This window comes from Erythranthe guttata, chromosome 7 (genome assembly GCF_056151865.1).
Source record: "Erythranthe guttata isolate IM_541 chromosome 7, IM_541, whole genome shotgun sequence".
NCBI classification, from domain to species: domain Eukaryota; kingdom Viridiplantae; phylum Streptophyta; class Magnoliopsida; order Lamiales; family Phrymaceae; genus Erythranthe; species Erythranthe guttata.
The window spans coordinates 11,420,055-11,481,002 of record NC_142539.1 but is presented as its reverse complement, the minus strand read 5'-3'; the positions used below and the strand labels follow the sequence as shown (position 1 = coordinate 11,481,002).

General features: G+C 33.6%; 3 protein-coding genes and 1 non-coding gene across 5 annotated transcripts; 3 read left to right on the top strand and 1 right to left on the bottom strand.

Moving 5' to 3' along the window:
- The first annotated feature begins 4,517 nt into the window (after positions 1 to 4,517).
- LOC148769693 (U1 spliceosomal RNA) lies at positions 4,518 to 4,679 on the top strand. Its single transcript, XR_016032469.1, has one exon. It is a non-coding gene; the product is annotated as a U1 spliceosomal RNA (small nuclear RNA).
- Positions 4,680 to 21,306: 16,627 nt separating this feature from the next.
- LOC105965868 (uncharacterized) lies at positions 21,307 to 24,961 on the bottom strand. Of its 2 annotated transcripts, none has more exons than XM_088820946.1 (3): positions 23,465 to 24,961; positions 21,788 to 23,349; positions 21,307 to 21,696 (listed from the first exon to the last, which is right to left on the bottom strand). In XM_088820946.1, exons 1-2 carry the CDS (start codon positions 24,852 to 24,854, stop codon positions 21,809 to 21,811), a joined length of 2,931 nt encoding a protein of 976 aa, XP_088677072.1. In that variant the 5' UTR covers positions 24,855 to 24,961; the 3' UTR covers positions 21,307 to 21,696; positions 21,788 to 21,808. The 2 variants fall into 2 exon arrangements, with proteins under 2 accessions (XP_088677072.1, XP_088677073.1); XM_088820947.1 differs by having other exon boundaries at positions 21,307 to 21,693; positions 23,465 to 24,951.
- A 13,884-nt stretch (positions 24,962 to 38,845) lies between these two features.
- LOC105969892 (diacylglycerol kinase 5) lies at positions 38,846 to 45,520 on the top strand. The gene is made up of 13 exons (XM_088820948.1): positions 38,846 to 39,137; positions 40,137 to 40,336; positions 40,715 to 40,837; positions 41,061 to 41,189; positions 41,980 to 42,065; positions 42,309 to 42,435; positions 42,816 to 42,864; positions 43,004 to 43,086; positions 43,165 to 43,232; positions 43,725 to 43,790; positions 43,885 to 43,963; positions 44,086 to 44,199; positions 44,966 to 45,520. The coding sequence occupies exons 1-13, from the start codon at positions 38,975 to 38,977 to the stop codon at positions 45,263 to 45,265; spliced, it is 1,587 nt and encodes a 528-aa protein (XP_088677074.1). The 5' UTR covers positions 38,846 to 38,974; the 3' UTR covers positions 45,266 to 45,520.
- A 1,051-nt stretch (positions 45,521 to 46,571) lies between these two features.
- LOC148769692 (uncharacterized) lies at positions 46,572 to 47,245 on the top strand. The gene is made up of 2 exons (XM_088820297.1): positions 46,572 to 47,129; positions 47,180 to 47,245. Exons 1-2 carry the CDS (start codon positions 46,572 to 46,574, stop codon positions 47,243 to 47,245), a joined length of 624 nt encoding a protein of 207 aa, XP_088676423.1.
- Positions 47,246 to 60,948: the final 13,703 nt, after the last annotated feature.

Sequence of the window (60,948 nt, the reverse complement as noted above, 5' to 3'; positions counted from 1 at the left end):
TCTAATCAGTAGTTAGAGAATTCCGATTTTGATCTCCACCGGTAAAAAAAATAGATTGGTGTGTTTTGAACACTATTCAGCCCGATCCGATGGTTAGATCTTCCAGAATATCCTCTACAAAAAAATTGCCACATCTCAAAAAAACTAATTATTCTCATCATTGATTTCGTCTGCTCTGCCCGAAGAGGAGCAGAAGTCAGCGGCGGCGCTGCTGCCTGTGGCTGAGCGATCGCCGTCGGCGACTGGTGGTTTGATGGCGGTGGAGAGAAGTTTAAAAATAAGGAATAAAGAATGGTGGTGGAGAAGAAATAAAAATGGTAAAGTTGAAATGAAAAATGAGAAATGGAAGAATTGGGTCGGGCCTAGGGTATTTTTGACCAAGTCGCGATTTGCTGACGAAAACTCTAAAAGCAACACTAACCTTTGTTGTTCTTCAGATTTCTTGATTTTTTGTCGCCAAATATCTTCAGACGTCTTGAGACATCAAAGCTTTCAGATGATTCAAACCATGGAAGAATTTCAGCGTAGTAATCAAATTTTTGAAAACTATCAATCTTATATTCTTAGAGTGAAGGAGAATATGTTTTTTTGTCTAAGTAAGAGGAAATGAGAAGTCTGTCTACAATACAAACCACGTTACAGTCACAGGGGTAAGTAATTATACTCTTAAATTAACAGTGTTAATTTTTTAACGTTTAACCAGAAAAATGAGAGGCCACTTTGTTACATTTTGTAGTGAATGAGGTGTCAATGACATACCCCATAGTTCAGGGGTAAAAACTGTAGTTTGCCCTAATAATAATTACCATCGAGTAATAGACACATATACCCTTGAATATTTTATCATCTTTCAACTAATGTGATCATTTATGCATCAAATTTTTTTTTTATCACCTAAAGTTTTGTTATAAAACTCTAAAAGTTTTGCACTAGTATTTGACGTGTTTTAAATATTTTTTTTTATCTTGGCCTAAAAGATTTTTATTACATTCAAATGATAGAGTACATATCACCTCGTTAAAAACTTTGTGGGTCTCTATAATGAAAAGAATACCCCTAGAATTTATGAATAAAAATCAAGGTAAGGGAAAATGCCTACCTATCCTACCATTTATGGATGGCAATGGGCGGGTTTTGCAATCCCTGTCCCCGCCCCGTCAAATCCTCATGGGTTCCCGTCATGTCATATCCCTGAATTATTTTTGAATAAAAATGAAATCTATTTATAATTGAAGGACTTGGTTCAATAAACATACCAACAAAGTGCAAATTTAACTTCAAATCACAAAATTCAATAAATTATTTAAGGTTAGAAATATTTATATATTTTATTATATATATATATATTTTATTGACCAGAAACACAACATTATATTACTACTTCAAAATAACAGTTTTGGTACATGGAATAGTACATCTAGAGAATAGTTACTATAAATATTGCATTCCAAATATTGATTAAATAACTAGAGGGATTATCACAAAACCTAGCTTTTTTCTTGCTTCAAAAGAGATCCCATTTTTGCTAGAGCATCAACCACTTTATTAATTTTCCAGTAGTCAAACTAGACTTGGTCAACATCAAAATTAAGCAACATCCTCCATTCTTCCTCGAGGAAGGTGAGGAGTTCACGGCGCATCGTTTATTTCTTGGAAAGATATCAAAGCAACACGAGAGAGTCAGTTGCAATAATCAAACATTTTAGATCAAGTTCATACGCAAGTTTGAGCCCATCATAAAATGCCCACATTTCCGCTTTATTATTAGCCGCAATGCCAATGTTTCTAGTAAAGGTCGCGACAAATTGGCCCTTATGATCGCGGATAATTCACCTATGCCTGCTTGCCCAGGATTAGGATACCCCATCTATATTTAATTTGTACCAGGATTCCGGGGAGGGTCCCGGCTGATCCAGATTGTTTTGCCCCCAGACTTAAATAGGGATAAGCCTAATGCGGTTGAAGCCCAAGTCACAAGAAGGAAGGCCCACAGGCCTGAAGCACGAGTAAGGTCCCAATTACAATTATTTACAGGGAAAATAGGATAATCCCCTCATTAGGTAAAATAATATAGTCAGGGCCCAATTTATAATTGATCCTCTGTAAACAAACTCATTTAATATTTTCTAAATTGTGTGACCCCCCTCAGCTTATGTTAATGCCCATTATGCCATTTTTTGTCCATATTTTTTCTCCTACTTTCTCTCTCTTCGCTTTATTTATCTCTTATCCGTCATTTTATATTCTCTATTTATTTCTCTCTCTTCCTTTTTTCCTCACTTTTGACTTGTTGTTCTTTTATTCTTCTTTTTCTCTCTCCTCTCTCATCTCTTCTCTCTCTTCCCCAACTTCCTCTCTCCTCGTATCTCTTCCTCTCTCTCCTCTCTATTCTCTCATATGTCCTCTGTCCTCTCTCTTCCCCAACTTCCTCTCTTCTCGTATCTTGTTCTCCCTCTTTCCTCTCTCCTTTCTCTCTCTCCCCTCTCTCTTCTTTCTCTTCCCTCATTTCCTCTCTTCTCGTCTATTTATGTTTCATTTTTTCTTTATTTTTCTCTATTTCTTCTCACTACTTTACATTTTCTTCCACATCTCATTTTTTGGTCATTGAAATCAATCTATTTTCTACTCTATGAAATTCATGTTTTCACCGAAGATGAGATTTTTATCATGAGTATTCAATATTATAACACCATAATATCTTAAATTGAAAAATAATATAATGAATTCATGGAAAAGTTATAGTTACCATTTTCTTATAGTTGACATCGGAACAATTATAGTTGACTATCTAATTTTTGTAGTTGACTCTGGCAATAATATAATTAACTACCATTTTTTTATAGTTGACATCGTAAAAATTATAGTTGACTATCTAATTTTTATAGTTGACTTTGGGAACACTATAATGAACTATCCGATTTTATAGTTGACTACGAGTGTAGATGACTACAATATTTTATGTTTTTCGACAACAATGATCTCTTCTTTGTTGTGGACTCTGATTAAAACAAATTTCATAGGAAACAGGATTTTATGAGTCAACAAATAGTGCGACCATAGATCTGTAGATCTAAAAAACAAGCGTGGCCAAAAAAATACCCAGTTACCTATAATATATATATATATATGGCCTTTTCTAGGTTAGAGGGAGGTTGCCATTTTTCTCTTATAAAACACAATGTACATTTTACTTCCTTACTCTTCAAGAAAGAAAAATATTATCTATCAAGTGGTGCTTCATGATATACCATATATTTTTGTATCTCATATTAACGCATATATACAAATTCAAAGGCCAATTCTCGTAGACAAGGTATGGTAATTCTCCCCCATTAAAGTTCTCGAAATAACCCATACACTCCATATGCCTATATAAAAGCCCAAAGTAATCTTGTATGGCCAATTTGGCCACATCACCGTCGAAGAGCGATGATCTTCTGGTCTAGTTAATGTAATTGTTTCGAATTCCCTTGCCTTTCTTTAGCTAAGTTCCATATATGGTTAAGCCATATTGGTTTATTTTAGAACAACGCCTCACTTCTAGCTTTCTATATAAGCCAGTAAAGAGTTGCTATTTGATAATTGTCATGAGCTTATTCAGGTTAAACAAAAAAATGCAGAAGTTAATATCAATATTACCGTCAAGAAAAGGTATTCTACGGAAGAGGGGTAGGAAGGAAAGACATTGAGTGAAAAGACGAGTACAAGTTTCTGGCTCAGATTATAAAAAAAAATTGGCAGATATTGGAACGTAAACATTGTCTTTTGTATAAGAAATCTTTGGTAGGAAGACTGTTATTTATAAGCTTCCGAAGTAAAAAAATTAATCTGAGGACTTACCTTAAGGTGCCAAATAATCATCCATGGGAGGTTGGGATTGATACACCCAAGATGTAACACATTTAGCCATCGATATGTACTTTTAACCGAAAAGATACCTTTCTTGTGTAATGCGATACATGCATGGGGATACTGGGTTAAGAATGTCCTGGATTTTAGCGTTGCATTTTGCTGGAATGAAAGGTTTAAGAATATCCAAATTCCAACTTCGATCCCTTTTATTTATAAGTTTATCGACTGTAAGATTTATGAGATGATCAGGGATAAAGGAAACATAATATCCTGAACTGGCACAATTTCCACCAATAGATCACTCCAAACATTAACATAATTTCCACTGCCAATGATCCAAAAACAACTTCGTTTAATTAAGGGGCTAATTTATCAGAGACACTTCCAAAAACCACTTGATAAAGATTTAATTTTTTAGTCTCCAGGAAAATTCTCATTGGGAAAATATTTTCCTTTGAGAACCTTTACCATTCCCCACAAACATACAGTTTTCCAATTAATCAAACTTTCACAATGCCTTCCTGGTTTAGCATTCCCCACAAATTTTTTTGCTATCGAATTAATCATTTATGCAGAAAAAGTGAAAATGCATCCCACATCGGTAGAAGAGGGATGTCAATAAGGGTGATTTACCTATTTAATGGGCCGAAGGTACAATGCCGTTGTCACTTACCTGGACGGGGTCTATGGCTGAACAAGAAGAGCCATGGCCTAGGCACGTGACCTCCATTGCACAATAGGAGGGTCGTGTGACTAAGGTCGATCCAAGTGGTTGTTCCTCTGTCATTATTTGTTCCTGTGTGGGCTTGCGTTCGCGCGGCCTCTACCCATTTCTAGTCTTAACTTTGGTCGATCTAAATTCTAAACTTAATTAAGCTTTCTGTTTAACTAATATAATGCGGGGCGGGTACCTACAAACCTGACCCCATCCTCGTACCCGGTCAATTTTTTTTCAATCCTCATCCTGGGCTCATATTTTTTCTGGGCGGGGCAGGGATCCATCGGGGCGAGTCAAATTGTCATCCCTACTACTATTACAACAAAGCTTAGAGTATAATAATAGTTTGCACGCGACAGAAGATTATTTCTATTGTTGTAGTGGACCAAACTTCCATTTAGAAAAACAATGAGAGTCATGCAAAGCTTCCACTAATTCATGCAAAATCCGATGCCAAGAAACCATGGTTTAGTCTTACAGCTCATTTAAAAAGAAAGGTCCATAATCCTAGTTTATCACTTTTGATGACATTCTTAATATAATTTGCCAGATGTTCGTTACAAAAAAATCAATTTGTTGATGATAATTAACCCTTTTAGGTAACGTTATTCTAATAGGTACGATATTGTAAAAGGAATATGTAATACTTAAATCTGAAATGATGTTGAGGACTCACAGTCCAGGTATTTTGGACTAAATTTTACGATGGTTTGGCCAAAAAAGTTTTCACTAGACCAAGAAACTAAGTGAAAAGATAAAACCAAAAATGACTAGTTGGGGATATGAATTATCTAGAAATGTGTAAGAAGTTGTCATAAAGTTTTTTAAGTTTGTATGAATTGCTAAGAATCTCTTTGTTGTACTTACCTTCTAAAAGGTACCTAGAACGGTTAATGTAGTGTTCTACTGATCCACTCCCAACAATAGATTCAATCATTTTCCAACGTTCATTAATGGAGGGTAGAGAAGTATAAATATGATTTATGATTTTATGTGTAAGCTAATGCAATACTTGAACCAATTAGAGTAATAGTAAAACCTATACATACGAAATTTACAAAATCAAGTCATTCACAAAGGAATTTCTAAGTTATGCTTAGGATCCCCAAAATCTCAAAACCGGCCATATGTAGATGTACGTACGTGTGTGTAAACTGTGAGTTGTGATAAGCGTTCGTTTTGCACGAACATCAAAATTTTGAGTTTTGGTCTACATTCGTCCGAGTTTTCGGTTTTATTTGTATATATTATGCGTTTCTTGTTATATTTCTTTTTAACCTAAAGGAAAGCTATTTGCTGATTCGAAACGATTTTCGAAGAGAAACATACAATCAAGCTAAACAAGTGCAAAGTTGCATTATAGAGACATTGGCAGTGTTCGATATTTCAAGGATAACTCTCTCATATGACATCTGTTTTAGCTGATTCAAAAGCGGTTAGAAAGAAAAATGCGAGAGCTACAAGTTGTGAGAAATGAACATTTCTCAAATCCGGGCTGCAAAAAGGTCAAAATTGTGTTTCAAGTTGACGCAAATGCCAGATCGCGATCTAGTCAGTGTGTATCGTGATCTGGGGTCACTTACAAAAGATGTTTTATCAAGACCTAGACCGCGATCCACGATTCCCTGATGGCGATCTAACATAGTGCACAATCTTGGAGGCAAGATATTTTTATTTTGCAAACCAACTATAAATGTAGGAGGCATTTTTCTTCATTTTTTTCCTCAATCCTTCTTCAACTTTTCTTCGGTTTTTGCATGTTGTTTGTGGGAAGATTCGACGAGGGTTTCGACTCGGGTTTTTCATAAGATTTTTCTTTACGTTTAGTTTATAATAACTCATGTTCTTCTGTTTGATGCTATGTTTGTAATGAACAGGGCATTTTCTTTTAGGGAAATGAAACCTTATATATATTGATTTTGATTTCGAGATCTGTGATCTATTCATCGTTCTTTGATTCTGTTTATGTTTTCCTGTATTTAATGCGTTCGACTGTTTAGCCAACAATTGAATTGATTGTACATGGGACTGGATTTTAGGAAAACATAGCTCGGGTTGTGGAAACGGAAACATGATGCACATTGGGTAGCGCTTAAGGACTTGACCTAAATGCTTTCTTAATATCAGGTTCTGAACGGAGACGTCGGACCTGTGGGTAGACTGTAACTACACTGGAGATGGGGGTTAGAGTATTTTAGTGTCTGGGTTAGCGAATATACGCGGATATAGAATTGACATTAGATCCTGATTTGTATATTTTTATCGATAGTACATTGGTGAATTTTACCCTATAAGCCATCACACGTCGAAATTCCTTGTTTGTCCTGGCAGATCTTTGTTTTTATGATTGATTGTCTAGATAAAGTTTAGAATAGTATAATTATGGTACTTGGTAAATTTAAGAACTTAATTCCGTGTGGATCGATATTCGGGATTCACTATTCTACAAAATGCGATAATTTACACTTGCGGTTATTCATAGTAGGTTTTACGTGTATCAAGTTTTTGGCGCCGTTGCCCGTGAATGAGTTAATCTTGAATTTACTAATATTGTTATCAACTATCCTTGGTTTGCTTTAGACATTTTTCTTTTATTTTTTTTCGTTTTGATTTTTCGTTTAATTGTTTTAGTAGATTTGTATACATCGATGACCTCGATTTATGACCTTTCTCTTTGCGAGCTTCAATTCAGAGCTGATTAGATTCAACAAGAGGTGGAGGATATTGAAAGACATTGAAGATTGAACCCAGAAAATGGAATTGCACAAAAAAATGAGCATTTGTGCTATCTACAAGAAAAATTCAACTATCTGGCAAATCTTTTCGATTTTTTTTTGAGAAGTCACAGTCCCAAACCACATCCAACCATCCGATATAAAGACAGCGAGATATTTACATATTTTCGTATGAACGATTAGGCTGAGCACCTTGAGGGAATTATTCTTTCCATTTTCGTAAAGACTTTTGCGTGTGATGAGAGTGGGATGAAGATGATGGTAGAGGAACTTTACCAAGAAAACCCTATCCATATTGAAACTCCTAATTTGATTGTGAGTCGAGTAGATGAGTATCAAATTTGAGTGAAGCTTACTCCAAAGCTCGAATATCTTGTGTACGAGTTTGAGAGATAGATAGGCAAGCAACCCATCCTAGTCTCTTATCGACTGGTTTCCAATGCAACCGAGAAGTTCCATGGGTTGGGATGGGCACAACGTGATTGCAATCTTTTCCATGATATGATTGTAAAGTATGTATCAAGAGTGATGGATTGATGCGCAATCTACAAGGTTTTGGATTGGACCTAACCCGTAGAACTTGTGTCGAGCTGTTGACAGTAAAACAGGCGTTGAATGGTAGGCAACCCATTATTTATTTCTCGTCATTTTGTTATTCTTTGTTTTTGTAATTTTTGCATTTCTTGATTCAAAGCTAAATTTCAGCCATTTTTTTGTACTTTTGCCAAAGAGTAAGAAGTGTCTAAAAAACTCCGATAATTCGCCCTCGGTGCCAAAATCCACCGCACCCCGTGCAACCAAAGATCACTTTCGCCACCGCATAATACTGATCAATCTGCGACACGACTGTTCAGGGCGTATTTCTTTGTCATCAATTTTATTTTTCGCATTGAGGGCAATACATGATTTAAGTTTGGGGGTGAGTTTAGCTTATTTTCATTTTGGTCTTTTGAATGCATATCATATAATTTAGTTTTATTTATGTATTTCGATTTCCATATTGGTGTTATTGTAGACGGCAAAAAAATAATTATTTGGTTAATTAAATTAACAATTTAAATTATGCCTAAATTAATTATGAATTATCTTCCAAGACAAGTCATGGAGATAAATATTAAATAATTATTGGCCAATAGGATTGTTTCTTCTCTTTCAAGTTAAAAGAGATAAATATCAATTTAATAAAGATCAATCAAATCGTGCCACGTCATCAAAGAAGGTTATCAAGGACTCTTACTATACCACTATAAATAGGGACCCTTCTACACAACTCAAGACACAACTCAATAAGGAGAAAAATCATAGGCGAAAATTCTCTCTACAACATCTCAGCGTTCTTCATTAAATCGAGGGCGTTCTTCAACAAATCAAGATCGAAGGAAGATTGAAGGGCCAAATACACCAAGAACTCCAAGATCTTCAAGTCAAAGCACGTCAAAGTTCAGCGTTCGATCTGAGATTCAAGTCCCAAGACCCTCGAAAACATTATTCAAGTTCAAAATCAAATTCGAAGAAGATCAAGTCAACGACCCGACTCCAAAATTCAATGTCAAATATATATCGTTCTTGAGAGAAGAATCACATGATTAAATTAGAGTTTGTAACCCGCACTATTTATTTTTAATTCAATAAATTATGTTTGGGCAAGTTTTTCTCGTTTGTCTAAATTGCAGATAAGAATTTATTTCTACAATTATGTTTGTCACATGCAATTCATATAGGATCGAGTGTAAGTAGCATTTCCGGATTCTATTGAAGCATAGTAGGTAATGAATTTTTAGACTTGTTAGTTGATTTTAAAATTGAAGTTGTGCATGATCGGTAATTAATAGATGAACCTTCCGACTGCGTTTCTGCAACTTGTTTTGATAGCTTTTTGAATCTTTTCCAATTAAGCATGAGCACGTGATTCTGAAAGGTATAACAGTCTGAGGTTTGGGGGTTGAGTTAGAATTGAACTATGACGATTCAAATTCTTAGCTAAAATTCGATAGTGTTCTATATGCTTTTACTTTTTGTTGTTATTTTGTGCTTTGTTGGTCGTGCTCTGGTATCTCATCTATGTGGCTCGAATATTAACCCCTTGGTTGTTCGATCACAGGGTCTCTCAGGCTAACTAGCTTGGGATTTCTTTGACCAAATTTCGTTACATGGGGTCATGTAGTTAACTCAGTGGTGCCAATCATATGGAAAAAGAATATAGTGATATCATATAAATAAAGGTTGTTATACATCTAGTGTAAAAAAATGTGAAAAAGAGAAAAATGTAATGAAAATCACAAAAAAAAAAAAAAAAAACAAGAAGAATATGTTATTTTGTTGTTGAATAAATTGACCTACTTGTGCCCAGTTAGAGTTTATGAATTTTATAATCGAAAATCTTTTTATGTTCTAATTTCTACTAAAGACCCTCAACGATTTTGCTTCGTGTTTGATTAAGATTTTAGAGGCTATCTAAGATTTTGGTGTAGAAATAACTAATTGCGTCGGTTGGGAATTCAAATATGTTAAGTTGCATGCTATTCTTAGATTTATGATTATCTAACTTGTTTTATCTTTGGAATTAAATACAATACTTTGACCAATCTGGCAACTTTGTGGGTGTGTTGTCTGAAAACCCTCATAAGACACAACTTGTCCTTTAGGGGTACCTAGGGGTTTAAAGGCTTGTTGCATACTCTAAATGCAATCGTGATTCCCTACGTTAGTGGCCTGGGTTAAATTTTATGGTTTATGCCGTTTTTGTTTCTTTTTGGGTTGTAGTTTTGTTTTATTTACTCGGGGACGAGTAAAGACCTAAGTTTGAGAGTGTGATAAGTGTTCGTTTTGCTATCTTAATGACTAAGTAGGGAGAGGGGTCTTTTTGAAATTAGGAGAAACTTGAAATAATCTAGAGGGACTTCTTAGCAATTTCATTTAAGTTATCTTAAAAAAATGCTAAATGAAAAGCCAAGTGGAAATGCACATGGAATAAGTGTATGCATGCAACACATATGATCATAGCCAATTTAAAGAGAGGAAATTACTATCAATTAAGCATATAAACTTTTTAGCGTGAGAAAATAAATTCTTATGTTACAAAAAACTAAATTCACGTAGATCACATAATTTCACGTGTTCAATTATATTAAAATAAAAATATTCACGTAGACATATAATGCACGTTAGTTCACATAATTTCACATAAATAGCAAATAAAGAAAATTGAAAAGCAACTAATTAAATTCGCACGTACAACACATGTTCATGCAAAAGAGACGAGAGGGAAAATACGGAAACCGTGTACCGAAAACGCGGGGTGTTACAATTTCCCCCCCTTAAAAGAATTTTGTCCTCAAAATTGTTACATGCCCCGAATAAATTCGGGAATCGACTCGCGATTTCCTTTGGGGTTCCCAATCTAAGGTTTGGCCTTTTGATCGAGTATTTGGATGGGTTGTTTGGTAGAAGAAAGACTAGGGATATGCCAATGGGTTTGGTTTCAAGGATGTGGTTGGGGTTGGGAACGTACTACGGTTGCATCTAAACGTAGAAGACATCATGACATTGAGGTGAGCGGGTGAGTTGGCACTTAATTGGCTGGAGCATAATTACGATTACTGTAGGTGAGTAGAGTACCTGCTACCATGGAAGGTTCTAGGAGTTCTTCTTGGTCATTGTGAACACTCTACCAGGCACTCGGTTGGGAGGTTCAGTGCAATCCTTGGCCATATGCCTTGGTTTTCCACACCGGAAACAGTTATAAGTTCCTTGGACGCAAACTCCAAAGTGATGTTTCTCGCATTTCTGGCATATTGGTTTGGTCGGTTGAGCCGGGAGATTCTTCAAAATCGGTTGCTTCTCTTTGTCGTTAGATTGGTTGGGTCCATCGTTGGGTCCGATGTTCGACTTTTTCCACGGGCGGTGAACGGAGGATTCTGTCTGTCGGAATTGTCGTATCTCTTGTTCGTCTAGAGCTGCTACGAGGGCTATGTCTACCATTTCGCGGTAAGTAGAAGCAGAGGCCATACGAACATTTCTTCTAATCACGGGATTGAGGCCTTGCAAAAAGTGGTTCTTCTTTTCTTCGGCATCTTTGGCTATGAAGGAGGCATAGATGCAACCTTGCTCGAATTTACGGACATAATCGGCCACAGACTGATTTCCTTGTTTCAAGTCTAGAAACTCTCTTATTTTCTGGGTCGCGAACATCTTTGGTGAAATACTTCTCGAAGAATCGGATTTTGAATGTCCCCCAATTGATATTTCCTAATTCGATTCCTTCTTTGGCACCTTCCCACCAATGACGAGCTTTATTCTTAAGCAAAAACAAGGCACAATGGACTTGGTCACGATCCGTCATTTCCATGTAATCAAAAATCACTTCGAGTGACTTGATCCATTCCTCGGCGATTGTTGGGTCTGAACCACCGTGAAATTCTGCCGGATTCACTCGCAAGAACCGTTCATACATAGCTAGCGGTGCCGTATTTTGAGGAGGAGATGGGGGAGGGTTAGGTTGTCGACCACGTGTTTGGAAGTTGACAAGACGGCTAATTTGGTCATTTTGCTCTCGAATAAGAGCAGTAAGGTCTCGAATGGTAGGTATTTGGTCACGAGGGTTTTCGGTAGGGTAGTGATTGCGGTTGGTGTTTCGAGTCCGTCTTCCCGACATAGTGATACTAAAAAAAATAATAATATTCTACATTATCACATAAAGCATATAACACACATAATTAAACATTTACATACCGCTCCAATTTGCATCATCGATCCTTGTTCTGCAGATTCCGAGATCGATCGATTCGTATGGATTTTCCCAAAACTGGTGCTCTGATACCACCTCATGTAGCACCCCGTTTACTTTACACTCTATACCGGAAAATGGTATAAAGGTTTTTCTATTAAGTTCCAGCGGCACACCTTTTAAAAATACGGTTTTGTTTTTCGCAACAAACTTCTAGAGAAAGGTGTTAAAGTTTTCTCTAGTTTTGAAAATACTTGAAGTGTTTGCTTCAATTTTAGTTCGATAAAAATCTTTCTTGAAAAAACCCTTGAAGTCGAACACTTCATAGATTTAGTCAAAAACATTCTCTCTTTATTCGGTGCCACATTTTCCTTTAAAAGTTTCTTGTTCCGAATAATGAATTCAGGTTGTGGTGAAGCTCTTAAGAAATCATTATTAGAAATTAACAAGAATAGTTGGAAAACTTTATATTATACATAAGGGTTAAAATCATTTCTCGATAACATATTCAAGTACTACGGATTACAATCCACTAAAAAGATTTAAGTACCAAAACGGAAGTTTATTAAAATCCATATAAATTCCATTCGGCTCAATCCCTCGGCTTTCCCCGAACTTGGTTCAACTTTGCTCCTCGGATTCGAATCATGAGTTACCTACACCATGATAACATCTATATGAGCCTTTAAAAAGACTCGGTAAGAATCGGGAAGTAATACCAAGGTTTTGAAAAAGTCTTTACACATAATTTATACACACACACACACACACACACACACACACACACACACACACACACACACACACACACATATATATATATATATATATAGGCATACACGGACACATAATAAACTTACGATCATACAAACTTACAAAACTTACACTTACTATACCTTACCTTTACCTTTCCTTTAAACCTTTCAAGGATACTTAACATCCTTTCATATTCTTTCAAAAGTCGGGTACTTAACACCCTTCTTTTCTTTACTGTAATATGCAAAATTCGGGTACTTAACACCCTTCTTTTCTTTACTTTAATATGCAATATTCATGAAAATGGAACTTTAGACTTTTAAAACTTTTCATGAGAAAATATTGGGCCCGTTTGGAAAAAAAATCGTGGAGTTCGGCAATAAGCCGTGTATTTTGGAGCTTGTGATCTATAACTTTACTATAGTCACGACTATAACTTTACTATAGCCAAGTTAGTGGTATATAATCCCGATTCCTATGTGAATCAATCCCTATGTGGACAGGTCCCTATATAGACCCCAACTATCAACCGCTAACCGAAATATAGTCACGGCTATAACTTTACTCTAGCCGAGTTAGTGGTTTATAATACCGATTCCTATGTGAATCAGTCCCTATGTGGACAGGTCCCTATATGGACCCCAACTATCAACCACTAACCAGAATACCAGCCCCCCGTATCCCATACTTATTCACCTAGATCCACAACCAATTTCCAAACATTTTTAACTTTGAAAAAATCGTGATTTAGGCATCTTATACTTACTAATGAATCACATGAAGCTTACATGATCTATCTATGTTTACTTTCACATAATCAAGCATAAAAGTAACAAGTACCACATCAATTATACTTTACATCTTTAATCAAATATTTGAACACATAATCATATTGAACATAGTACTTTTACTTTCACATTTAATTTCATAAGTACACATAAACATTTAATATCACATAGTAGCACCAAGAAGGGCATTCTTCAACTTTAACCATGTCATTCATAGCATATCAATATCACTTGTATCATGAATTATGAAAATTATCACGTACGGCATTACTTTACTCTAATCACTTAATACATACACCTTTATTTCAAAAGTGCCAAAAACTTGTTGGTTGGAATACTTACACGCAAATGCACGTATCGTACAAGTAATAAAGTGGAATTTTAAGTCCAAGTATCGATCCCACAGAGAATATTTAATTATCTAATCCTCGACGCTAAATTCTACCAATTGCTATCAAGCCCACCCTACATAGTCGAAAGATGATTAATAAACTAAATTAAACTAAAGCAATTAAAAAAAAAAAAAAAAAACAAGAAACACATAAAAACGAAGATTGATCAGATAAAGCAATCATAGGATTTTATTCTTCCCCCTATGTGATTATTAATCCCCCAATTCCTTCAATTATGCAAGTAATTAATTCGGATTATTAATCTGAGATGCTAAATTAATCATAACCCGCTTCCGCGTGTATTACGATTCTAATACTCTAGATTCAATCACTGTATTCCTACGCAATTAATTCTAGAACACAACATTAAGCACAAATCTCAATAATGGCTACCTAAGAGATTAACTATATTCCTATGTTTATACCACAAAGGCTCTTCTACCACAGTTCTATTATTAACCCGATCTTCCGATTCATGCGATTAACAATAACATAAAAGCACATAAGGTGATCAAGTTCATGCACTTAATAAAACAAGTAGAAGAAGTAATCCGGAAATAAAACTTGCATAAAATCATAAAAAAGGTTCATAATTCCCACATAGGGTTACAAATAAAATTCTAGAAATAAGAAAATTAGCTGCTCATGATCAAAGTAAAAACGCAAATAAAATTAATCATAAGCGATAAGTCTATGCTTGGAGTCTTCGAATTCTTCGTCTTCATTATTGCTTTGTTGCTCTTGAAATTGCGTAACAGATGGAGCCCCAATTGTGTGCTTGGCTTGGACTTATATAGGGTGGAAAACTTGGGGAAGAATGCAGTTTCCTTGTGCAATTAAAATCCCTTTACTGCGCCTCCTCGTGATCTCGGACGGCCGTCCCACAGTTTGAACTAAAACTCGGACGGCCGTCCGGGCTTTAAATCTTCAGAATTTTGACTTTTTCACTTTTGGCCCACATTTTCTCCAAAATTGCAGTTTTTACACCATACTTTTCCAATTCTTCAATTTGTACCTAAAATACAATAAATCAACTTTTAAGCACCAATTATCGTTAAAACACACCAAAAGCTCCAATTAAAAGGTACGATAAAGTGTAAAAATATACACTTAACACCACACATCATAACAAATAATATACGAAAACAATCAAGTATTCTAACTCATCATAGAAATCAATTAATCATATTTCTAAATATTGGACTTGCTTCTTAACACCATTCTAGGCTAGTAGATTGCAATTCCTTCTTAGGTCATGCAACATGATACCTACACTTAGATCATTAGGCCATAACTTAGAGGTTTCACCTTCATCACTAACTTATCTTTCCTACCTCGGATATTAGAACTATGATCACAAATCATACTTTGATAAAAATAGTCATCTTAAGAAAATCAAACAATTTTGGTATCCTAACTTTGAAAAATCATTTCTCTTGCACCACAAATCAAAAGCCTTTGACATTTTTACAACATACTCATTTATAGGTATTTAAAACCACTGAGAAACAGTTTATAAAAATCATTATCCGAAAAAAAGATATAAATAAATTTCTAAGGGGGTACAGTTTTGAAATCTGAACAGAGGGAGTGACTTTAAAAATTCATTTTGCTATACAGCTTCATCCAACCCTTTTGAAATTTTAACTCCATATACTATTAGGAGTCTCATATACCCCTGAATAACAGTTTTAGAAAAACCTTAGGAAATTAGGATAAACAAGTAAAATGGTACAGTAGTGCAGTTTAAAACTCAGAACAGGGGAGGGGACTTCCAACATTTCTTATAAATCATCTACTTTGTCAAACACTTCCAAATATTATCTCAAATGAGTTCTCTAAGTCGGTGTTCTGTTCCAAGTGGAATTACTAAATTTTAAAGAGGAAAACATTAGATTTCATTACTAATTCTAAACTGACTCTGGTTTTGTACAGTTTCGGTAAATAAATCATAACTTATTTATTTATACTTCAAACATTACAAGCCACATATCAATATGGCCATAAGAGAGAGATCTATCTACATATAAAATTTCGTAGTTTTCATAAATAAACGCGTGGGTGAAACATGGGTTAAAATCCGTACCTATGAATCAGTAAATTTTACATATAACCATCTATTTCAAGATTCTAGACTCAATAAACTTACATACCTCAAATCCAAAACTTAAACATATTATGATAATTAGTACAACTTAACATGCAATCATTATAAACATCAAGATAATTAATTTCATAGCTCGTTCGTACGGATCGGATCGGATTTGGATTTGGGCTTGGACCCAAATCACTATATTATTTTTTGGGCCAAAAACATTAGGACATGGGCCGTCAACCCATTGGACACTCCTTACCCAAAGCCCATCTCGAATGGTCTGACTGGTTTGAATTGGTGCGGCCGAACCAATGCAAACCAATCGGCTCAACTCGAAGTGGTGCAACCGTTCGGCCCAAAAGACTCCTTAGTCGAAATAACACATATCTTGGGCTCAACCAGTATGTTTATGTACCTTTTTGCTCCAAAGGACTCTACTTTTCAAACCTTATAAATAGACCCCGTTTTTCCCATAATTCCTCACTTCAATCCAAAACAGCCTACTCCATATTTAGCCTACCTATTACATATTCTCTCGAAAAGTTCTACACAAAGTACAGTTCGTCGTGCTTGGGATTTGGAGTGCTCCTATTCCAAGTCTTTGCGGTTGTATCTTGGGATACGATTTCCGTTAAAACCGTTAGCACCGTTGCTGGAAAATTTCGTCTTAAGGACATAGTCAACTCGCCTCGGCAAACATTCATTTGTAGCATTTTTTTCCAACACATTTCTGTCCCGAATGCTCAACAATCACCGAATGAGCAAACTGAAAGGGGGAGCTCAGTCATTAATGGAGGAGATGCCCAACAAGAAGGAAACCGCAAGAGTCGGCTTATAATCAAAGGCCACGGAGAAATATCCTTAAACCAGCCTGCTATCGAGATGAATGTTTTGTGAGCACATATTCATGTTTTTTTTGCAAGACCACTTGACGACGAAGAGCCTTCATGTTTCGATTAAGCCAAAGATATCAAAGAATGGAAGCTTGCAATGGATGAGGAGATGAACGCATTAAAGAAAAACCAGACATGGAGTCTCGTTCCAAAGCCGGAGGGAGTACACCCCATTTCTTGTACATGGGTGTACAAAATTAAAAGAAAAGTGTATATGTTTACACTTAATTATATCTTTTAATTGGAAATTTTGGTGTATTTTATTGATAATTTGTGCTTAATGTTTTGATTTATTGTGTTTTAGGCACAAATTGAAGAATTGAATAAGTTATGGGTCAAAACTACAATTCAGAAGAAAAGGTGGACTAAATTGGAGAAGTCAAACATCTGAGAACGAAAGACTGCGCAGTAAAGAAACTTCCAAAAGTTACAAGGAGACTGCATTTTCCCCAAATTTTCCCACCTTATAAAAAGCCATCTCAAGCACACAATTGGAGAATCTGTTTGCGCAATTTCAAGAGAAAAGAAGCAATAACGAAGACGATTCGAAGACTCCAAGCATAGATTAATCTTCTATGAATTATTTTAATTTTGTTTTTATGAGTAGCTAAATCTTTTATTTCTAGGATTTTATTTCGAACCCTATGTGGGATTTATGAACCCTTTTCCATGATTTTATGCAAGTTGTAATTCCAGATTATTTCTTGTACTTGTTTTACTAAGTGCATGAACTTGATCACTTTATGTGCTTTTATGTTATTGTTAATCGCATGAATCGGAAGATCGGGTTAATAATTATAACTGTGGTAGAAGAGCCTTTGTGGTATTAACATAGGAATATAGTTAATCTCTTAGGTAGCCATTATTGAGATTTATGCTTAATGTTGTGTTCTAGAATTAATTGTGTAGGAATACAGTAATTGAATCTAGAGTATTAGAATCGTAATACACGCGGAAGCGGGTTATGATTAATTTAACATCTCAGGTTAGTAATCCGATTTAATAACTTGCATAATTGAAGGATTGGGGGATTAATTATCGGGTTGATCACAAAAAGGCCCATGACAAGGGCACTTAATTAAAAGAGGGACATCCAACTTTTTTGTCTTTCAAATAAATCCAGCTCATTCAAACTTATTTGCAAATAAGGAAAATCCTTTTATATATACCAAAATTACGCCCAATTCATTGAAACCCAATTCAACTACAATTTAATGATTTACACCCCAATCTAGCCCAATTTCATCAATTAACCAATTTTAACCCTAATTTCAATTTTGATCCCAATTTTTACCCGCCACCACCGGAGACCGTCGCTCGCCGCTGGAGACCGCTGGTCTCTGGCGTTGACTTTTTTTTTTTTTTTTTTTCCGGCCGATCCAATGCCGTTGACTTTTTTTTTCTTTTTATAATTTTTTTTTTCTTAAAAAAAATATTTTAATTAATATCACTGTCTTAGCTGCTAAATTACTGTCTCCAGCAGTTATTTAACTGTCAAAGACAATAATTTAACTGTTAATTGACTTTTTTTTTCTTCAAAAATATTTTAATTAATATTACTGTCTTTGCTGGTAAATTACTGTCTCTAGCAGTTATTTAACTGTCGGAGACAATAATTTAACTGTTTATTGACTTTTTTTTTAATTAATATTACTGTATTCGTTGCTAAATTACTGTCTCCAGCAGTTATTTAACAGTCGGAGACAGTAATTTAACTGTTAATTGACTTTTTTATTCTTAAAAAAAATATTTTTAATTAATATTACTGTATTCGTTGCTAAATTACTATCTCCAGCAGTTATTTAACTGTCGGAGACGGTAATTTAACTGTTAATTGACTTTTTTTTTTCTTTTTTTCAAATTTTTTGCTTAACAAAAATTATTTTATTTGATATTACTGCCTTGGCTGCTAAATTACTGTCTCCAACAGTAATTTAACTGTCTTAGACAATAATATTCATAATATTACTGTTCGGGAAAATAATATTCATAATATTACTGTCCGAAATAGTAATATTACTGTCTGAGACACTAATTTAGTAGCCAAGGCAGTAATATTAATTAAAATATTTTTTTCTAAGAAAAAAAATTCAAAGAAAAAAAAAAGTCAACGTCGGAGACCGGCAGTCAACGGTGGTTGACAGGCCGGAAAAAAATTTCAGGAAAAAAAAAAGTCAACGCGGGAATCTGGGCGGAAAAAGAAATTTTCAGAAAAAATTTTATTTTCTGAAAAAAAAAATATTTTGGGGGTTAATGTGATATATTTGTTTAAATCTGGGGTCAATGTGTAATATTAAGGAAGTTAGAGCATAATGGATGGAATTGATAAGAACTATATTATGGAGGATATTTTAGACTAGAGACATGGGGATGTGTTTAATTGAAAGTCTGTTTTTTTTTTGGACCAATGTGCATTTAAGTCTCATGTGATGGGTCTTTTTGCCATTCGCCCTTAATAATCACATATGGTAAGAATAAAATTCTAGGCTTTTTTATTCTGATTATCTTTGTGTTTAATTATTTTCTTACATGTTCGATTTACCTCTGTAGCTTTCTAGACAGATGCTAGAGTCTTCTATTATTCACAATAAAAAGAAGTATATGTGTGTGCAAGTGTATAAGAAGAACGAAGATACTTAATAAATAATAGTTCCTCTTTCCATTATTTAAAGGTTGTCTAATTCCTTCTAATTGTTGGTTGGAGATCTGGCTAGTGAACTTATTTCACTGCTGTAATTTTACATGGGGAACGTAGATTCTATCTAGTTCAAATTCTTGATTAAAAGTCCCAATCATTATGGAGAATTTAGAGCAAAACAACGTCCATCGAAGATTGTTGAATATGCCCGTAAGATTGGATTTCAGAATTATTATGTGAGTTAATTGCAAATACCACCCGTGTGAAATCTCTAATTGCCAAATACTTCATGTCAAAAAAAACTCACTCATACCCCCCTGTATAATACTTTTCGAATCTCACCGCACCCATTATCATTTTTTTTAAATAATTCAGTGTGATTTTTATTTTTTCGCACTTCGTTTGCTTAGATTGGAGGTTGAAGGAAATAACAATTATTTTTTTTTTATTTTGCACCCCGAAAAAAAAAAAACACCAATGGAAAATGAAATTGCATTTACTATTCAATTCATGGTGCATTGTGAATGATTTATTGTGTTATGAGGGTGGAAAGTGCTATCATTATTTTTTGAGGGTACAAAGTGTTAAAATGGTATATTTCAAGGGTGCGAAGTGGGATTAAGCCATTGTCATTTTAATGGTTGACCGAAGATAAAAGGACAAGTATACCCCTAAGTTGAATAACATAAAACTATAATAATGTAAGAGGCCAAATTGGAATTTTGTTAAACTTCTAAAACTTAAATTAGGGGACTAAAGTGTAATTTTAAAAAATCCATCTCCCAACTTTCAGCAATTTTGAGCAGCCGCAGCCCAATTTCCAACTCTTCCTCTCAATTTTCCTAATCATACTCATCATTCACCCCCGCCCACCACGCACCACCACATCCATCAATTGTTTGGGCTTCTTCAAGCTCCGACTTTTTTGGTGGCGGCGTAGAAGCTCCGGCTTGATCGATTTTGTCAATTTATGAGAACGGGTTTGTAGATGGCTGTGGATTGCATTTTTCACAGGTCGAAAAATGTTTGGGATTCTCCCAATTGAGGGACAAAAATTATGACGACTGGGGCGGACAAAATGAAGGCCCGGAAAGGAGTTGTGGTGAACGACGATTTCTATGGGAGCATTTGATTCATATCGAAAGAATGTAATATTCCATAGATAATTGGGGGACATCTTAATGAGATTCTTACCGAAACCCCGAAACCCAAAACCGAAACCCAAGACTCGAAACCGAACCGAAAACAAAACCGAAACAGGTTAATCTTACTGATGGTGGTATGCATGAGTTTCATTAAGCTATTTAGGCGGGTTGTCAGATGCAAAATTCATAGGAGCTAATTTTACATGGGGTAATAAGTAATAACTAATAACCAAACCGGGCTAGACAGAGTTTTGTTAAACAGTGATCAGGTACATTCTAATTATCCAACTATTCGGATCGAAACAAAATCGGAACTTTTCGGATCGAAACCGGCGGAAATTGGAATTTTCATTCCAACTGCACCCCTAGTTGTACCACCTAAGAACCGTAAAAACCCTAGATTGAGGGTGAATCGATTTGAATTTTATGTCTTTATAGTTGTATGTCATTTAAATTGACGTATTTCATTGCATAAATCTCATTAAAATTATGTTGTTTTTCATCATAATTCCTTCTATTTTTTTCATCATAATTCCTTCTATGTTTTTCCCTCTTCGGTTCGTAAATATGCATAAAAGAGAAACAAATTCAATAGCTTTTATTATTAACATTTGACCTCACAGAGCACAAAAGAATCATGAAAGAATTGTAATGAATACAAATTCAAGCAAACAATGCCATCATTTATACAGTAGTGTTAGAAAAAACATTGGCCCCTACATGCAATTAATTTTCACTGACCATCTTCTTTGTGCAAAGAAATACTCTATGTTTGAATCACTTCCACTTGAAGATATAGCAATGAGAATCTGGAAGCTAACAACAATAGAAGTAGAAAATTGGTCCAACACGCAAACTCTGATGTTTTCTAATGCTTGTAGAACCTTATTGAATAAAGTAGTTGCTCTATGAAGTTGGTTGTGGAAGCCTTCTTTTATTTGGAATTCTAGACTAACTGCTGCAAAATGAACAATGAAAATCAGACTATGGACTAATAAAATGTATGTTGATGGTTAGTAATAAAACAATTTATTTAGATAATAACTTACAGTTTTCCAACTTCTTGGAGCTTAATAATGGGTTGGAGGTGGTGGGGAGGCGTAGATGTATACCGGTGGTGGAGGTGATTTTACAGGTGGGGGAGGTGATGAGTAGACGTATGGTGGTGGCGGTGATGGTGAAGGGGGAGGTGGAGAGTTGTAAACGTAAGGGGGTGGAGAGTTGTAAACGTAAGGGGGTGGAGGTGAGGGTGAAGGTGGTGGCGGGGAGGTGTAGTGGTAGGGTGGTGGTGGTGATGGTGATGGTGGGGGTGGAGAGCTGTAATGGTAGGGCGGTGGAGGAGAAGGTGACGGTGGTGGGGGCGAGTTGTAGTAGTAGGGTGGTGGAGGTGAAGTTGATGGCGGTGGTGGAGAGTTGTAGATGTATGGAAGAGGTGGAGATGGGGAAGGTGGTGGTGGGGAGTTGTAGTAGTATGGTGGAGGAGGAGATGGTGATGGTGGTGGTGGAGACTTGTACAAATAGGGTGGTGGAGGCGACGGTGATGGCGGTGGTGGGGACTTGTAAACATAAGGTGGTGGTGGTGGAGACTGATAGACATAGGTGGGTGGTGGAGGGGGTGGAGACTTGTAAACATAGGGAGGTGGTGGTGGTGATTTATAAACGTAGGTTGGTGGTGGCGGTGGGGACTTGTAAACATAAGGAGGTGGCGGTGGTGATTTGTAAATGTAGGTTGGTGGTGGCGGTGGTGATTTGTAAACGTAGGATGGTGGTGGCGGTGGGGACTTGTAGACGTAAGGAGGAGGAGGTGGAGATTTATATATGTAAGTTGGGGTTGGTGGAGGTGGTGGTTGAGACTTGTACACGTAAGGTGGAGGTGGTGGTGATTTGTAGATGTAGGTCGGTGGTGGTGGTGGTGGAGATTTGTAAACGTAAGGAGGAGGAGGTGGAGATTTATAGATGTAATTTGGTGTAGGGGGTGGAGGCGACTTGTAACCGTAAGTCGGGGTCAGAGGTGGAGGCGACTTGTAAACATATGTCGGTGTTGGTGGTGGGGGTGACTTGTACACGTAAGTTGGTATTGGGGGAGGTGGAGATTTATAGACATAAGTCGGGGTAGGGGGTGGAGGTGACTTGTAAACGTAAGTAGGTGTTGGGGGCGGGGGTGACTTGTAGACATATGTCGGTGTTGGGGGTGGGGGTGATTTGTAGACGTAAGTTGGTGCAGAAGGTGGGGGTGACTTGTAGACATAAGTCGGAGTGGGAGGTGGTGGAGATTTGTAGTAGTAAGGAGTAGGGCTTGGCTTGGGCTTGCTACACTCTCCATAAGGAGTTTTGGGTGCATAAGCAAATGGTTTGGCATAAAGCACAACTCCATATTTAGTTTTTGACTTCACTTTGAGATCGGCTCCTTTCTTTCCCCAATGAAGATTTGTTGGGATATTGCATTTTGACCCCTTTGGTGGTGCATGAAGTTTGGCTTTGCATGCCTTTGCTCTATATTTACCATACTCTAATCCTTTTACTGGAATGATGTATTTCCCATTGCTCTTTGTTTTGCCATATGCCACTATTTCTTTGTCTCCTACTTTGCATGTGACCTCCACGACGGCACCTGATCCACGCGGTTTAAAATTTATTATTACAACCATGTTAATCGGTAGAATATTTCAAATGACCAAAATATATTGAAAGAGTTGGGAAAAGATTATAGGAATTTTGGTGTATACCTTTGAGATGTTTCTTGTTATGAGACTTCGATGGGTATGTCCAATCATAGCACCTATAACAGTACACTTTTCCGGTCACCTTAACGACCAATTGGTGGTGAGGTGGGTAGTGATGATGAACCGGTGGTGGAGGTGATGTGTAGTAGTACGGTGCAGGTTGCGACTTCACCGGCGGTGGTGGAGATGTGTAGTGGTACGGTGGTGGTGGTGGTGGTGACTTCACCTGTGGTGGCGGAGATGTGTAGTAATATGGAGGAGGTGGAGACTTCACCGGTGGTGGTGGTGATGTGTAGTAGTATGGGGGTGGTGGAGACTTCACCGGTGGTGGTGGAGAAGTGTAGTAATAAGGAGGTGGTGGAGACTTCACCGGTGGTGGTGGTGATGTGTAGTAGTATGGTGGTGGTGGAGATTTCACCGGTGGTGGTGGAGAAGTGTAGTAATAAGGAGGCGGTGGAGACTTCACCGGTGGTGGTGGAGAAGTGTAGTAATAAGGAGGCGTTGGAGACTTCACCGGTGGTGGTGGAAAAGTGTAGTAATAAGGAGGCGGTGGAGACTTCACCGGCGGTGGTGGTGATGTGTAATGGTATGGTGGTGGCGGAGATTTCACCGGTGGTGGTGGAGACTTATAGACATACGGTGGTGGCGGTGAAGGCAAAGGTGGTGGTGGAGACTTGTAAACATACGGTGGTGGTGGAGAAGGGGAAGGTGGCGGTGGTGATTTATACACGTACAGTGGTGGTGGAGAAGGTGAAGGTGGTGGTGGAGATTTATATACGTACGGTGGTGGTGGAGAAGGAGATGGTGGTGGTGGTGATTTATAGACATAAGGAGGAGGTGGAGAAGGTGAATGTGGTGGTGGAGACTTATAAATATATGGTGGTGGAGGTGACGGAGATGGTGGTGGTGGCGACGTATACACGTATGGTGGTGGTGGAGAAGGAGATGGTGGTGGTGGTGATTTATACACGTACGGTGGTGGTGGAGAAGGTGAAGGTGGTGGTGGAGATTTATATACGTACGGTGGTGGTGGAGAAGGAGATGGTGGTGGTGGTGATTTATAGACATAAGGAGGAGGTGGAGAAGGTGAATGTGGTGGTGGAGACTTATAAATATATGGTGGTGGAGGTGACGGAGATGGTGGTGGCGGCGATGTATAAACATATGGTGGGGGTGGAGATGGTGAAGGCGGTGGGGGAGAATTGTACACATAAGGTGGTGGTGGTGAAGGGGATGGTAATGGTGGTGATTTATAAACATACGGTGGTGGTGGAGAAGAATAAACATAAGGGTCGGCAGTGACCATAGTAGAAATAGCTAAAATGGCTAATGCCACCAGCAATTGTGGCAGCATATGGCCGATAGAGGCAAGGCCTCGGCCGTCGGTTATCATTCCGCCGCCGGAAAACGCTACCAATGTGTGTGGAGTTTGGATTATTCTCCTTGGATTAGGATGAATTGCACTTAGTAAAGTAAAAGGTGCTCTATTAGAAGGAAAGAAGGGATGATTTGAAATGTGATAAATAACTTGCTATATATAGTGGAGAAGTGATTGGAAACAGTCATTTGAATAGAGCTGTCAATTAGTAACTAATTCAATATTTAAATTGGCTTTATCTAATTGTTAAAGAAAACAAAAATTAATTAGTTGAATGAGGTTATCACAGATCATCAAAGACTTGTTTAATCCCATAACCCGTCCACTTTAATTGTTTATGTTATTAATTTTGGTTAATGATTATTTTATTTTTTATTTAAGTATTAATATTTCCATTCACCATACAAATATATATATTCAAGATGACCTTCTTATGAAATGGCGGGAAAGTAACTTTTTGTTTTCTTTTTTTAGTATCTTTGGCTTGTCATCAACTCTAAACCATTTAAAATTTTGAAATTTGGTGCCTTATATGTGTACTAATATATTTAGTTTTTAAATTTTTTCTATAGAAAATTAAAATTAATTCTTTATTTGTTTAGGTGATTTTATAACATGATTTGTTTTTTTACGGATTTTGGAGGTGGTTCGGGCAACTATCAAATTCGGAAAGGAGATCAAGTGATCAACACTATTTGAATCAAAACGAGAAACATCACCTTAAAATTCGACCCCTTAAAAGTTAGTTTCGTATTGTATTTTGGTAATAAATACAAAATTAGTATATTTTGTGCGAAACTCGAATTTCAATTCTTTCAAAAATTGAATCGTTCTTAGAATTTTTAATTACTTTAGAATAAGTATTTAATGCATTTTTGCCAACGATGTTATTTTTGTATTATTCTAAAATAATTTTATTTTTCAGTTTTAATATGATTTACTTTTGTTTATCAACAATTATATTTGTGTTAGTTAGTGATTTAATGTTTTACGTGAATAAAATTATTTATAATCTAATTTTCTAGTAATTTTAATTTTTTTTATTACAAAATAATTAATTTATTGAAATTATTTCATTCCACGTTCCCTACTCTCCGAAAAAAAACTATTGTCAACGTGATATTATTCATTTTTTTAGAATTCCTCCTCAGCTATGAAAAGTATCAAATTTTTCAAATGATATATTATGCAATATATCGGGCTTTCGTTGATGCTACTGGCTACATCCGGTGCAAAAGATCGATGATGCTGCAAAATAGTTCAGTGTTTTTCACCAAGCGTAGCATCTCATATATCATATATATATATATCGGAATACATCAACTATAAAAAGACTCCAGATCGATTGCTTGTTTCGTTATATGTAATTACTCTCTATTTCCCATCATGCATAGAGACAATACATCACAAATAAATCTTTGGAATTTTGTTATTTTCTTACTTCAAGTTTTATTAGTTTGAGGTAGTCAAAATGCGACTAATACATAATCTATTACAAATAATAGTTTTTGAGCTTTCTTGTGTAAGTAATCTTTATATTTGTCAATTTAAGTTGTTTGATTTGGACATTTTTAGAGGTTTAAAAAATAATTTTTGTTTTGGCTTCATTCAATTCAAGTTTTGTATATAATGTTCGTTTGCAATAAAAGAATTAATTCAAAAGCGATAAAACTACTAATTATTTGACAATTATCATTATGTCTCTTCCTCTTTCTCTTTTGTTGCCACCATTCTTCCACAAAGTCAAGACTTTTGTAGTTTGCATTTTTATAAATGATTTTTGGAAAAATATTCTATCCCAAAGCATGTGATCTTGTCAATTATGAGAATTTCCATGTGGAAACCAATCCACCATTTTTGCAGCATTTCCGTTAATGAGTTATGGTCAACACTTAAAACATATTAAAAAAAAAAAAGGTAATATAATTTATTCGTTTAGATCTCTCGATATTCAGTGCATTTGGTATGACAATCTGAACGGCTCCAATTGCCACTTATCGATTCAGTTAAAAAGGTTGAACTTATTCGGTCAGAGCCTTCTACTGAACGAAATTGAGACAAATCTCTCCTTTTATGAATTGGGTATTCCAACTATCTTCATGCAATTTGTTGAATTATATATTAATTTATAATATGTAGTGGGTTTTTAATTTGTTTTAAAATTCTCACATTTACATAGTGTGTAGTAAGGTAGCTTTTCTTATCTTGTAGTGTCATATAAGCTAAAATAATATTAAGTTTGATTATTCACTTATTTGTATTTTGGATGTGAGAATGTAAGTTCTCCCTATAATTATTTAAAGTGAATTGAAATTTTTATTTTTCTTTTCTATGGTTCAATTTTCTGAAATAATAATAGTCTTATAGGTGTATGTCAAATACATAGAACAAGAATCACCTAGGCCGCAATTTTTTTAATTAAAAGTATATTATTTAACAATTAAAAGGTCATAGTAAAAAAAAATATTTAGACATTATATTATTGATAATTAATTAGTGGATAAAGTCATTTGTTATAGCAATTCCAAGGGCTAATATAGTAAAATTATATTATTCAGATATAAAAATGCTTTTAATTATCAAACAAACTTAAACATTTAGCATTCAGTATTTAGATATTGTTCTTAATCATTCAGATATGTATTCAGCATTCAGTGTCCAGCGCTTAATTCTACCAAACATAACCTTATTCTAGATTTACATAAGTGTGGATTCAATTTGTTAGATGAATACACATGTGTAGGTCATTTGATAAAAAAAATATATAAATTAAATTAAATTATTAATGTATATATAAAAACATCATAAATTAAAATATAATTTTATATGGATGTAGTTAACAAATTTCACTTATCACTACTTTTTCTTTTTTCTCACTTATTCTTACCGGCTCTCTCTCCCACTCATTTTATCTCTCTCTCTCTCTCAAAATTTTTGTGGGGTTTACCTTAGATAGCCTAAGCGAAGAAGCCAGTGTAGAGCCGGACAAGGTCATGGTCCCCTTCAAATTTTAATTTTTTTTTTACTATTATATATGTATATATAATTTACAGCATTCTCAAAAAAAACCTAACACATAAGGGCACTTTAGTCGTATCACGTCTGGTCATGGGATTTCACTAATTCAAATTGAAATTTGGGTTATGGAAAAAGCTTTTAAAGTATATTGGATTTAATAAAAAATATTTCCTAAATGAGGGGTATTGCATATTACCCCGGAAAAAAATTCGAGGGCGCTGCCTCCAAACCCCCGAAATTTGATTATTTTAATGTATATTTGCGGCCCCCAATTATAAAATTCTGGCTTCGCGACTGGATAGCCCCACACTAACTTACATGATGTGGTATAAGCCCAAACCATTTCATGTTTTTTAATAAAACCCATTTGTTGTAAGTTTCATTTGATATAAACGCATAGTTTGTAGTTTGTACCCTTGTTACCCTTTTCAAACCCTAATTAGGTTTTATTTTATCTTATTTATTTTGTTACTTATTATTTTTAGGGTAAATAGCATTTTCCCACCTGAACTTTGCCTGTTTTTGCACTTTGACACCTTAACTAAAAAACGTTGCAAGCGCACACCCATACTCAATTTTTTGACGCACATAACCACCTAAGGGGAATATTCCGGTGAACGCACGCGCGATGTACATGCGAAAGTACAGGGCTATTTCGTCTTTTACCTGAAAATATCATAAGCGGGTGAAATTGAAAGTGTCAAGGACTCAATTAAACTTAATATGCAACTTTCACAAATTCAAAATTAATTGAAGCTTTGTGGCTTCATATTCCATGGGATCAAAACACCCATCGCCGCACGCCTGTTTCAAAATGGAGAAAAATAATCTCCAATAAATAGATCAAGAAGAACAACGACATCAATCTATTGAAATTCGCCATGGATGAGAGAGACAAAGAACCCAACTCCGGAAGCGATTGAATCGGATTTTGGATTCTCGCCATATAGCCTATGGTACCGCATGTACCACCGTTCTTTCTCGTCGCCGAGGTACCTTTTCACGACTGGCGAACCGATTTCGACGCTTTCCCACGAATTGTCGGGGCCCAAATTGAAGACTAAACCCCTACAGAGCGACGAATTTGAAAGAAGTGGTGGAATTGAAGTGGGTGTGGGCATGGATACTTGAATTGGGAAGTGAAACGCTGCTTCAGTAATTCTCATTTGTTGTCTCTTTGTTGGCGCTTCTGCTCATCAATAACAAGGCGTTTGCGGAATTCTCCAACGGCAGCCCCCCTCCCCCCGGCCCCACCGGAATTCTCCAACGGCAGCGCCCCTTTGTTCATCGGGCCCAGGCCGATGCGGAAAACGGATCCGGGTTCAGATCTGAACGACAGACTCGTGAATTGAGGGCTTTGCCGGAGAAAATCACCATAAAAAAAATAAATGCCCACAAAACAGGAGAAGAAAGAGAAAAAACAGGCCCCATAAAAATTTTGAGGTGAAATGACCAAAAAACCCTTTCATTATGTTCGTGCATCGCGCGTGCGCTGGAAAATTAGAAGATTAGCCGGAATATTCCCCTTAGGTGGTTATGTGCGTTAAAAAACTGAGTTCGGGTGTGCGTTTGCAACTTTTATTAGTTAAGGTGGCAAAGTGCAAAAACGGGCAAAGTTCAGGTGGCGAAATGCTATTAACCCATATTTTTATTTATTTACTATTAGAAATATATTTTTTAATATTTTATATTTTTTACGGCGGTGACCTGGGTGGTCGGAGCTCCAGTTAGCTGACTCAACATTAGGTGACATTTGACATCCTTTTCTTTTCTTTTAATTTTTTTTTTCGACAGCGGGTCGTCGGAGCTCTACATCTGATTCAACATTAGTTAACTTCAACATTAGTTGATATTTGACATTCCATTTTTTTTATCTTTTATTTATTTCGGTGGTGGGTCGTCGGAGCTCTCGTTAGCAGACTCAATGTTAGTTAACTTTAAAATTAGTTGACATCTCTTTTATTTTTTTGTTTTGTTTCTGGCGGCAAGACGTCGGAGCTCCGGTTAGTTAACTCAACATTAGTTAACTTCAATATTAGATAACATTCTATTTCTTTTCTTTTATCTTTTTTTTTTGTATTTAAACTTTTTTTTTCCGGCAGTAGGTTGTCGAAGCTCTAATTAGTTGACTTGCATTAGCCGACATCCAATTTTTCTCTTTTAACTTTTTTTTTTCCGGCAACGGGACGTCGGAGCTCTGATTAGCTGATTATACACTAGTTGAGTTTTAATGAGCTGACTTTTCATTATCTGACATCCGACCATTTTTTCTTTTCGTTTAACTGTTTTATTTTGGTGGCGGGTATTTAGGGCCCCGATTAGTTACTAAGCATTAGCTAACACCCGATTATTTTACTGTTGAAGTCAGCTAATCGTACATTGATGATCCACCATTGGAGGAAAAAAAACTCGAATATCAACTAATATTGAAGTTAAATAATGTTGAGTTAGCTAATTAATCAGATATCCAGCGACCCTTTCTCTGGAGAAAAAAATAATAAAAAGGAGATGTCAACTAATGTTTAAATTAACTAATGTTGAGTCAGCTAACCGGAGCTCCGACGATCCATCATCGGGAAAAAAATAAAAGAAAAAAAATGGAATGTCAAATGTCAACAAATTTTGAAGTTAACTATTGTTGAATCAGCTAACCGGAACTCCAACGATCCAGGCCACCATCGGACTAATTTTTTTTTTTTTAAATTTAAAAAACTAAAAATAAAATTTCAAGAAATTAAAAAAATTAAAAAAAAAAAAAAAGAAAAACAAAATCAGGTCGGATCGGGTCAGACTGGACCGGGTTGGATCGGACGGGACCTGGTGGGTGCAGGGTGGGATGGGATGGGGTGGGTTGGGCTTATTTCAAATATAAATATGTAGGCTATTTTCGTAATTCGTGTTTTTGTGGGTGTTTTAGAAATAAAAGTTAAATGGTGGACTGATTTATAATAAAGCTTCATTCCATTACTTAGCTCAAATTCACCATTTTTTGTAAGTAACCTTATAATTTTTAGGGTTAATGGCATTTTGCCATCTGTAATTTGTCCGTTTTTGCACATTGCCACATAAACAAATAAATTGCACGGGCACACCCTAACCCGTTATTTTGACCAACTTAACCACCTTAGACAGATTCTCCGATAAATATTAACATATTTCGGTGCACGCGAATAGCACATGCCTAATGTAAGGACCTTTTCGTATTTTCAATTTGAAAAACTACTGGGCCTTTTTTTCTCTTCTCTCTTCTCTCTCTCTCTCTCTCTCTCTCTCTCTCTCTCTCTCTCTCTCTCTCTCTCTCTCTCTCTCTCTCTCTCTCTCTCTCTCTCTCTCTCTCTCTCTCTCTCTCTCTCTCTCTCTCTCTCTCTCTCTCTCTCTCTCTCTCTCTCTCTCTCTCTCTCTCTCTCACACACACATATACATACACACACATAACACACATATACAGGCAGGCATACACACAACCATGGTTCGTCGGAACGGAACAGTGCCATTGTTGCAGACATTGTTGTTCCAGTTCCGTTGCAATGTCCGGGCTGCGTCGTGGCCGAAACGGACACATTTTAATTAAATTGTTAAAAAATTTACAATATATGTCAAATATGTTTTTAATAACAACATTACAGTACAGTAATATGCAAACTATTACAACTATTTTAAAATAAATATTACAACAATCTCGGAAGAAAATTATGAAAATACAAGCAATATTAATACAAGGTAGAATGACAAGCTGGAATTGTGTAAGCTATAATTGAAGAGTGAAGCCAAACATGATTCAGGGTAATCTCCATTCTCCAACGTGGCCACCACCATCTTATTATTTATTTATTTTTCTTTTATGGTTTTTTTTTCCTTATTTTTTTTCGTCAAATTAGTCAAACTGCTTGTTTTTGTTTTTTTTTTTTTTTTTCTTCTCATGTTCCGACGCCATTATGACCGAGTTGCGGCAGTTTCGTGGCTCCATCTTGCACATCCCACCGTTTTCTTGGCGTTCCAGTGAGTCACGGTGACAAAACCGTTCTAGTTACGGATTCCGCAACGGAGGGCACCGTTCCCATTCCGTTCCGGCGAACCATGGAAGAGTGATAGAGAGAGAAGAAGAAGGATAAAATAAAATAGGGCCCACATGTTTTTTGGAATTGAAAAGATAAAACAACCCTTGCCTTAGGCATGTGCAATTTGCGTGCGCCGGAAAATCATCCGCCGTGGGTGGTTATGTGGAAATTGAATAAGTAGGGTTTTGTGTGTAGGAAAAAGAGCAGGGGAATATAAACAGACACTTAAAATTCGAATTTATGCTAAATTGAATTATAAAATGGGGGGTTTCCACTAATATGTAAAATCAAGTTATATCCATCCTAATATATCCAAATGTATTGCAGAATTTTCATTAATAAGCCATAAAATAATTATTTAAGTGCCAAATTAAAAGCTCTATCCCATGACTGATGATAAACAGATAAACTAGTTCAGTGTATCCACTATATTAAATGAGTGCTACAATATTCCAAACGGAAAATTAGTAAGACCCCCTCATTGGAAAAGCTATGTAATGTAGACCCCCTCAAATAAATAATTTGAGAAAACCCTTTAGTTATTAGGTTGGGTGATTAATAGAAGTAGACTACCAATTATACCCTTAATAATTTATACCTGTCTTAAGCTAACATCTCACTTCCTAAGCCGCCTCCCCTCTCTTTTTGATCTATCATTCTCTTCACAATCTCTTCTATTCTTCTCTACTCTCTCTCTCTCCATTTATTTTTCTCTGCACTCTTTTTCGAAGCGGCAGATTTCTTCATCGCAGTGGTGTTGAAAGCGGCATTGACAGTGTCATGGTGCTGTTCTCCGACTGCGTTAAGCTAAATTCAAGCACACCTTTGTCGTCCGCATAATTAAATCCGATCAAAGCAACAAAATTAATGGCTTTAGGGTTCAGCTCGGGACGGCGTTGATGGTGGGCAGGGGCGGATCCACCTATGGTCTAGGGTGTGCAGTTGCACACCCTTGGGTTTGGACAAATATTATTGTTATAGATAATTTGACAAAAAAGGCTGTTGGTTGAGGTGGTAAAGGTATTTTGAATCCACTAATGGGTCATGGATTCGATTCCCCACTCTCTCAAAAATTGTCTTCTTTTTCAAATCTTAACATTTTCACATTTTTTCTCTTTAAATATTCCACAATTCACCCAAAATTTTTAAATTGTAAATTTTTGGTCCACTATTTTTAACATTTTCACATTTTTTCTCTAACTATTTCCACAATTCACCCAAAATTTGTAAATTGTAATTTTTTCTCTTTAAATATTTCCACAATTCACCCAAAATTTGTAAATTGTAAATTTTTGGTCCACTATTTTTATAAAGTGATATTTAAATTTTTTATTCTACAATTTCGAACCCCCTTGGCAAAAATCCTGGATCCGCCACTGATGGTGGGTGATGGTGTGGTGTGGCGACGGCGTAGTGATGGTGTGGAGCAGAAATAGGTTTTTTTAGATAGATTGTGCTGGTGACACAGAAAGTTCACAGAGGTTGGATCCATATAATTGAGTATATTTATTAGCCGATTAAGGTTAATTGACTGCATTTTATTAATCCATTTTTAGATTTGTGTCTATTGATTACTTCATTTTTGGACCGTGCTCAAATAAAGAGGGTTAGGTGGGCATTTATGATATTTCTATTTCACAAGCGGTAAAAAAGAAAAATAGCACGATGTGAGCGGAGATATACAATTTGCCTTCAGGAATCCCGATGCCTTTACTTTGGTTACATAGCCAGGCATTTGTGATTTTTTTTTTCTCACATGTGGTATTTGCCGAGTAGAGAGTACATATGTATGGTATTTTCAATTAAATCATGATTTTAATGTAGAAGATGAAATTATATACCGCGTAAATAAATAACAAGTTACAAAATCGTGAATTTCTTGAAACAAAGCAAGACCTTTTTTTGTTGTTGTTGTTGTTGTTGTTGTTGTTGTTGTTGTTGTTGTTGTTGTTTTTCCCGCTCCGGCTCCATTACAATAGCGTTTGAATTGTTGTTGAAGAAGTCGGAAATGTACATTGCTTTAGACGTTGGACAAAGAGCACTGCCAAAGAGGATATGTGTTTTCATTAGTTTTCATGATTTTCTAAGGTAGTTTGTCGCCTTTTGTTATACTTCCACTCCTTTTTGGGTTAATTGCAAATACTACCCCTGTGAAATTTGTAATTGTCAAAAATCCCGCTGTAAAAAAAAAATCACACATACCCCTTGTGTAACATGTTTCGAAGCACACTGCATCCATTGCCATTATAATCTTTGACCAAGGGTAAAAAGACGAGAATACCCTGGGGCTTTATTGCAATCAGTAAATCATATTAGTGTTTTAACATTTTTTAATAGTTTTTCAATTTAAACAAAAAATTCAAAATTAATAAATGTTAATTATTATAATAATAGTAATAATAATAACTGATATGCTAAATCACACATGGAAATTACTAGATCATACACGTAATTAAATTATTTTCTCTCTTTAAAAACACAATATCCTTAAAACGTTTCTCCTCACCCCTTCAACACAGTTCTTCTTTTTCGCTTATACTTGCACAAAAACATCATAAAACAACTCTATATTTAAGATTTGGACTTGAAGAAAATCTTCACAAATTTTTTCTACCGTCAAAGTAATCATTCTATTTACCTATTAATTCGATTTTCTGTTCGATTTAACATCGATTTTCTAAGTTACGTGATTCTTTGGGGAAAAAAAATTTTGGTAAAGAAGTTGTGTGGTGCCGGTGGAGTTGGGTCACCATCCGGGGTGATCGCAGATTGGGTCATCGTTTGTCAGTGAGGGAAGAAGGTGCTCGTGCCATGGACTGTCTATGGTAGATGGGGGGTGTGTGAATGATTTTGGTGACGGGAAATTTTGATTTTTCTTTTTTGATTCAATTATTTTTTTAATTTGTTAACTTGAAAATCTAGAGAGAAGTTAGAGAAAATAGAGCGTTGAGAGAAAATTACTTTTTTATTTATGTGTGAGTTTTAGCACGCCCCTAATCATAAATAATAAAAATAGATAATAATAATAAATAATAATAATATTAATGATGATGATAATAATAATAATAATAATAATAATAATAATAATAATAATAATAATAATAATAATAATAATAATAATAATAATAATAATAATAATAATAATAATAATAATAATAATAATAATAATAATAATAATAATAATAATAATAATAATAATAATAATAATAACAATAATAATAATAATAATAATAATAATAATAATAATAAAAATAATAATAATAACAATAATAATAATAGAAGTAGTAATAATAATAATAATAATAATAATAATAATAATAATAATAATAATAGTAATAATAATAATAATAATAAAATAATAATAATAATAATAATAATAATAATAATAATAATAATAATAATAATAATAATAATAATAATAATAATAATAATAATAATAATAATAATAATAATAAAATGAGAAAATTCAATATTAATTAAAATAAATTTTTTAAGAAAAAAAAAAATCAAAGAAAAGTCAACGCCGGAGACCAGCGCTCAACGGCCGGAAAAAAAATTTAGAAAAAAAAAAATTCAAAAAAAAAAAGAAAATAAAAAGTTAACGCCAGAGATCGGCGATTGAGCTGCCGGAAAAAAATTTCAGAAAAAAAAAAAAAAGTTTTCAAAAAAAAAAAAAGTCAACGCTAGAGACTGGCGGTCAACGGTGGCTGATCGGCTGTGGCGGGTCAAAATTGGAATAATGTTCAAAATTGGAATAATTTTCAAAATTGGTTAATTGTTGAAATTGGACTAAATTGGGGTGTAAATCATGAAATTGTAGTTGAATTGAGTTTCTAGGAATTGAGGGTAATTTTGGTATATATAAAAGTGTGTTTCTTATTTGCAAATAAGTTTGAATGAACTGAAATTATTTGAAAGACAAAAAAGTGTGATGTCCTTTTTTAATGGGGCTCTTTTATATAACCCCCTCAATACTTCTTTCAATGGAGAAAGGCTCAAACTATTTTACACCATTTAAGAAAAACCCACTCCAAATTTTAGCCACCCATTTTCCCATTTATGTCCCTCCACGTTACACATCCCCATAATCCATCAGCCCACTATCCCATGATCCATCAGCCCATTATCCCCATCACCCAGCCGTGTCGCTCTCTTTTTTTTTTCTTTTTTTGTTATATTATTATTATTATTATTTTATTATTATTTTTTTTAATTTTTTTTAAATTTAAATTTTTTTAATCTTATTTTTTTAATTTTTTAATTTTTTTTTAATTTTTTTTTAATTTTTGTTTTTTGTTTTTTAAGTTTTTTTCTCTATCAGATATGTTAATCGACTATGAAGCATATTAAATCGACTATGATGAACTATAGTCGATTAAGGAACCGACTACTAAAAATAACAAATTACAACTACAAAAATGCAAACTCAACTATATTTTACAAAAACAAACAATATAAAAACATTACAATTGATTTATACAATTGGAATCAATAAACAAAAAATCAAAAAAAAAAATAATAAATAAAAATTGGAGTCAATGAAGTATATTAATCGACTATGATGTGAAGTATAGTCGATTAAGAATCTGCTACTAAAAATAACAAATCACAACTGCGAAAAATGCAAAATCAACTATATATTACAAAAACAAAACATATACAAACATTATAAATGATTTATACAATTGGAATCAATGAACAAAAAATCCAAAAAAAAAATAAATTAGAGTCGATGAACCTTAATCGACTACCAGAGCATAGTCGATTAGCTTAATCGACTATGAACATGTACATAGTTGATTAATGTTTCGCCCTGCACGAAATTCTCTACAGGCGCCGTCCTCCGCTCAATCCACCAAAAAACCCTAAATTTGTCTCCCCATCATCACCACACCGCCGCCACAACACACCATCACCACCTTACTTTGCATTATGACGGTTCTTTATTACAAATAAATAAATAAAATCACAACTCACTAGGGATGGCAACGGGTCGGTTCTGGGCCGGGTTTGCCTAAACCCAAGACCCGACTCACGAAAAATATATAAACCCAAGACCCGCCCCAACCCGCTTTAGCTTAGACCCAGACTCGCCCCAACCCAGACCCTAACTAAACGGTTCTGACCCGCCAGACCCGCTAGACCCATTAACATACAAAAAAATTAATATTTTTGAACTTTCATAACATTTTGCATGTATATTTTTATGAAATAATCTCAATACTAAAATACAATATTTTAAAAAATCTCTACAAATGACATAACATGAACAATAAAATTACAATTAATTATATTTAACTTCGATAATAAGTAAAATTCAAAATACAAGACAATTAGCGGTGGTCGACAAGTGATAAATATTACTCACGAGAAAGGAGATTCGAAAAATAAAACAGTGAAAGTAGGTCAATGAGAATAGAAAAAAATGGAAATTGATAGTTTGAAATGAAACCTGAACTCATATATATATATATATATATATATATATATATATATATATATATATATATATATATATATATATATATATATATATATATATATATATATATATATATATATATATGGGTCGCTTCTGAGTCGGTTCCAATAAGACTAGTAACCCGACCCAGAACCATTTAACTGACCCAGACCCTCCCCAAACGGGTCGGTTCCGGGTCCAAGACCCGCCAAACCCGTACCCATTGCCATCCCTACAACTCACACTACCAACCAAAGCAGAACCACCACCCATCAAAATCCGATTCCGACGACAAAACGACAATCTTATCTCTTTTCGTCTCTGATGTAGCAATCCTGACATTCGAATTCAGAATCCCTATCAAAATCATTTATAATGTTTGATGGGTGCTTCCTCTTCTTTCTTTCTCCATCTTCCGGCGGCGACGGTGGCAGCGGCGGAGAAGATTGCCGGAGAAAACAGAGGAGAAAAAAAAAGAAGAGAAAACAGAGAAGAAAAGAAAAGAGAGAAGAAGAGAAAAGCTGGAACGTTGAAAACGGCGGATGAAAAATAAAAAAATAAGATTAGAGTTTTGAAAGAGTATAATAGACAATTAAGGATAGTTTTGAAATTATGAAAATATCACATGGGTGGATATCAGCTAAGGGGTTTTTCTCTAATTATTTTTGGAAGGGGGTGTTTCCTTAATTCATTTACTAGATGAGGAGGTTCTTGCTAATTATCTTTTTTTAATTAAGTGCCCATGTAATGAGCCTCTTTGTCATTAATCCTATATATATACATTTTTTATTTGGTAATGAAGAAACCCGCAGCCTACCTACCATATAGGAGCACCGAGTAAACCTACACTCTCGTATAATAACTTGCAAATCATACGAGAGACGTAAACAACACTAGCTAGGCTAACCATGTCTGATATACTCCATCTAGTGAACACTATAAAGAAATTCGAATTTGGGTCAATTGACGCATGCCCACTTGCTTCAACCTGCGCACAAAAAGTTAACCAAAATGTGGTTAAGAATTTTGACACCCATTTAATAACCACCGGAGTTACTCTAATAATTACTAAAATATAGATTTTGGGAAGATAGTAGATTTTTTTTTGGGAAAAGAGTAAGGAAAAAAAATAAACTTTTTCCTGCGTTACTGTGTTCTGTTCGTAGAGAGAGAGAGAGAGACCCACCCGATGTTTATAAAAAAATGAACACGTGGCAGCAGAAGACCCATCCGATGTTTATAACCGGGTGTATGATCGAAGCAACCGTGAAAGAGATAGATGATTAGTATTGTAGCAAATAAAGTGGGGGTAAATTTGTAGTTTCACCAATCCATTTAACGTCGTCAATGTTTTGCCCATTGACTTTCAAAAATAGGGGATTTTTTTATATTTAAATGATACGATGAATGTGTATAGTAAAGGGTGTTTTGGTATTTAACCCATCTACTAAAAAATGTATTATTAGCAGCTGGTACTTTTTCCTGCAATATTATATTATGGCAGGAATCAGAATCACTTCTTATCTTGTGTTCCGTTTAGAGAGAGAGAGAGAAGAGAGAGAGAGAGAAAAGATGGCATAATTAAGCAAAAGTGAGAAATGTCGAGAGTGTATGATAACTGGGAGAAGCTGGTTGGAGCCGTTCTGAAAAGACAACTGCTTAGGGAAATTGCGCTGTGTGAAAGCTTCAACAGCTCCACCACTACATCTGATTTCACTTCTTCACGTTTCAGTATCGATTCTTCATTTCAAGATGTTGTTGGTATTTCACTAATCTGTTTTTTCTAGTATTTAATTAATTCTCTCAAGTTGATCTTGGTGCAATTCTGTGCTTTTTCTCTACTTAAATTGGCTTAGCTCTATTTAATAAATTGACTTCATATTAATATCTTCATGAACAAATTGTGTGTTGGTATATTTTGGGAATTGTTCAATTTGAAATCATGGGGTTTCTATATAATTGGGTTTTGTGTGACAAATGAACCCTAAACAAAGAAAATTCACATGCCCACTGCATTAGAATATATGAATTATTAATTGAAGATATGAAGAAATGACCTTTGCCTTCTAAGATTTCTTGTGCAAAATTCACTTTCTCCGAAAGTTCAGTTTCGTATACACTAGTAGCTAGAATTATGGGAAAAAAAACATATCATGTACGTATTTTTTTCGGTGATAGTCCTATGGAGTTTTGAGCTTATGCTGTCTCGATTCTGTTACTTGGAGTAAGTCTATTTCTATTTGATTGTGTTTTGATTTATAAGAGAGATTCATTATTTTTATTTTTATTATTATTGGTCAAATTCGTGTTTGGAGTTTGAGCTGGATCAAAGCAGTCTTCGATCTTTTCAATGTGTAATATGGTGGAAACGGCTTAGTACGTTTTTCTATCAGTTACATTTTGAGTGCAATTAACTTTTTGAGACTGGGGTAAACAAGGTATGGTAGAACCTCGATAAATTAATACTCGATTATTTAATACTCTCACTTAAATAATATCTTTGTCCGGTCCCGACTCGAGGACAACATACTAAAAAATCGTTTCGGTAAATTAATATTTCGCTAAATTAATAAAATTTGGCCGGTCCCGAGTGTACAATTAATTTAATCGATCCAAACATTATCAATGGATTTGATTCTCAGCCATACTTGTTCGACGATGAATTCCTTAAATTTTACTGATTAGTATAGACTTATTATTTATTTGTACGGTACGAATGTATTAAATATGTGTCACCTACTTCTGAAATTTGTATTGCAGTTTTCGACATGGAGTTCGATTCCGAGAATTTTCTGAAGGAGTTTTACATCCCTAGTTATATGCTTAATCCTCAGGCTAAGGTTGAGTGTTTGCCTGATATACCCGAATGCCCGGTTTTGGTGTTTATCAATTCGACAAGTGGTGGTCAACTAGGTGGCGATCTTCTTATCACATATCGGACCTTACTAAACAAAGACCAGGTGAAATTAGTTAGGCCTCGTTTGGTTGGTGAGATTAGCCATGATTAACTAAATAATTGGACTTTGTTTGATGTTTGGTATCCCAATAACTTGAATATTATGTTATCATGGCTTGTCTTGACTTCTAGCCATGTTTTTTATTGGATCATCGAAGGTCCAATAATATAATTTGGGTTTCATTAGATTATTTAATCTTGTCTTGGTTAATCTTATCTTGGCAACCAAACGAGGCCTTAGCGTTTTTCCTGTAATTGGAGTCTAAAAGTGACATCAATGCAAATATTGTAATATTAGGAAAGGTTCTTTTTTCGCTTAGTCGACATTTGTTTTAGGTAGACAACTTTTTTAGATGCACTGATCGATCCCACTGATTTCCAGGTTTTTGATTTAGGAGAAGAAGCTCCTGACAGTGTCCTGAGAAGGGTTTTTCTCAATCTTGAAATGCTCAAGAACAACGGTGACGAATTTGTTCCTAAACTTGAGGAGAAGTTGAAAATAGTTGTAAGTTATGCATGTGAAATCTCACATTCTAGTAAAATATATATATACTACTACAATTGAACCTCTATAAATTAATACAATCGGGAATAGGGAAATTCTATTAATTTAGCGAATTATTAAATTATCGAGTTAGTAATTGAACATATTTTCACCGAGTCGGGACCAAGATAAATTATTATAACGAGATTATTAATTTATCGGGGTTCTACTGAATAATGTATAGGTTGCTGGTGGAGACGGTACAGCTGGCTGGCTTCTTGGTGTGCTTTCCGATCTGAAACTGTCCCGGCCTCCACCCGTTGCTACTGTACCTTTGGGAACAGAAAATAATGTGCCTTTTGCATTTGGTTGGGTAAGAAAAAGGCGACATTCGGCATTTTATTAAAGTTATCCCCATAAGAATTAACGGAAATTCCACTTTCCCCCTTGTACTTTGGCTCGATATCACTTTATCCCTTCTACTCTCGATTGCATTGATTTGTCCCCTTGCACTTAAAAAATTGTCTCAATGTGACCCTCGCTGTTAATTGTCAGACATTTGACCTTAACACCGTTTGGCCTAAGCTATGAAATTACTAAAACGCCACCCCTCTCAGTTTAAATTATTATTAAAAACAAAAAAAAAAGAAAATTCAAGATAACGAGAAAGCCTAGTCCACGACGGCAGCCACAATTTATTATTTAATTATTTAATTTTTTTAATAATTATTTAAACTGGGAGGGGTGGCTTTTTTGTATTTCAGACTTAGATCAAACGGTGTTAAGGTCAAATGTCTGAAAACTAACGGCGAGGGCCTAATTGAGACAATTTTTCAAGTACAGGGGCAAATCGATGCAATCGAGAGTAGAAGGGGGTAAAGTGATATCGAGCCAAAGTACAAGGATGTAAAGTGGAATTTACCCTGACAATTAATATATACTTCATGTCTGAGAATTTACTTTATGTCTGTTACATTTGAAATGCGTGCTGTTTAGTTTGTTAAATATCTCGAATTAAATTTACATCACTTTCAAATACGAATTATGAAAAAAAATTATCTGAAATATGTGAACTGAGACATCTGTCATTGGGCTTCCACATTACATCCTAGTTTTATCATGTGCACACGGAGCTAGTTAATTCCTTTGAGTTTGAATTTCAGGGTAAGAGAAATCCTGGTACTGACCGTAAATTGGTGATGTCGTTCTTGGAACGAGTGCGGAAAGCGAAAACAATGAGTCTAGACAGGTAACCAGAATCACGATTCTGGGTTTATTCGTCTCAGTTACACTGTTTCATCACATCCAAACAATTGCATTGATCTCCCATCGAGTTATGGTTGTAAAAGAAAACATATGGTTATCTTTTCTATACATCAATTCCAAACTACAAAAAAGTATATCTTAATGAACCATCGACTATCTTTCAACGTGGTTACTCCAAACTTAATTTGCAAAGAAAAGATTGTTTCTTGACGTATTTTTTTTCCAGTTGGCACATTCTCATGCGGATGAGAGCACCTAATGAAGGGAGTAATTGTGATCCAATTGCTCCACTAGATTTGCCACATTCATTGCATGCATTCCGTCAGGTTTCCTCAACAGATGATCTCGACGTGGTAAGTGAGAAGCCTTTTCTTCAGCCCTTTGTCCATTCAGTTGTTTTTTTTTATCGCCATTCAGTTGTTAAAGAAAACATATGCATATATATGGGTTCCTTCGTTACCAAAAAAAAAAAAAAAACAAAATCAGAGTTGAATAGCAAAAGATAAATATAGGTACATTGGGTAAACCTACAATCTCGTATAATAGCTTGCAAACCATACGAGAGAGGTAAACCATACTAGGCTAACCATGTGCGACAAACTCCACCTATAGCGACCCTTGGCAAGGGGATTTGAACCTGAGTCAATTGACAAAGGCTCACTTGCTCCAACCGTTAGGCCATCCCTTGCGGGACTCAACTATAACTTTTTAATGTGTGAGTAAATTGTTTCAGGAAAGTTACCACACATTCCGTGGAGGATTTTGGAACTACTTCAGCATGGGTGAGTTAGATTTTTTTCCATGTGGACGAGTTCTCGAATGAAACACAAAGACATTTAGTTCAAAGTAAAACAATATTTATTGATTTTGATTTTCCAATATCATATTCGAATACGTATATTATGTTTTTCTTGTCTTCAGGAATGGACGCACAAGTGTCTTATGCATTCCACTCCGAGCGCAAACTTCATCTCGAAAAAATCAATAGAAAGCTCATTAATCAGGTAATAGTTGTATGCCACAGAGTCGGAACTTTGTTTTCCCTATAAAATGTGTCGTAAAGTTTCTCATTTGCCTCGTAGAGTACATTTGCGAAACTTGGAGGCTTACAAGGATGGTTTTCTCCTTCTCTCGCTCACCCCTCCTCAAGGTGGGCTTATTATCATATATACATAATCCGCAAAAAGAGATTAAGTGAAAAGTATTGCGAAAAATACATTTTTCATCCCTCAAGTTTGCAGCAATTTCACATTTGGTCCCCATGTTCACAAAAAAATACGTTTGGTCGTTCATGTTTCAAAGATTCAATGAAAGATTCAACACTTTTAGTCATTTCCGTCAATTTTTTCGTTAAAACTAACGGAATCTAAAGTGAGCCCATCACTACCGTAACTGACAGGCTAACGGTAAATTGACGGAAATTACCAAAAGTGTCAAACTACTGAAACATGAGGGACCAAATGTGTTTTTTGGTGAACATGGCGGAGCAAATGTGTAATCGTTACAAACTTCAGGGATGAAAATTGTAAATTTCCTGAAAAGTATTATTTGCATGTCTAGTTCATTGCAGTTTTTTTCTCTATTTTTTTTTTCTAATAATGTCTTTGGCCGGAAATAAATAATCCTAGCGCATGAATTTCAGCCAGCTTTGCAAGGTTAAGACGATGAAAAACCACGGCGACTGGCATTATCTCGATATTTCTCCCAAGTACAACACTTATAATTTTGCTTAACATTTTGATTTATGGAGGGAAAATGATAAAGTTGGTCTAAATTATTAATGTCCTTTTTAACCCACACAGCATCAGGTCTATCGTATGCCTTAACTTGCCAAGCTTCTCCGGTGGACTAAATCCTTGGGGAACTCCAAATAATAGTTATGTAAGTAGTCCTTTTTTTCTTTTCTTTTGTTTTTTTTCTTATCTTTGTTACATGAGAGAAAATCAAATAGTTGAATGAGTTATATGTTTGTTATCTTGATTCAATAACTTGCTGCACTAAAGGACTTGACTCCAAGTTATGTAGACGATGGAGTGATTGAAGTAATTGGTTTTAAAGATGCTTGGCATGGACTAGTTTTACTTGCCCGAAAAGGACATGGGACCCGTCTTGCTCAGGTTTGTTTCGATTTATACAAAAACCCTTTTCTCAAAAAATGAAATGGAAATTCATCCCAATAAATTGAATATAGGGCAAATTACAGCCACCCCCGTGGTATGACCAAATTACGAAAAAAACCCCTCTTGTTTGGGTAATTACAGCCACCCCTCCTTTTAAATATTTTTACATAAGAATTTTGTAATTCAGTTATTTACCGAACCAAATCGTATATTCAGTTCGGTAAACGGTATGAAATGTTGGGGTACCGAAATTTAGGATCGGTTTTACCGATTTAACATCCCTAAATTTATCTGTGGAGGGGTTTTTTCGTAAGATAATATATAGTTGAGGGTAGTTGTAATTGCCCAAACAGGAGGGGGGTTTTCGTAATTTGACCATAAACCAGGGGTGGCCATAATTTGTCCTTTAATATATAACTAAACATTGCGCAATGCCTTGTTCAGTGATTATCTTTTTCGTATCTGCTTTGAGCTCAACACTATTGTAAAAAAATATTTGAACTAAAATACGAATAAACATTACTTTATTTCTCAAATTCTTCGCCCAAAATACTTTAGACATAATTTAACTGCTACACACTTACTGTTTCGTTCCCGAAAACAACAAACAAACAAACACCCGTTGACCCATTCTACAAAAAATTACCTCTCTCTAGAAATCTACCCTATAAAATGTAAGCAAAACGTTCCTATAGTATCTCTATTATCTTTTTTGGATGATTGAGCGCGACATGTATATTGTCTTTTCTCTCGAAATTTGTAGGCACACCGCATCCAGTTTGAGTTTTCTAAGGGTGCAGCTGACCATACGTACATGGCGATCGACGGAGAACCATGGAGACAACCTCTCCCATCGGATGACGAGAATGTCGTAGTAGAAATATCTCATTTTGGGCAGGTGAAGATGCTTGCGATGTATGATTGCGTATCCAAAAGTATGTTTGACCCTTATAACGATGAAACGAATAGTGATCACGAGGAAGATGAGTCTGTTGGGGAAGAGTGGAGAAAATTCGGAGCTGCAGATTCATTCAAGATTCCAGATATTTCTCAGCTCAGTTAATTATTCCTCTTGTCATTTTTTTGGCTAGTGTCTGGAAATCCTTCTTTTCTTTATATATTAATGAATTTCTATATTACATTTTTTTTTTGTATTCTATTTAGTATATGTTATTCTTAGATTGTACTTGATTTTTTTTTTTTGGACCTAGGGAATTCACATCCATGTAACAAAATATAATTGTTCTGATATCTACTTTTTCGAGGAACAAGGAAGATGCAAGTGGGTTGCACGCGTTTAGTTAAATATTTTATTAAATTATATTTTCTATATTACATTAGGTACATTTTGTTGGATATATTTTGCTGAAATATGTGAACAAGATTAATAAGAAAATACTCGATGAGTACGTATCTCCTAATTCATATTTTACTCTCGTCAATACATGTTGAATGACAAGTGCAAACTCAAGACGACCTATTTATACTAATCTAGGCATAAGTAGGACATGCATCATAATAAATTATATTCATCATGAATCCTAGATTAACATGTAACTAAGAATTCATATACTTGCCTATTCATGTATCATATCATACATTATACATGCACGTGGATATACTTTTAAAAAGTGCATTACTTTCGAAACCCCTCTTTAATGTGCTTTCTTCTTCAGCGTCAAGAATCTTCAAATTTGCACTCTTCTTCTGGAAATTGACTAGCAAAAACAAATATTGTTTGATTTCTTGAGAGTAATTTGCATGTTTTTTTTTTTTTTTTATCGACAATACTTCTCCAAACGTCTAAACCTTTTTTTTAATAGTTTGTGCATCGGGGTTTAGCTTTAGAGTTGCAACCCTTCTCCAAGTGTTTTGACTTGCAAATACTACATGGGGGACACATTTTCACTTCACGACTCATCAAGGAAGTTTCTTCGCTCTTTCACCTCGATCTTCGGTCAAAGTTTTCATCGGCAAAGATGGGAAGAAGTTTTGGGATTCTGGAACTCACCATTGAATTCTCCTTCTTGATGCACGAGGGATTCTGAAACTTCCCATGAAATCTCCTTCTTGATTTGATTTGAGATGCGTATTCCCTTTAGGCTTTTTTTTTTCTTCAATGCGTGGTCAACTAATTCAACGATTTTTTCGTGTTTTTAATTTCTTCTTCTTCTTCTTCAGTGTTTTATAAATTAATTAAAAAATATATATAAATTAAACAAACTGTAATGAAAGAGTTGGCCTCCAAAGATAAAGATGCTTTCAAATGGCTTGCAAAAAGGCCTGCTGCACATTGGAGTTGAGCCTTTTTCAATACAAATTCAAAATGTGATACACTTTTGAACAATATGTGTGAAAGATTTAATGCGATGATTCTAAGGCCTAGAAGTCTACCAATAGTTGATATGTTGGAGGAAATCGGAAAGACCTTGATGAAGAGGCTGCATGTGAAGAGGGATAAGATCGCAAGCCACAAGGGTGACATCTGTCCTAACATTCAGAGACAGATAGAGGAGCTGAAGAAAAAATCAATGGAGTTCATAGCTAATTGGAATGGTAAGGATCAGTTTTTAGTTGAGAATTGCTATGGTGATAGATTTAAGGTGCATTTGGGAGATAAGACTTGCAGTTGTAGAAAGTGGCAAATCTCTGGAATTCCTTGTGCACATTCCATTTCAGGCATGTACTATTTGGGGAGAAAACCTGAAGATTATGTTGAATACTTGTATAAGAAGAACACCTATATGAGAGTGTACAACCACTTACTTGACACACTTGAAGGAATTGAATCTTGGCCTGAATCTGGAAAGCCACCCTTGCTTCCTCCAGACATTGTGAAGATGTTAGGCAGGCCTAAACTGCACAAAAGAAGGCAACCAGGGGAGATCAATGGTCCAAAGGACATCCCACCACCAGTTGCCAAAAAAGTAACAAGAATTGGGAGTTTGGGTAGACAAGGTGTCATAATGACATGTAGTTCATGTCAAAAGAAAAACCACAATGCAAGAAGTTGCCCCTTGAAGAAGGCAAGTGGTGCAGTTAATGATAAAAGCCAGGTATATGCATAGTTTTCATTTATTCATTATTTTATTGAGTAAGTTAATTGTTAACTAATGCAGTTGAATTTGTTTCCAATGCTAGAGAAAGAAGTCAAACACACAAGCTATTGTTACTCAACAACAAAGCCAAACTGTGACAGAACAACAAAGTCACACTATATTTGAAACTCATATGGAAGTTCAAACAAGTAATGCTATTAACAGAAAGGTACTTAGCTTTTGTGATTTGTAACCAAACTACTGTTTCTATGTTAATTTATGATTTTTTTTCTTTTTTTGATTTTTTACATTTCTGTAGAGGAAGCTTGTTTTTGACATTAACCAGACTCAATAAAGTGTAGCTGAGCCTTCAACAAAGAAGAAATTACCAGTGTCAAGAAAGGGGAAGAAATCTATGATTTCTGAAAAGGTAATGTATTTAAGATATGTTTGAAATCCCTAATTTCTTTTATAATTTCTTTTATTCTAACTCGTGGAAAAAATCAGGTTATTGGTAAGACAAGCAAGGAGAATGAAAAAATGGTTTCTTCGGATACAAGAAAGGGGAAGGAAAAGGAGAAGGAAACAACAATGGTGGCCAAAACAAGCAAAGGGAATAAGCAAGTTGTGCTTCAGCCTTCATCCCCATCACAGAATCTGAGGCCAAGAAAAGCCACACCAAAGAAGAAATAGTGGCCATTTACTTTGTTAGGATGTTTTTGTTGTGATTTAAGTACATTTTGAACATTTTAGATCAATACTTTTTACATATTGGGAATGATCTTTTGGGATTGCTCTTTTGAGAATGACTTTGTTATTGGTCTTGTGAACTATTTTGTATTTTGGTAAGACTATGTAATTTGTATTTTGCATTTTGGTAAGACTTTGCACTATTTTATATTTTGGTAAGACTATGCACTATTTTGCATTTTGGTAAGACTTTGAACTATTTTGTATTTTGGTAAGACTATGTATTTTGCATTTTGGTAAGACTTTGCACTATTTTGTAGTAGTATGAAGGTGAACGTACGTTGCACGTCTTGTGTCAATTTATTCGATTTCTTTTTGGTTTGTTTTGGCATATTATTCAATCGAAATAATAATATATATTAAAATATCAAAGTTATTTGGAGTAGATTAGTCAAACTTTGTCTAATATAACAATATGTTTAGATTCGTGATTTCTACTTATATTTGTATTCTAGATTTCATTTAATTATTTTTATTTTCTTCCATCTTGATTTTTTCTTCACATTCATCATTGGAAAATGTTATTTACCCATTTCTTCTTATATGTATTAGTTTTTGTTTGCAACTTCTTCTTAGAACACTATCATATTTTCTTGGATAGATAGATTATTATTGTCATTATTTTTCTCTTTGGAAATAAAATTCATTGAACGTTACAAGCTAAGGTATTTATAGTCTAACTTTGTTTAATATTACAATATAACATGTTTCCACTCATATAATTTCAACTTATATTTGCATTAGTGATTCCATTAACCATTTGTTTTTTCAAATCTTGAAGTGAACTTCAAAACTTATATCACAATAATGTTGCAACAATATCTAAAAAACCTTTAAAATTGCAAAATGGTGAAACTATGAAGAGAAACCCAATTGAGGGGTGAAAATGTAATTATGAATATATCTCCTTATTTTAATAATACTAGGCATGTGCACGTGCGTTGCACGTGTCTTATTAGTTTTCTTGTATATTTATTAAAAAGCAAATGGACTTGTTATGTTTTATCAAAATAATAGTATAAACGTAATTTGTGTAAATAATTGTGACATTGATAATTTCTCTCAATTCTAATTTTACTAATTATTGAAATGTTTAGTTTGATTTCAAGAAAAATGTTTAGTTTTATATTATTTTGTATATATTTATTCATGATTGAACTACCTTTTAACCTCTTATTCATCTTAACTGCTTTAGTGTTTTCTCATTTTCGTAAATTTTTTGATGATATTCATTGATATTTTCTTCGTAATTCTCCTTTTTCGATCATCTACCACTTTTACCATCGATCCTTTAGTGCGAAAATAAAATTCAATAGATATTTGTGGATCTAGTGCTCTATAGTATTTTCATTATTTGTTTCCATGTAAACATAAATTACGTTAATTAGTAACTTATCCTATATATTTATATATTTACACACAAAAAAGTTTATAAAAGAGCTTTTGTATTAAAAAGGAATTAAAATTACAGTTATATTGATATAATGTATTTATCTATTCAACATCCAACACAAATGTGTGTTACCTTCTTAAAAGAGTACTGGCATTTTAATTGTTATTTCTATTTTATTAATATCGTTTTGACTTCGAACTTGATTTTGATACTTTTTTATTCTTTTGGCAAAATTAAAACCACGGAAATTATAGTCCTTTGAGTTAATTTTCGAATCCAACTTGAATCTCCTGGATTGAATGTCAGCTCATAAATTTATGCATGTTCAGTTACATTTTGAATTTTCGATAATTCAAATCATTAAAGTTGAAGACAATGTTCATTGACTCATGCATATCTTTCTCACGAGATATCCAATCATGGTGATTCAATTTGGATTAGAGTTTTTGCCAAATTTAGAAAGATTTTTTTTTTTTTTTGTCATAATTACGATTGAAGCCAAAATGGCATTACAACAACATTTCTCGTTGTGGTGGGTGGGGGGGGGGGGGGGTTGGGTTATGAAGTAATATAACGATGGGAAAAGTTTAAGGTCTTAATTATATAACAATATGAAGTATTAAAACGTATGAGTAATTTTGGGTCTTTCTAGGGTGAGATACCCCATGTTCTAAACTTTTATGAGATATGCATTAATCACCATTAATTTTCTAAGATTAAATCTGGACCCTAGGAAAATAACATGGCTTATGTTCTAAAAAATGAAGTACATTACCATAATATCCTTCGACTATTTTTTTTATTAAATTAATATAAAATTGATTAACATTGAATTGTCTAATTTACCCCTACTATATTTTAATTAAATAATTAATTTAAATTCATTGTGACTAAGTTTTATTTGATAAATAATCGAAAAAAATGCATTCATTAGAAATAGAACTTGTGACCTCATAATACATTTATTACTCCTAACCATCCAAGCACATTAACTAATTATGAAATATTTAACCATAATTGTATACATACTGTTAATAGAAATATTAATTGCAACATTCATTATTATTAAATGATATTAAATAAATTATTAACAAATTTAATAAAATAAAGTTTGAAAAATATAAAGAATTGCAGTTCAATACGCCAAACATCTATCATTAATTATATAATATTAGAAGTATTAATAAACTTCACCATTTAAAAATGTAAAGAATGCTCAATTAAATAAAAAAAAATGCATAACTTAATTCAAACTCACAATGTTATTTAATCGATAGTGTGGCAAATCCAAATAAAAAATAAAATAATAGTTTCTTTAGAAGAAGAAAAAATTATAACTCATTCAAATTAGTAGTTTTCTTACTTTAAAATAAAATTATATACTACAAATACTATATTGTGAATTTTCTTTTAATATTTAATTTAATCAACTAGTAAGATTTGAATCGATGAAGTACAAACCCTTTCAATTAGTAAACATTATTCAAATATTTGAATCGGTTGCTTAATTATTGACATAACATGTTACAAAATTGATTTAACTATTTATAAGTAATGTCTAATCTCTTTTTAATTCAATTTTGTCATAAAAAATAATAAATTTAATTCCTAACACATGTAAGAACCTAATCGTAAATCATAATATTTTATCAAAGCGTAATATTTGAACCAATTAAGCTCAAGTCCTTTCAATTCGTAAACATTATTCAAATATTTGAATCGATTCATTAGCGCGCTCAACTATTGACAAGAACGTCTTAATCAAATTAACTATTATTAATTAAAATGTAATACATTTTTAATTCAATTTTATCATAAAAAAATAATTCCTAAATTACGCAAGAATCAAATCATAAGATTAATTAAAGCGTATGATTTGAATCAATTAAGCGCAAATCCTTTTAATTTGTAAATATTATTCAAAAATTTGAATCGATTAAGTTCAACCACTGACAACAACGTATTAATCGAGTTAACTATTTATAATTAAAGTCTACTATCCTTTTAATTCAATTTTAACAACAAAATAATAATTTAATTCGTAAAATCTTAAGAATCAGATCGTAAATCGTAAGATTTAATCTAACCATGAACCGATTAAATCTTACGATTTTTACCAATTAAATTTTATTATTTTTTATGATAAAATTCAATAAAAAAAAGTTACTAAACTTTAACTATACACAGATTGATTAATACACTATTGTAAATTATTGAGTTTAACCGATTCAAATATTTGAATATTGTCTACGAATTGAAATGAGTTGAGCTTAATCGATCAAATCTTTGAATATTGCTTTTGAATTGAAAACACATGAGTTTAATTGATTCAAATATTACGATTTAATTAAATATTACAATTTACGATTCAATTCAAACTTCAAATTCTTTTGAAATTAATTTTTAAATTACACAAGTTGAACAACATTTCCTTAGATTTTTAAATTATATTATATAAAGATTTGTTAGTATGGGATATTTTTAATATATAATAATAATAATAATAATAATAATAATAATAATAATAATAATAATAATAATAATAATAATAATAATAATAATAATAATAATAATAATAATAATAATAATAATAATAATAATAATAATAATAATAATAATAATAATAATAATAATAATAATAATAATAATAATAATAATAATAATAATAATAATAATAATAATAATAATAATAATTATTATTATTATTATTATTATTATTATTATTATTATTATTATTATTATTATTATTATTATTATTATTATTATTATTATTATTATTATTATTATTATATGAGAATTAATAATTTATTTAACATTATTTATATAAGTTTTATAACCATTATAAATTGTAGCTTTGTGATATATATCCATATTTTTAGTTTATTGTCAGTTATGTGTTGTGTCTTAATGGTAAGTATTCTTGTATGTTTTCATATGGTCACAAGTTCGAATTCAGATTGATGCAATTTTGGATGGGTGGTTTAATGATTTTTACGAATAATGATATAATTGACGTTATAAATTTTAATTCAGCAATAAATATATATTTAAAATTGCATTAAAATAGAGAGGGTAAAATTGACATTTCATTACTAATTTATAATTGCTGATTTTTTGAAAATATTAATTATACTAAGGGTATTTACGACAATACGTAAATGAGGAAAAATTGGATTCTTTGGCAGGGACACGTGGCGCAATATAAAGGGGGTATCTCATAAAAGTTTAGAACATGGGATCTCACCCTAGAAAGACCCAGTAATTTTACGCTACTTGTTTCAAAAATTAATTACTTTTTTTTTTTTTTTTGAGTAATACTTTTTTTTTTTAATTATTAATCTTGATAGTACGCTAGCTAAGCAACTTTTGCTTTTATTCTTTAAGTCTTTCTTCTTCAAGAAGTTTTTTTTCAAATGAAAATTGCTTAAGGTTTAATATAATTTGCATAGATTATTTTAGGTACGAACTCATGTTTTTAATTGTTTGCTCAAATACAATCTTTACATACCATATATTATTGTTTTTTAATTGATATAGTTTTTCACGACATTACCAGACAAAACAAATTGTTTACCACCATTAATAGCAATGCTATTCTACAGATGAATATATACATATTTTTCAATGAAGATGTAGTCATCAAACATGCACAAAAGAGATAATATATATGATTAATTAAGATAAAAAATGCTATTAGGAATAGAAGGTTGTACCATACAATAGAAGCCCATGCACCAAATTTGGCTTCTCGAATACTCTTCTAGCTTTGATATCAATTAGAGCCAATAATTTTCTGCATCAGTCTTAGCTTAGGCTTTTTTGGATACATTTCATGTTCCAATACATCTTCGGTTCTCCAAAGAAATCGTATATATGGTGTAGATGAAAAGGTTCTTTGTGCTGATATAATTTCAATGTTCATGCATTTCCTATTGAATAATATGTACTAAGTAACTTATAGAGTAAATGAATCGATGGGTTTTACTTTTCATCATACTTCTTTCATTAATTATTTGATTAACTAATAGACTAAATGCATCAGTTTCATCTTCCGGCACCATGCCTTTCATATTTCTTCAGTTTTATCTTTCCTTTGCATTTGCTTAATTTTATCTAATAATATAATATATATATAGTGCATGCATTTGTAACTACGAAGTTGGTATTATTAGTTTTATAAGAAATATCCAATTAACAATTAATTAATGTATGTTATAAAAACATAGAAATAATGAGATGGCAGTTACAAAACCAACGGACATACATACATACACCTTTGGCAAATTATTTATATCATATTACATTATTATTTGTATTACTAAATAAATAAGTTTCTTTGTAATGGACATTTACCATATTACCCTTAAAAGAAATCTTGGCCAAAGGGCAATTTTGGACACACAAAAAAGGGAAGAAACACCCCCAATTATTCACACTTTTATAGATAGTATAGATAACCTTACAGTTTGGGGAATAAGTAAATTTTTTTTCAAATGTATGAAACAAAGTTGGTTGTTGAACTGCTACACTGAAACAATATAGACTTGGAATAGAAATATAGTCAAATACAGTGATTCTCCAAAGTTTGCAAGAACATGGATTTCATTGATCCATATCCCTGACCTTTCTTTTCTTTTTCATTTTTTGTTCTTGCTAAATTTCGATCAATTAAATTCGAGTGAGTGAAAAATAACACTTTTTTTGGGTAAATATCTCTTTAGTAATGCTCTAACTGACATGCATGATTAATTTTTATACAATCTTTCTTCATTTTTTGTAATATTATTTAACTACAAGTAAACAAATATTACCACCCACTTGTGATCATATTCATAACCCAAAAGAACAAAAATGAAATTGTAAATCATGAAAATGATTAAATTTACAATATTTGCAGAGAGGTAAATGTTAAGCCTAAATCATAAATATGTCAACCAAAATTATTGAAATTGTAAGAAGATTTTACAACTTCATTTCATTTTTTCTCCGCACTCTCAAAATATAGAATTTGGCACTTTGTACCCCTGGAAAAAAATAATAACACTTTGCACTCTCAAAAGGTAATTAATCATTCACATTGCACCCCAATTAATATTTTAGCAAAATTCTCTCAGTAAATAATTTGTTTGGTAGATCTTTGGCTAAAAAAGAGTACAATTTGCGGAAGTTTTCAAGTAAAATAGTGAGAAATGGTTGAATGGTGGGGATATCTAAATAATTTAACTTGACACTAAAGATGAATGTACAGTAAAACCTCGATAAATTAATAACCTCGCTTAAATAATATTATTTCCCAGTCCCAACTCGGGGACAACGTACTGAATTAATAATTCGCTAAATTTAAAAGATAATACACATTCGAAAATTTTAAGAAGTCCCACATAATATATATATTAATATTGCATCAAAATAATTTTTAGATTACATAGTACAATACATATTTTATTTATCTACGAAGGCTTAGTAAAATATGATTTAATTATCGCTTGTTTCTTGCTGAAATTCACATCACCACCAATCTTGTTCCTCATTTTTTTAACATGGTTAGAATTTCTCGTACAGTTTCTCATAATCCAACATAAAATTATTCAATACCATTGTTGCCTTAAAATCTTTTGTTCGAGAAACGGAATCTATAGTACATTAAACTAATGGTACAATGAATAATATACACATAAAAATAAATTTAAAAATGTATGTGTTGAAAATTAAAATAAAAGTAATTTCATAAATAAATAATTTATTAATTAATGTATAAATTAGTAAGTATTAATTTATCGATAAGTTAATATTTCCCTAAATTAATAGGATTCTAATGGTCCCTAATTTATTATAGAGGTTTAACTGCCATCCGTGAATACCAATATTTTGAAAACCGGACCGGACATCGAACCGGACGCACCACCGGGTCACGGTTCGACCGGTTCAACCGGGGTTCGACCGGGTTTTTTACTTTTTTTTTATATATATAATTATTTATTTATTTACCTTAAATGTAATATTTTTATATTCCTTTTCAGTATTTTCTACTTTATTATCCAACTTACTCCACTTAAAAAAAAAAAAAAAAAAAAAAAGGAATTTATAATATTTTTTACTCCTCTCTTCTCTCTCCTCTCTCTATCTTCTTCCTCATCATTCACGCACAAGCCTCCACCCCCTGCTCTTCTCCCCTTCTTTTCTTTTTCTTTCTTTCTTCTCCTTGTGTTTATTATTTCTTCTCTCCATTTCCATACATATACTTCCTATTCTCCTCTTTAATTTTTTTCATTTTTCTCTTTATTTTCTTTTTCACCTTATTCCTCTTCTTTTCTTCAATCAATATATATGGTAGCCACCACTTCGATTGAGCAAAATACGACCCAAATCTGCCTGGATCTAATCACCCACAACTTTCTCCGACAAGATTCAGTCACCCACGAGCAATTTCGAACCAGATCCGGCCATGAAACATACTTTTGAGCAAAAAACCGGTTCTTGGACTGGTTCCCGGGTTTCCCGGTTCTTACCGGTCGAACCGGGTTTGGAGTAGTTGACCCGGGTTTTTGGCTTTTTTGGGTTTTCACCTCTAACCGGACCGGACAAGGCGCCGGTTCGCGGTTGAACCGGTCGAACCGGCCGGTCCGGTCCGGTTTTCAAAACATTGGTGAATACACACATACAAAAATATTTACTATATTGGTGCAAAATATTAAAATTTTAACTTTTCCACCCTTAAATTATTTTTTCACAAAATTACATAAAAAATATCGTTTCATACCAAAACAAATCATCAATTGTTTTCACCAATTTCGATAAGAGAGTTACATATCCAATAATTTTGTATTTTATTTATCAGAATTCTATTATTTGAATTAAATTTATCATATAAAAGAAAATTTTCATTTATAAATGCTCCAAAAGATGAAATTATCTTCATTCACCTTCAAACTTATGTTGGGGTAGATGTGATTTTTTTTTTGTGATGCAAAATGCAAAAATGATACATCTTGAGGGCGCAAACTGGAATTAAACCTTCGAAATTAATAAAATTTATTATTTTCACTTATCAAATTTATCGATTAAAATTGTAAGTACTGAAATTCCGAAAAATTGCCTACAGATTTGTAATTTGAGTCCAGCGGCTGACAATTGGGGTAATTGTAATTTGTAATTTGTAATTTAATGTGAAGTGGTTTGTATACCTTGCTTTTTGTATCAAATGCTAAATACGTATTAATATAATTTATTTAAGGTTATTATTCAATGAATCGTAACTTATCATTTCAATTAGGGATTATTAGACAAAATCCCCTCATTAGACATGTGCAAATTAAGATGGGTACAAACAAAATTCATCTTATTGAGATAAATCCAAAATATTATTATTCGGCCATAAATAATACAAACTTCCTATAATATCCTTTCTCATTTTTTTTACCCTAATTAATAACCACTCGCCGTCCGTCTTTTTTTTTTTCTCTAATTTCTCTCATCTCTTCCTTCTCTCCAATGCCACACTCCCATGTCTCTTTCTCTCATCACCGCCGTCCCTTTCTCTCATCACTGCCGCACCTACCCCGTCCTCTTTCTTTTCTATCTCCCTTCTCTACACAACAAACGCTTCCATGTCTCTTTCTCTCATCACCGTGCCGTTGCTCCGCCCATCAAGCCAATTAGGAATTATTCTCGGATCTAAATCCAACTCAAGGACGGTCTTCTAAATCAAACTTGAGGTCGTCGTCGTAGCCGATAATTTTTTTTTTCCGTGCATACAGGTGACGCAGGCGACGTCTTCTTCGACAAAAGATTCGCCATCTTTAGAGAAAGTCGTCGGCGAAAGAATTGGAGGCTGAATCGGCAGCCATCATCATGATTTCACTCTTTGTTAACTTGTGCTTGAATGGTCGATCCGTGTTTATGAAGTCTGTTTGAATTGGCAGATCGTTTCTTGTATGTAATGCTTCGGTCATAAGATGTGAATTTCCTAGGATATGTATGAAATTTATTCAAGAATATATTGCATAAAATTCACTTTTTATGTGTGTTATTGTGTGTATGCATCATCTCACTGTGAGTAATTTTCAATTTTGGATAAAGAAAAAAAAAGTTAATTTGTTTTTTAATTAATTAGCGGCTAGGCATTCTATTAGAATTTTAGGACAACAACATAAAAAAAAATTGAATGATTTTCTTAATATTAGTAGATTTCGTTAATTTCTAGTTGATTTCGGTAAGTTTTTAGTGGTTTTCGTTATAATTAGAGTGGATTGTCTTAAAAAGGGGATTTTTTTTTTTAGTGGATTAGGTTAATTTCGTAGTAGATTACTAATATATTAGTGATTTTCTATATTTTATAGTGGTTTTTTATGAGCTTAATAATAGTGGATTTCGTTAATATTAGTGGATTTCGTTACTTTCTAGTTGATTTTCGGTAAGTGTTTAGTTGATTTCAATGTAATTTGCGTGGATTTTGTCTTTGAAAAGACGTTTTTTTTTTGTACTGAGTTAGGTTAATTTCGTAGTGTATTACGTTAATATTTTAGTGGTATTCTATATTTTATAGTGGTTTTTGATGAGCTTAATAGTAGTGGATTTTCTTAATATTAGTGGATTTCGTTAATTTCTAGGTGATCTCGGTCAGTTATTAGTGGATTTTCGATATCATTTGAGTGGATTTTGTCTTCGAAAAGAGGATGTTTTTTGTAGTGGATTTGGTTAATTTTGTAGTGGTTTTTGCTTTCAGAATGAATTAAATTGACATGTTGTTGTTGTCTCCTTTTTCTTTTTGTTAGGTTTTTGAATAGGCGGCGATGGCAGACGGGTGATTAGGTTGGGTGATGCTCGGGTAACTCTACTATTTGTTAGTGGTGATGGCGTTTGTTGGTGTCTTTAAAAAAAAATCCAGACTAATAGTAGTAGTTTTGTTAGAATTGTTAAAACTATTTATTTTTTGTTCTTGCAAAACACATTGTTTTTCTTTTAGTACCGATGATTTTCTTATCTACATTAGATGATGTCGATTGCGAAAGTTTTGTAGTTAATTACATTTAATTTCATAGTGGGATTACCTTAATTTATTTGAATTATGTTAATTTCATAGTTGATTTCGATAAATTTATAGTGGATTTCGATTAATTTTATTTGAATTATGTTAATTTCATAGTTGATTTCGATAAATTTATAGTGGATTTCGATACATAAGTAGCGAATTTAAATTTGATAACCTGGTAAAAAACATTAAAAAAAATATTATTTAATAAAACTGTTGGCACGAGATTTCTATTTGTGAAGATTGAAGAAATCCGCCATACGTGGAAATTAAAGATTGGCAAAGATTTGTTTTCCATGTTTATTTTGGAATTAATTAGAGTCCTATTTTTGTAATATTGTTATTAGGACTTAGATTTGTTTCCATGTATTATATTCTAGTTAGATATCTTTTGTACTTATCTAGAATAGAAGTAGAAATCGACTAGGATTCTATTACCTAGTTAATCGATTTCTTAGGGCCCAAGTTAGGTTTAGGGTGGTGGATTTCGTGCCTATATAAGGCCCTCAACCTCATATGAGTCCGATGGAGCTTTAATAAGAAAAATCCCAGCATAAAGGCTTTGAAGGGTGCAGCCCGTGCTGCAGCCCTGTCTGCACGACAGGTGTGGCAACAGAACAGGTTTCTTCTACCAGGCCATAAAGAAGATCGGCGTTTCGGGAGAAGTGCTTAAAAGATCTCGGGAGAGGTCGATCCGCCGTTTGAAGGAAGTTCAACATTGGAGGAAGTCCAAGAGTGCGGAGGAGGAATTGCTTTGATTATCAACAAGTTCGAGTCGTGTGCAAGAACGGCGTATCACATAAAGAGGGAGTCTTTAGTGTTTTATTAAGTCCTATTAATGTACACTTAAATCTGAACTAGTTTTGCAAGTCCTCGTGGATGTAGGGTACGTTTGTATCCGAACCACATTAAATTGTTGTGTTCTTTATTCTGCTTTTCGTAGATTTATTACTGTGACAACACAACAATTCTGTTACGTCACCTAATGTCGTAACATGTAGTCTGTCTCAACAGATGAGTAGATATCCATAGGCATTTAAAATCAACAAAAACATTAAAAATAAAAAAAAAATTAGTTTTTTAATCAAAATAAAAAACAAAAAAAATAAATAAAACATTTTTTTCCGAAAAATTTCGAAAAGACACTTTGAAAAAAATGAAATTAAAAAAAATTAAAACAAAAAACTTAAAATAAAATAAAACCATTTAAAAAAATTAAAATGAAAAAATGAAAATTATAAATAAGAAAAATTAATTTAAAATAAAAATAGAAAATAAAAATCAATCAAAACTAAAATAAATATAAAAAATAAAGAAATCCAAAAAGACCCTAAGAAGTAAAAACCAATGAAGGGTGTTTGTCATATAGCCCCTTTTAATTAATATTAGACTATAATAACTTATATAATGTATTAACAATTTATAAATTAGTAAAAGTTGTTAATCAGTTTACCTATTTGACCTTTCATTCCTGCCTATTAATGGGGTATTTTTGGAAGTAAAAAAAATGGAAGAAACATTCTACCTATTCACACTTTTATAAGTAATATAGTATAGAAAAATAACTAAACCTTCCGAAATTAATAAAAAAAATCCTCAATAATTGAAGAAAAATATAACGGAAACTCATCAAATTTATCGATTAAAATTGTAAGTACTGAAATTCCGAAAACTTGCTTACAAATTTGTAATTTGAGTCGAGCGGCTGACAATTGGGGTAATTATAATTTGTAATTTGTAATTTAATGTGAAGTGGTTTGTGTACCTTGTTTTTTGTATCAAATGCTAAATACGTATCAATATGATTTATTTAAGGTTATTATTCAGTGAATCGTAACTTATCATTTTAATTAATAATAGACTATAATAACTTATATAATGTATTAACAATTTATAAATTAGTAAAAGATGTTAATTAATTTACCTATTTGACCTTTCATTTTTTCCTATTAATGGGGTATTTTTGGAAGTACAAAAAATGGAAGAAACATCCTTGGAGGCTATTTGACCTTTTATAAGTAGTATAAATTTTGGATTTTAGTAAGACTATGTAGTTTGTTTCTTGTGCACTTAGTTACTTTTTGAATGATTAGGTTTTGTTCTTATGCAAAACTCAATAGGTATACAATAACATTCATTACAAATCTATATTGCCATTATTACACAACAACATAAAGTTAAAAAGTTATTACAACTACTTAATTGAAGGCAAGTACATAACATAGAAAGATCAATACTTGTTCTAAACATCTAAATAAACATATACACTAAAAACATTGCAACTGTCCAGGCAATCCACAACCATTTTTCCCTTTACCCCTTCTTAATGAGTTGTTCTTCACACTTCTTCAAATCATCTTCACACTTCTTCAACTCATCTTCGTATTTCTTGATCTTCCTATGTAAACCAGGAATTATGTTACGAGATCAGTCACACATTGGAGGGTCAATCCACACATAGTATTTGAAACCCCCAATTTGCTGGAAAAAACAGAACACGTTATAAGAATTCAAAATCAGCAAATCTCCTCCAT

Coding starts and splice junctions, on each gene's coding strand:
- LOC148769692 (XM_088820297.1), top strand. CDS start 46,572: ATGATTCTAAGGCCTAGAAGTCTACCAATAGTTGATATGTTGGAGGAA. Junction 47,130..47,179: donor CACCACCAGTTGCCAAAAAA/GTAACAAGAATT, acceptor AATGACATGTAG/TTCATGTCAAAAGAAAAACC.
- LOC105969892 (XM_088820948.1), top strand. CDS start 38,975: ATGTCGAGAGTGTATGATAACTGGGAGAAGCTGGTTGGAGCCGTTCTG. Junction 41,190..41,979: donor TGCCTTTTGCATTTGGTTGG/GTAAGAAAAAGG, acceptor TTTGAATTTCAG/GGTAAGAGAAATCCTGGTAC. Junction 43,087..43,164: donor ATAGAAAGCTCATTAATCAG/GTAATAGTTGTA, acceptor TTTGCCTCGTAG/AGTACATTTGCGAAACTTGG.
- LOC105965868 (XM_088820946.1), bottom strand. CDS start 24,854: ATGATAACCGACGGCCGAGGCCTTGCCTCTATCGGCCATATGCTGCCA. Junction 23,350..23,464: donor TAACAAGAAACATCTCAAAG/GTATACACCAAA, acceptor CGCGTGGATCAG/GTGCCGTCGTGGAGGTCACA.